Source organism: Bos grunniens, chromosome 19 (genome assembly GCF_055505025.1).
Source record: "Bos grunniens cultivar Pamir isolate PY7600 chromosome 19, Bosgru_T2T1.0, whole genome shotgun sequence".
Lineage (NCBI taxonomy): Eukaryota > Metazoa > Chordata > Mammalia > Artiodactyla > Bovidae > Bos > Bos grunniens.
The window spans coordinates 22,441,467-22,512,491 of record NC_141183.1 but is presented as its reverse complement, the minus strand read 5'-3'; the positions used below and the strand labels follow the sequence as shown (position 1 = coordinate 22,512,491).

The following is a 71,025-nucleotide window of genomic DNA, read 5'->3' as shown; positions in this document are numbered from 1 at the left end:
CACTGACCTATCTGCATTGCTCTACAAAGATCAGAAGAGAAATGGCACCAGGTTGGAATTATTTCATGCTAAAAATAGGAAAGTATCAGTTATAATTTTCACTCATGTTTGTGAGTACTCTCCAAACAGCATGGTGATATTTGTTTTAAAACAACAAATTAGAGACATTTGCAGAAATAATGACTATTACTTGTCAGCTTTGATATTGCTCAGACAGTAAAGAATCTGCCTGGAGGAGGGCATGGCAACCCACTCCAGTATTCTGGAGAATCCCTTGGACAGGGAGAATCCCTGGAGAATCCCTTGGACAGGGGAGCCTGGCGGGCTACAGTCCATGGGGTCACAAAGAATCAGACATGACTGAGTGACTAACACACACACAGACACCTTTCTTCCTGTTAGATTATTACCGTAAATGAATGTAAATCCATCAGTTCTTTGATGTTCTTTAAAAAATAAATATATTTTATGTATTTATTATTTGGCTCTACCAGGCCTTAGTTGCAGCATGTGGGATCTAGTTCCCTGACTAGGGATCGAACCTGGGCCCCTGCATTGGGAACACAGAGTCTTAGCCACTGAATCGCCAGGGAAGTGCCCTGACCTGCTTTCCTAATTAATCACTATCTGTGTCCTTCTCTCCTGCTCAGCGAGACCTCTGCTCTTCACCCTCTGGAGAGTTCTTTATTCTCATCTACCTTCAGGGCCTCAGTGATTGCCTCCCTCCTGTGGTCTCTGAAACCCATCTCCTGCTCCCATTTGCTTTCTTCCTTTGGGAAACAATTCGCTTGTCCTGATCTCAAAGCTCACGTTCCAGACTCATCTCACCCTCTTCCATTCCACTGACACCCCCTGTCACTTTGCTCCTTCTCCCAACAGTATTGTTATTTTCTAGTTATGCTCCTTAAAACCTTGGCATCATTTTTGGCATCTGTTTAAAAAATGTTTAATCATTAAGTATCTTAAATTTTTAAAAATTTATTTATTTTGGCTGTACCATGTGGCATGTGGGCTCTTAGTTCCCCAACCAGGGATGGAGCCTGTGCTCCCCGCGGTGGAAGAGCAGAGTCACAACCACGAGACCGAGACCACCAGGGGAGTCCCTATTGTAAAATATCTTATATGGTAAGGATTTAAAAATTATCTGCATAGTTTAAATAATGATAATGAAACTTACCTGTATCTGAGAGTTCCTCATTTCTTCTCATTCTTGCTCAGATGTCATCACTATCTAAAGTTTTCTTTTTGCCAGCTTTATTGAGGTAAATAAATAATAAAAAATAATAAAATAATAAACATTCTGTGCTTAAGGTGTACAATGAATTGACTTGATACGTGGATAAATTGCAAAATGATAACCACTGTAGTATAACTATGGCCCTCCATCTGTCAGATAGTTACTGTTTCTTTACTTTTTTTGTGGTGAGAACATTTAAGACTTATTCTCTTAGCGACATTCTAGTATATGATACAGTATTATTTGCTATCACCACCAGGCTGTCTTGTTACATCCCAAACTTGTTAATCTTATAACCATAAGTTTGTACCTTTTGACCAACACATTATCTAAACTTTTTTCTTTTAAACAATTTTGTCATTGATGTTCTTCTAAACAATGTGTTATTTAGTTTTTCTGTTCTGAACATCATGCAAATGGAATTATACCTAATGTACCCTTCTGGGACTTGCTTCCTTCACATGCTTTATATTGCTGGAATTGCTCAGGGTTGGTGAGTGAGGCAGTTGTAGGTTGGGTTCCTTGAGAAGCAGACTTGAAGGTGAATTCTGTGTACAGCAAAAGGAAGTAAAAGTGTCAGTCCCTTAGTCGTGGCCCAGAGACTGTAGCCCTCCAGGCTCCTCTGTCTGTGAAATTCTCCAAGCAAGAGTACTGGAGTGGGTTGCCATTCCCTTCTCCAGGGAATCTTCCTGACCCAGGGATTGCATCCTGGTCCCCAGCATTGCAGGCAGATTCTTTACCGTCTGAGCCACCAGGGAAGCCCCTGTACTTGTACAGCGTGTTTATTAACGATTGCCCTTGAAATCCTTACTTGTGAAAGGGAAGAAAGAAACAAGATTGGGTATAAGGAGAAGGTGAACTTCCATGAGGCACCCTGGAGCTTAGTATTGTCCTGAGATGGGGTGAGATGTCCATGCCTTTGTGCTCCTGAACCACTCAGCCATTGGATGTGGGTCACTCCAGGAGGGGGCATGATCTTGAGTGATTCCCTGTAGCCAACACTATCTCTGGGGGACCAATGACTGAAAAATGTCTGTTTCCAATACTCATAGCTGAGATAAGAAGTCTTTCTTTGAAGGAGGATCTGGGTGGAACATCACAGTGAAGGGGTTATACTTCGTTCTTTTTTACTAATGAGATACTATTCCTTGGTATGAATAAGCCTTGGTTATTACTCCATTTCCACTCTTGATGACTATCTGGGTTGTTTCTAGTTTTTTGCTATTATCAGCAGTGATGCTATGAATATTCTTGGACATGTCTCCTGGTGCACATGTTTGAGGGTTTCCAGAAGTTCTAAACCTAGGAGTAAAATGTCAGGGTTATAGAATATGCACATATCCAACTTGATTAGGTAAAACCAAACAGTTTTTCAAAGTGATCGTATTTTTACAACCCCACAAGAATATGAGAATTTCTATTACAGCCTCATCTACACTTGATAGAGTGAGACTTTTGATATTTGTCAAGCTGGCGCATGTGTGAAATGAAATCTTGTGGTTTTAACTTGCATGTCCCTGATTACTAATGAGGGTGAATATATTTTCATATATTTATGAAATGTATGGGTTTCCTCTACAGTGAGGAGCTTGTTCAAATTTTCATGCCATTTTTATACTGCTGTCCTACTTTATCCTGTGTATCTTGATCTTCTAATATATTTGTTCACATATATGAACAGACTTAGCAGCAGCAGCAGCATATGAACATTATGACTATATACATGTTAAACTATATACACTACTCTATTTCTCTGCTGAAGTCTGGATAATTCCTTTAGAATGCAACTTACTAATATTCTTTTCTCCTGTGTCTTATCCACTCCCGAATCTAAACACTGAGGTTTTATATTTCATTTCTTGTCTTCTTTCTATCTAGACATGTACATTTGTCTTTTTCAAATCTGCTTAGTTTGTCTTTTCATATTTTAGGATTCTGCTCATATTTCAAGGTTTTAAAACATTTCCTTAAATATATTCATCATATTTTTAAATACTCTCTGTTTTAATCTTTGTTTTCATGGGTTTTTTTCTCATGGCACCTTGTTTCCCTGGGTTGATTTTTGATCATGAAAAATACATGGTCCTTAAAATTTTATTTGGGAGAATCCTTCGAGGCCTAGGATGATGGTGGCTTTAACCAGAGAAAATTTTTATTTGCTTCCATTAGGTCACCTGGAAGGATACCAGTAGATACAGGGATCCTCTTAAATGGAATTCTCAGCTTAAATTTATTTTGAAACAGCCAGATAATGTGAATTTTGACTCCAAATCTGTCTGAAGTTTGACTTGTAACTGTATGTTCTAAAGTGTAATTCTTTCCTCTTTTTTATGCAGAGGGTTGAAACAGGAAACTTTCCTTGTACTCCTAGGAGGGAGTGAATTAATTTCTCAGTCATGCTTACACTGGATGCATGGCCCTTTGGGGCTCACACTTACAGAGGAGGCCCTCAAGTGATGTGCTTTATCTCTTGACTTTCATACTCTGTGGGTTCATATAAACTGAAGTCCAAGTTCACAGCTTCAGCAGTGCTTCAAAGTTCAAGCCAGCTTCAGGTCTCTATTTACCTCTTAGGTTCCCTCCTTCATGTAGTGGTTGATCTGAATTTCTTTGTTAGTATCAGTTCATTAATGCTTTCAAAAAGATTTAAAAAGGATTTTATACAGAGTTTTTAGTTGTTTTCAATAGGAGAACCAATCAAAACAATTTCCCATACTGATTCTTTTTACCGCTTTGACTGTTCCTATTTATTGTTATTCATAGATTTTTGTTCCTCCAACTACTCCTTAAGGGTTGATATTCCCCAGTTTTAAAATACATACTCAGTTGCATCTGACTCTTTGTGACCCATGGACTATAGCCCACCAGGCTCCTCTTACTCATGGGATTTTCCAGGCAAGAATACTAGAGTGGGTTGCCATTTCCTCCTCCAGAGGATATTCCTTATCCAGGGATGGAACACAAATCTCCTTTGTCTCCTGCATTGGCAGGCAGAAGCTTTACCACTGAGCCACCTGGGAAGCCCCCATTTTTTTTTTTTTTTTTGCTTGTCTTTTAAAATTTCTTTTATTTATTTATTTTTTATTGAAGGATAATTGCTTTACAGAATTTTGTTGTTTTCTGTCAAACCTCAACATGAATCAGCCATAGGTATACATATATCCCCTCCCTTTTGAACTTCCCTTCCATCTCCCTCCCTATCCCACCCCTCTAGGTTGATACAGAGCCCCTGTTTGAGTTTCCTGAGCCATACAGCAAATTCCCATTGGCTCTCTATTTTACATATGGTAGTGTAAGTTTCCATGTTACTCTTCCCATACATCTCACCCTCTCCTCCCCTCTCCCCATGTCCATGGGTTTATTCTCTATGTCTGTTTCTAAAAATAAATTATTCAGTACCATTTTTCTAGCTTCCGTATGTATGTGTTAGAATAAGATATTTATCTTTCTCTTTCTGACTTACTTCATTTTGTATAATACGTTCTAGGTTCATCCACCTCATTAGAAATGACTCAAATGCGCTCCTTTTTATGGCTGAGTAGTATTCCATTGTGTGTATGTACCACAACTTCTTTATCCACTCATCTGTCGATGGACATTTAGGTTGCTTCCATGTTCTAGCTGTTGTAAATAGTGCTGTAATGAGCAATGGGATACATGTGTCTTTTTCAATTTTGGTTTCCTTAGGGTATATGCCTAGGAGTGGGTTTGCTGGGTCATATGATCTCCATACCGTCTTCCATAGTGGCTGTATCAATTTACATTCCCACCAACAGTGCAAGAGCGTTCCCTTTTCTCCACGCACTTTCCAGCACTTATTGTTTGTAGACTTTTTGATGATGGCCATTCTGACTGGTGTGACGTGATAGCTCATTGTAGTTTTGATTTGCATTGTTCTAATAATGAGCAATGTCGAGCATCTTTTCATATGTTTGGTAGTCATCTGTACGTCTTCTTTGGAGAAGTGTCTGTTTAGGTCTTTTTCCCACTTTTTGATTGGGTTGTTTGTTTTTTTGGTATTGAGTTGTATGAGCTGCTTGTATATTTTGGAAATTAATCCTTTGTCAGTAGTTCCACTTGCTATTATTTTCTCCCATTATGAGGGTTGTCTTTTCACCTTGCTTATAGTTTCCTTTGCTGTGCAAAAGCTTTTAAGTTTAATCAGGTCCCACCTGTTTACTTTGGTTTTTATTTCCATTACTCTAGAAGGTGGGTCATAGAGAATCTTGCTTTGATTTATGTCATCGAGTGTTCTGCCTATGTTTCTTCTAAGAGTTTTATAGTTTCTGGTTTTACATTTAGGTCTTTAACCCATTTTGAGTTTAGCTTTGTGTATGGTGTTAGGAAGTATTCTAATTTCATTCTTTTACATGTAGCTGTCCAGTTTTCCCAGCACCATTTATTGAAGAGGCTGTCTTTGCCCCGTTGTATATTCTTTCCTCCTTTGTCAAAAATAAGTACCCATAGGTGTATGGGTTTATCTCTGGTCTTTCTATTTTTTTTTCCCACTTGTCTATATTTCTGTTTTTGTGCTGGTACCATACTGTCTTGATGACTGTAGCTTTGTAGTATAATCTGAAGTCAGGAAGGTTGATTCCTCCAGCTCCAGTCTCCTTTCTCAAGACTGCTTTGGTTATTTGGCGTCTTTTGTGTTTCCATGTGAACTGTGAAATTTTTTGTTCTAGTTCTGTGAAAAATGCCATTGGTAATTTGATAGGGATTACAGTGAATCTGTAGATTGCGTTTGGTAGAATAGTCATTTTCATGATATTGATTCTTCCTACCCAGGAACATGGAATATCTCTCCATCTGTTTATGTTGTCTTTTGTTTCTTTCATTAGAGTCTTAAAATTTTCTGTGTACAGTTCTTTTGTCTCCTTAGGTAAATTTCTTCCTAGATATTTAATTCTTTTTGTTGCAATGGTGAATGGAATTGATTCCTTAATTTCTCCAATTTTTCATTGTTAGTATATAGAAATGCAAGTGATTTCTGGGCATTGCTTTTGTATCCTGCAACTTTGGTAAATTCACTGATTAGCGCTAATAATTTTCTGATACTATCTTTAGGATTTTCTATGTACAGTATCATGTCATCTGCAAACAGTGAGAGCTTTACTTCTTCTTTTCTGATCTGGATTCCTTTTATTTCTTTTCTTCTCTGATTGCTGTAGCTAGAGTCCAAGAACTATGTTTAATACTAGTGGTACAAGTGGACACCCTTGTCTTGTTCCTGATCTTAGGGGGAATACTTTTCAGTTTTTCACCATTGAGAATAATGTTTGCTATAGGCTTGTCATATATGGCCTTTACTATGTTGAGGTAGTTTCCTTCTATGTTCATTTTTTGAAGAATTTGGATCATAATGGGTGCTGAATTTTTTCAAAGGCTCTTTCTGCATCTATTGAGATTATCATAAGGTTTTTATCTTTCAGTTTGTTAATATGGTGTATCACATTGATTGATTTGCATATATTGAAGAATCCTTGCATCCCTGGAATAAACCCAACTTGATCATGGTGTATGAGCTTTTTGATGCGTTGCTGAATTCTGTTTGCTAGAATTTTGTTGAGGAGTTTTGCATCTATGTTCATCAGTGATATTGGGCTATAGTTTTCTTTTTATGTGTTGTCTTTGTCTGGTTTTGGTATCAGGGTGATGATGGCCTCATAGAATGAGTTTGGTAGTGTTCCTTCCTCTGCAATTTTTGGAAAGAGTTTTAGAAGGATAGGCATTAGCTCTTCTCTAAATGTTGGATAGAATTCTCCTGTGAAGCCATCTGGTCCTGGGCTTTTGTCTTTTGGGAGATTTTGGATCACAGCTTCAATTTCAGTGCTTGTAATTGGGTTGTTCATAATTTCTATTTCTTCCTGGTTTAGTCTTGGAAGATTGAATTTTTCTAAGAATCTGTCCATTTCTTCCAGGTTACCCATTTTATTGCCATATAGTGGTTCATAATAGTCTCTTATAATCCTTTGTATTTCTGCATTGTCTGTTGTAACCTCTCCTTTTTCATTTCTAATTTTGTTGAATTGATTCTTCTCTCTTTTCTTCTTGATGAGTCTGGCTAAAGGCTGGTCGATTTTATCTTCTCAAAGAACCAGATTTTAGTTTTGTTAATCTTTACTATTGTTTCTTTCATTTATTTTTCATTTATTTCTGCTCAAATCTTTATGATTTATTTCCTTCTACTAATTTTGGGGGCTTTTCTTCTTCTTTATCCAGTTGTTTTAAGTGTAAAGTTAGGTTGTCTATTTGATGTTTTTCTTGTTTCTTGAGGTAGGATTGTATTGCTATAAACTTGAGTTGTGTTTTCATTGTCATCTGTTTCTAGAAATTTTTTTACTTCCCTTTTGATTTCTTCAGTAATCTGTTGGTTATTTAGAAACATGTTGTTTAATCTCCATATGGTTGTGTTTCTTACAGTTTTTTTTTTTTTCTTGTAATTGATATCTAGTCTCATAGCATTGTGGTCAGTGAATATGCTTGATATGATTCCAATTTTCTTAAATTTACTGAGATTTTTGATTTGTAACCCAAGATGTGGTCCGTCCTGCAGAATGTTCCATGTGCACTTGAGAAGAAGGTGTATTCTTCTGCATTTGGATGGAATTCCCTGAAGATATCAATGAGCTCCATCTCATCTAATGTATCACTTAAGACTTGTGTTTCCTTATTAATTTTCTGTTTTGGTGATCTTTCCATTGATGTGAGTAGGGTGTTGAAGTCTCCTACTATTATTGTATTACTGTCAATTTCTCCTTTTATGTCTGTTAGTGTTTGTCTTATGTATTGAGGTGCTCCTATGTTGGGTGCATAGATATTTACAATTGTTATGTCTTCCTCTTGGATTGATCCCTTGATCATTATGTAGTGTCCTTCCTTATCTCTTGTAATATTCTTTATTTTAAGGTCTATTTTGTCTGATAGGATTGCTACTCCAGCTTTCTTTTGCTTCCCATTTGCATGGAATATATTTTTCCATCCTCTCATTTTCAGTCTATATGTGTCTTGAGGCCTGAAATGGGTTTCTTGTAGATAGCATATATATGGGCCTTGTTTTTGTATCCATTCAACCAGTCTGTGTCTTTTGGTTGGAGCATTTACATTTAAAGTAATTATTGATACATATGTTCCTATTGCCATTTTCTTAATATTTTGAGGTTGATTTTGTAGATCTTTTTTCTTATCTTGTATTTCTTGACTATATAAGTCCCTTTAAGATTTGTTGTAAAGCTGATTTGGTGGTACTGAATTCTCCTAACTTTTGCTTGTCTGAAAAGCTTTTTATTTCTTCCATCAATTTTGAATGAGATCCTGCACAGTACAGTAACCTTGGTTGTAGATTTTTCCCTTTCAATACATTGACTATATCCTGCTATTCCCTTCTCGCCTGCAGAGTTTCTGCTGCAAGATCAGCTGTTAAGTGTATGGGCTTTCCCTTGTATGTTACTTGTTGCTTCTCCCTTGCTGCTTTTAATATTCTTTCTTTGTGTTTAGTCTTTGTTAGTTTGATTAGTATGTGTCTTGGTGTGTTTCTCCTTCGGTTTATCCTGTATGGGATTCTTTGTGCCTCTTGGGCTTGATTGACTATTTCCTTTTCCATGTTGGGGAAATTTTCAACTATAATCTCTTCAAAAATTTTCTCATTTCCTTTCTTTTTCTTTTCTTCTTCTGGGACCCCTATACTTTGAATGTTGGTGCGTTTGATATTGTCCCTGAGGTCTCTGAGACTGTCCTCAGTTCTTTTCATTCTTTTTACTTTATTCTGCTCTTCAGAAGTTATTTCCACCATTTTATCTTCCAGCTCACTGATTTGTTCTTCTGCTTCAGATATTCTGCTATTGATTCCTTCTAGAGTATTTTTAATTTCAGTAATTGTGTTGTTTGTCTCTTTGTTTATTCTTTAATTCTTCCAGGTCTTTGTTAATTGATTCTTGCGTTTTCTGCATTTTGTTGTCAAGGTTTTTGATCATCTTTACTATCATTATTCTGAATTCTTTTTCAGGTTTGCTTATTTCCTCTTCATTTATTTGGACTTCTGTGTTTCTAGTTTATTCCTTCATTTGTGTAGTATTTCTCTGCCTTTTCATTATTATTATTTTTTAGCTTATGGTGTTTGAGGTCTCCTTTTCCCAAGTTTCAAGGAAAGTTGAATTCTTTCCTTGAAAAAGGTTGAATTCTTTCTTCCTAAAGGCAGAGGAACCAGAGATCAAATTGCCAACATCTGCTGGATCATAGAAAAAGCAAGAGAGTTCCAGAAAAACATCTGTTTCTGCTTTATTGACTATGCCAAAGCCTTTGACTGGGTGGATCACAATAAACTGGAAAATTCTGAAAGAGATGGGAATACCAGAACACCTGATCTGCCTCTTGAGAAATTTGTATGCAGGTCAGGAAGCAACAGTTAGAACTGGACATGGAACAACAGACTGGTTCCAAATAGGAAAAGGAGTTCGTCAAGGCTGTATATTGTCACCCTGTTTATTTAACTTATATGCAGAGTGCATCATGAGAAATGCTGGACTGGAAGAAACACAAGCTGGAATCAAGATTGCCGGGAGAAATCTCAATAACCTCAGATATGCAGATGACACCACCCTTATGGCAGAAAGTGAAGAGGAACTCAAAAGCCTCTTGATGAAAGTGAAAGTGGAGAGTGAAAAAGTTGGCTTAAAGCTCAACATTCAGAAAACGAAGATCATGGCATCCGGTCCCACCACTTCATGGGAAATAGATGGGGAAACAGTGGAAACAGTGTCAGACTTTATTTTTTGGGGCTCCAAAATCACTACAGATGGTGACTGCAGTCATGAAATTAAAAGATGCTTACTCCTTGGAAGAAAAGTTATGACCAACCTAGATAGCATGTTCAAAAGCAGAGACATTATTTTGCCAACAAAGGTTCATCTAGTCAAGGCTATAGTTTTTCCTGTGGTTATGTATGAATGTGAGAGTTGGACTGTGAAGAAGGCTGAGCGCTGAAGAATTGATGCTTTTGAACTGTGGTGTTGGAGAAGACTCTTGAGAGTCCCTCGGACTGCAAGGAGATCCAACCAGTCCATTCTGAAGGAGATCAGCCCTGGGATTTCTTTGGAAGGAATGATGCTAAAGCTGAAACTCCAGTACTTTGGCCACCTCATGTGAAGAGTTGACTCATTGGAAAAGACTCCGATGCTGGGAGGGGTTGGGGGCAGGAGGAGAAGGGGACGACAGAGGATGAGATGGCTGGATGGCATCACTGATTCGATGGACGTGAGTCTGAGTGAACTCTGGGAGTTGGTGATGGACAGGGAGGCCTGGCGTGCTGCAATTCATGGGGTCGCAAAGAGTCGGACACGACTGAGCGACTGATCTGATCTGATCTGAAGGTGGTTTGTGTAAGTTTCATACTGGGTGAGGTGTGTGCTGAGTTTTTGTCTGTTTGTTTGTTTTTCCTCTGAGAGGCAAGGCTGAGTGAGGTGGTAATCCTGTCTGCTGATATTTTGTTTTGTTTTTTGTTTAGATGAGGCGTCCTGCACAGGGTGCTACTGGTGGCTGGGTGATGCTGGGTCTTGTATCAAGTGGTTTCATTTGTGTGAGTTCTCACTATTTGATACTCCCTAGGGTTAGTTCTCTTGTAGTCTAGGGTCTTGGAGTCAGTGGTCCCACTCCGAAGGCTCAGAGCTTGATCTCTGGTCAGAAGCAAAGATTCCACAAGTGGTTTGTTATAGCATTGAGTGAGATTAAAACAAATATCCAAAAATGAGAAACCAAAGATGAACCCTAGACAAATGGCAGGTACAAAATCAGGCAAATAATAATTAAAATAATGGAATGTACGCATATACATATACACCCATGAGCAAAGTCAAAACAGTCCAACAAAAATAAAGCACAGTAGATTGATCTGGTGAACAGAGGAAATTAAAAAAATTATATTTACCAGTTAAGAATAAAACTAACTAAAGCACAGACTGGAAAATAAAACTAAAGCAAGGTGCCAAGTGGGGAATAAAGCAATGAAAACAAAGCTAACAAATATGTTGAGAGGAAAGGAAAGAAAGAAAAGAATAGATATGCAAAGTTAAATAGAGGTAGATGAAGAAGATTTATATACATTAAAGATTAACTTCAAGGGGAAAAGAACAGTAGGAAAGGCAAACAAAGGAATAAATGTAGAAAAATATAATGGGTTTAAAAAAATGAAAATTTAAAAAAAAGAAAGAAAGAAAAAAAAAAACACAGAAGAAAGAAAAAAGAAAACCAAAAAAAAGAAAACTCCTCAGAACTGCAAAAGCCCAGTGTAGAGGCAGAGGCTTATAATAACAAAATGTGTGACTGAATATACACATATACATATATACCCATAAGCAAAATCAAAACAATCCAACAAAAATAAAATAGATCGACCCAGAGAACAAAGGAAACCAAAAATTATATCTATCAGAACAAAACTAACTAAAGCACAAACTGGAAAACAAGACTAAAGCCAGGTGCCTATTGGAAAACCCCAGTTTTAAAATAACCTCACTTCTTTTTTTTTTTGTACTTATAAGCATACATCCTAATCACTTTCATTCCCTTTAATATAATTTTTTTCTTCAGCAAAGCTTATCAGCTTGCAACATCTTATGTGGATAAATCTTGAACAAGGGCTTCCCAGGTGGTGCTAATGGTAAAGAACCTGCCTGCCAATGCAAGAGACTTAAGAGATGCAGGTTTGATCCCTGGGTTGGGAAGATTCCCTTGAGAAGTGAAAGGCAATTCACTCCAGTATTCTTGCCTGGAGAATCCCATGGCCAGAGCAGCCACACGGGCTACAGTCCATGGGGTTGTAAAGAGTTGGACATGACTGAAGCGACTTAGCAGATACACATCTTGAACAGGGTCTGGCTCTTGGAGAGACATTAAGACCCCTCAGTTCAGTTCAGTTGCTCAGTTGTGCCTGACTCTTTGCATCCCCATGGACTGCAGCATACCAGGCCTCCCTGTCCATCGCCAATGCCCGGAGTTTACTCAAACTCATGTCCATTGACTTAGTGATGCCATCCAACCATCTCATCCTCTGTTGTCCCCTTCTCCTCTTGCCTTCAATCTTTCCCAGCATCAGGGTCTTTTTAAAAGAGTCAGTTCTTCACATAAGGTGGCCAAAGTATTGGAGTTTCAGCTTCAACATCAGTCCTTCCAAAGAATATTCAGGACTGATTTCCTTTAGGATGGACTGGTTGGATCTCCTCGCAGTCCAAGGGACTCTCAAGAGTCTTCTCCAACACCACAGTTCAAAAGAATCAATTATTCGGCACTCTGCTTTCCTTATAGTCCAATTCTCACATCCATACATGACTACTGGAAAAACCATAGCCTTGAATAGATGGACCTTTGCTGGCAGAGTAATGTCTCTGCTTTTTAATATGCTGTCTAGGTTTGTCATAACTTTCCTTCCTAGGAGCAAGCGTCTTTTAGTTTCATGGTTGCAGTCACTCTCTGCCATGATTTTTGAGCCCCACAAAATAAAGTCAGCCACTGTTTCCACTGTTTCCTCATCTATTTGCCATAAAGTGATGGGACCAGATGCCATGATCTTAGTTTTCTGAATGTTGAATTTTAAGCCAACTTTTTCCCTCTCCTCTTTCACTTTCATCAAGAGGCTCTTTAGTTCTTCACTTTCTGCCATAAGGGTGGTGTCATCTGCATATCTGAGGTTATTGATATTTTCCCCAGAAATCTTGATTCCAGTTTGTGCTTCATCCAGCCCAGCATTTCTCATGATGTCCTCTGCATATAAGTTAAATAAGCAGGGTGACAATATACAGCCTTGACGTACTCCTTTCCCAATTTGGAACCAGTCTGTTGTTCCATATCCAGTTCTTACTGTTGCTTCCTGACCTGCATACAGATTTCTCAGGACGCAGGTCAGGTGGTCTGGTATTCCCATTTTTTAAGAATTTTCCAGAGTTTATTGTGATCCACACAGTCAAAGCCTTTGGCAAAGTCAGTAAAGTTAGAAGTAAATATTTCTCTGGAACTCTCTTGCTTTTTCTATGATCCAATGGATGTTGGCAATTTGATCTCTGGTTACTCTGTGTTTTCTAAATCCAGCTTGAACATCTAGAAGTTCATGGTTCATGTACTATTGAAGCCTGACTTGGAGAATTTTGAGCATCATTTACTAGCGTGTGAGATGAGTGCAATTGTGTGGTAGTTTGAGCATTCTTTTGCATTGCCTTTCTTTGGGATTGGAATGAAAACTGACATTTTCCAGTCCTGTGGCTGCTGCTGAGTTTTCCAAATTTGCTGGCATACTGAGTGTAGCACTTTCACAGTGCTGCACTGTGAAATTTGAAATAGCTTTGAGATTTGAGATTTGAAATAGCTCAACTGGAATTCCATCACCTCCACTAGCTTTGTTTGTAGTGATGCTTCTTAAGACCCACTTGACTTCACATTCCAGAATGTCTGGCTCTAGATTGGTGATCATACCATCGTGATTATCTGGGTTGTGAAGATCTTTTCTGTATAGTTCTTCTGTGTATTCTTGCCACCTCTTCTTATATCTTCTACTTCTGTAAGACCCCTCACCTTGAGGGATATAGGGGCACAGAACCTTGGTCCATCTAGGGACCTATTACGCCCTCTTTCCTCCTTAGGTTGGAGAAGGCAATGGCAACCCACTCCAGTACTCTTGCCTGGAAAATTGCCTCCATGGACGGAGGGGCCTGGTAGGCTACAGTCCATGGGGTCGTGAAGAGTCAGACACGACTGACCGACTTCACTTTCACTTTTCCCTTTCATGCATTGGGGAAGGAAATGGCAACCCACTCCAGTGTTCTTGCCTGGAGAATCCCAGGGACGGCGGAGCCTGGTGGGCTGCAGTCTATGGGGTTGCACAGGGCTGGACACGACTGATGCGACTTAGCAGCAGCAGTGGCCTCCTTAGGTACCCATTAATATCCTCTTTTTTTTGTCCTCTGCCATCAGAGAAATATGGCTTAGGGGCCCAGAGTCCCCTGTTTCAGGTCAAGGCAAACACTTATTATTGAAACAGTTATTGGGCAGCAATGGTACAAGGCATGGGTTTGGCAGTGGTGGTAAAAATGTGTAAAGTAAGCTCTCCTCCTCTCAAATGCTTCCAAACTAGTTAATATTGTAATATTTGTATTTCTTATAATCTAATAGGGAACATAATTAGGCATTTTGGCTCTAATGTCCTCTGCCTAGGATTCATTAGAAGAATACAATAAAAATAATTCAAGGATAACTCTAGTGCTTATTATCTGCTTAATAATAATTATTATTATCTGCTTAACACTTTCAGATGGATCTTGAAATCAAATTTTCATGAATGTATTACAACATGGGTATCTATAGAGTATTAAGAGTCAGCTGAATGTAATATTTGATCTGAGGAAATTACGTTTTCAGTTTATCTAATTTATTTCCCTTTCTGGGAGATGTTGATCAAGAGAGTTACCAACATTAAGTGTACTTTGTAATACAAATGAAGTACTTCATTAAAAGAACTTAAATTCTAAGCCAGAACTTTGGATTAACCTCCTTTACATTTGAAATATTGTTTAAATATTTATTCAAAAGGGATCTGAAAATTAATCCCTATAAATATTGAGTATTAAAAAATGAGTTAACATTTATTGAGTGCTTACCCCTAAGTGTACTTTATGGTAATTTATTTGTTTAATCTTTACAATAAGCACTTGAGAGGAGCCCTGTTATTGTTTTATAGATGAACCTGCAATGTACTACTATGAAAGGGAATAGACTTGCTGTAGGTCAAAGCATGGCAGATTGGGGGTTCAGTGGAAGGATTTTTATTCCTTTTGAGTTTATCTCATATTGAGTTATTGGGAAAGCCTCATGAAAATCCAGGGAGAAATCTTAATTATTTTTTAAAGTTTTCATGCAGATCAAGAGCTGTTGTTAGATGTTTGCACATCTGTACCACAGACATGAACATTTTAAAGACAAGACAATACCACCAGTGATAACTTGCTAAAGGAAGAAGGTTTATTGACTAAAAAGAACTGACAAGATTTTCTGTAGGGTAATCAAATGAGTCATCATATTTATATGTGATGTTCTTCCAGATAAATGGGAAGATACTATTGATAATGCTAATGATTGCCCAGACAGAGATTATATTTCAGTAACAGGAAGATAAGAGGACAGACCTTTTTTTTAAGACTTGCTCATTTTCCCAGACAGATAGATAATGCCTTCTCTTCTCAGAGAGTTTTTGGCATATGCTGTCTCTTGTATATCAGATTAATTGCTTTGAGATTTCTCTTCCAGGGAGTGGAGCCTGGGGGTAAGTATTTTGCTGCGCTGGTCTACCTCCTCAAGGACTTTCTTAACCACAATGGCTTTGACCGGATCTAAAATTCAAAGTTTAAAAGGAAATTTTTAGAGAGTTGAAACAAGATGAATAAAATCACAATAGCTAAAATGTGGATGAGTCTTGAGGATATTATGCTAAGAGAAATAAATCAATCACAAAAAGACAAATATGGTATGATTCCAATTATATGAGGTACCTAGAGTAGTCAAATTCATAGCAAGAGAAAGTAGAATGGGAGTTGAAGAAACTGGAGGGAGGAGGAGGAAAGGGGAGTTTTTTTTTTTAAACAGGAATAGAGTTTCAATTTTATAAAATGAAAAGAGATAGACAGTAATGATGGCTACACAAGAATATGAATGTACTTAATGCCACTGAACTATACACTTAAAATAGTTAAGATAGTAAATTTTATGTTCTGTGTATTTTACCACAGTAAAAAAGTGGAAAAATAATAATAAGTTATATTAATTAAAGGAATAATAGAATTTTTATATAGAAAGGACTATGCAGGAAGCACAAATGATCAGACTCATTTTTGGGGAATTTTGATTTCTTGGTTAACTAAAAATGTGATGACAAAACACTTTGATTAAAATTAGCACACATCACTAGACATCTAGCACACACTGGTATCTACTACAGTCCTTTGTTACATCTGTTCTTGCTGAGGCCTGGAAATATGAAAACAGTCAAGCTGTGCACTGAAAATGAAGTAGAATAACATAAAATCAGAATTCCATTTTAATTACCTTTCATTTGGTTCCCCACATTTCCAGCTCCATAGTCTTTAGACTTGTAACCTCCAGACTTGCAAGCCCTGTGGACACAAATTGTTGAAAATGTCACATAGGAGAGTGACTTAGAAAGAAATCCTTTAACTCTAGAGTCACTCTTTTGTTTTCTTTTTTTGTTTTCTTATTAATAGTATCCTGACCAGAGATCGAACTTGCACCCCCTGAAGTGGAAGCATAGTGTCTTAACACTGGACTGCCAGGGAAGGCGTCTTCTTTTTTTTACTCTTGTTTTCTTTAGCTGTTTGGTGAGAAGAGTTTCATTGGGTCACACAGTTGAAGCTACTTTCTTTAGCAACAAGAGGTGGTTTTTTAAAATCTTCTCACCTTAAATAACAGGGCTTGTGGCACCTTGGTTTTGTAAGATGTGGCTAATTTGTATCTTGGCAGTAGTGTATCATGCTTAATATTTAGCATTTATGATCATAAATATGGTCATTTCAATTTATGTTCACTTTCCAGGTATCTAAGTTCAAGCAGATTTTGGTATATTGCATTTTCCCTGTAAAGAATTCCACTTACCCATCATCTCCACCAATGAGGAGACAGTAGGTCTCGATTTCTTTTTCCAGGTGGACCTTGATGTCCAGGAGCTGCTCATACTCCAGTTTCTGGCCCTCGGTCTCGGTCCTGACTTGGTGCAGCTGCTCCTCCAGGGCCCCGATCTGAGCCTGGATCTGGGCCAGCTGTGCACAGTAGTTGCCCTCCGTCTCCGTCAAGGAGCACTCCAGGGAGTGTTTCTGTTAGGAAACAGTAAAGAAGCTGGGATAGATATACAGATATGCAGACATTTGCTTTAATAGATGACTTTTTCCATTTGTTACCTCTCCCTATAATTGTTTTAGATTTCACATTGACACATAGTTAAGAAGACACTCTTAAAAATCAGCAAATTTTTCTTTTTTGGTAGAATAAGCCAAAAGATATCAATGATGCTGTTTCAGCTGTTACATAAAATACCATTCTTTTCTTATGTTCTAAGTTAACTACAAAAAAAAATATATTTTTTGATATATGGATATATTCTCAACACAGTTAAGGCTTTTAACATCAACTGGCACACATTTAAAATGGGAACATAGGAGCTTAATTTCCAAAATATATAAACAGCTCCTATAGCTCAATATAAAACAAAAAACCCAGTCAAAAAATGGACAGAAGACCCAAGTAAACGTTTCTCCAAATAAGAAATACAGATGGCCAATAGGCATATGAAAAGATGCTCAACATCACTAATTATTAGAGAAATGCAAATCAAAACTACAATGAAGTATCAGCTCGTACCAGTCAGAATGGCCATCCTCAAAAAGTCTACAAATAAACTGGAGAATGTGTGAAGAAAAAGGAACCCTCCTACACTGTTGGTCGGAATGTAAACTGGTATAGCCACTATGGAAAAAGAGTACGGAAGTTCCTTAAAAAACTAAAAATAGAGTTACTATATGATCCAGCAATCCCATTCCTGGGCATATATCCAGAGAAAATATTAACTTGAAAAGATATGTGCACACAAATGTTCATAGCAATACTATTTACAGTAGCCAAGACATGGAAGGAACATAAGTACCCATCAAGAGATGAATGGATAAAGAAAATGCGGTGTGTATATACACAATGGAATACTACTCAGCCATAAAAGAGAATGAAATAATGCCATTTGCAGCAACATGGACGCCACTAGAGATTATCATATATGTGAAGTAAGTCAGAGAAAGACAAATATATATTACTTATATGTAGAACCTAAAAAGTGATGCAAATGAACTTATTTACAAAACAGAAACAGACTCACAGGCATAGAAAACAAATTTATGGTTACCAAAGCTGGAAGGGCGAAAAGTGATAAATTAGGACCTTGGGCTTAACAGATATACACTGCTGCTGCTGCTGCTAAGTTGCTTCAGTCGTGTCCGACTCTGTGCGACCACATAGATGGCAGCCCACCAGGCTCCCCCATCCCTGGGATTCTCCAGGTAAGAATACTTGAGTGGGTTGCCATTTCCTTCTCCAATGCATGAAAGTGAAAAGTGAAAGTGAAGTCGCTCAGTCGTGTCCGACTCCTAGCAACCCCATGGACTGCAGCCCACCAGGCTTCTCCGTCCATGGGATTTCCCAGGCAAGAGTACTGGAGTGGGGTGCCATTGCCTTCTCCGAGATATACACTACTTTATAGAAAATAGATAAACAACAAGTTCCTACTGTATAGCACAGGGAACTATATTCAATATTTTGTAATAATCTATAATGAAAAAGAATCAGGAAAAGATATATATATGTGTAATATTCACATATTAAATGTTAGTTATTATGATCATTATATCATCATAGAAGTTGGAATTAGTTTTTCAGCTAGTCTATGTATATATCTGAATCACTTTGCTCTATACCTCAAACTAACACAGCATTGTAAATCAACTATGCATCAATTTAAAAAAAGAAGAAGGAAAAAGATAACCTAGGAGATGATATGAGATCAGCCTTTTCATACCGTGGCTAGGAGAGACTGAAGTTCAATTTCTAGTGTTTGGAGGTTGCGCTTCATCTCTGTCAGCTCATTCCTGGCTGAGGTGGTGGCTCCCACGTCCTCAGTGATCTGCTGTTGCAGCGAAGCGCTCTATCAAGGTGTAAAGGAGGGAGCACATCTTAGTTTTGTGAACAGTCCTCAAAAGCAGAGCGGGTGTTTTCCGGTTAAGGCTCACCTTTTCGTTGAACCAAGCCTCAGCGTCCCTGCGGTTTTGCTCGGCCAGGGCTTCGTACTCGGCTCGCATGTTGTTCAGCAGAACCGTGAGGTCCACGCCGGGCGCTGCGTTCATCTCCACATTCACGTTGCCTCCGGCCGCGCACTGCAGAACCTGCATTTCCTGGAGGCGGAAGAGCGTTCAGCCCAGCTGTGTAGGGATGTCTAGACAGTCTAGAGGCTTAGATTTGGTAGGGCTCTTAAGAGTTTTTCCTGGTCCACCTCCCGGGCTGTGCAGCTGCCTCTACATTTCGTATTTCCTGTCTCATGAAGTAATGTGTTTTATTCTTGTAAAGTTTTAATTGCTCCAAAGCTCTTCCTTCTGGTCAATTTAATTCCTGCTCCTATAACTCCAATTCATCGATTTTAGTTCTGCTGCACAGAAAAGAGTCTTTCTTCCTTTCCCAAATGAAAATCCCTAAGATATTTAAAATTAGTTACTCTTATCTCTTATGCTATTTATTTATGGCTGAAATGTCTCCACCTTGATGCACTGGTCTGCATTTTACTTAAGAGACCAGCTTTGAAGTGTTCTCTGATCAGCTCTCTTGACCTCAGACAGTAGGAACATGATCCAAGAGCTGAGTCTAAAGAATTCTGAATAATTATAAACAAATATTTGTTATATATTTATATTTACAATTTAAACATATTTGTTTATTTGCAGTTAATAAAGGGAGAACCTACTCCTGTAAAGAATCCTAGCTGTCGGTTAGGCTATTAAGCTTACACAAAGACTAGTGTCATGATGGACTTGAGTGTCAGACAGATATTTGCATGAACTCTGGTTCTGCCCTATAGTGGTTAAGTGAACTTGGGAAAATCCTTAATTTTTTAGTCTTGATTTTCAGATAAAATAAGAATAAAAAAATATCCTTCTCTGGGTGGTTGAAAGATGTGAAAGAATTATTAGTGATAAGACCTAGTAATACTATCTGGTGTATAAATGCTAAACAAATGCTAGTTATTAGGATCATTGTCATCATCAAAGAAGCTGGAATCAATTTTGCAGCCAAAGTCTACTTATTATCCCATCCGAGGTGTGGGCTGTTGGGATGCACTCAGTTCTAAGGTTGTGGATAGCAGATATCACTGCTAAGACTGTGTATATTGAAACAGTAGGGATCAGCTTAGGTCTCTACTGCAGAAACCCTCCTGCCTGCCCATGTCCCGGGCCCTGAATTGGACCTAATGACAATAATGAGGCTTTCTTTTTTCCCGGTGATCTGTATACCTTCTCTTTCTCCAGGTGGGGTTTTTACTTCTGAGGATTTAGTGAAAACTTCCTCAGTTCAAGCATAAAAAGAAAAAGATAAAAAAAGATGCAGGTGGGTCTGTCTGTGAATGAATCATTTAAAAAATCAATTGTATTCATCAAAAATTTGTTATAGGGACTTCCCTGGTGGTCCAGTGGTTAAGACTCTGAGCTTCCACTGCAAGGGGCACGGGTTCAATCTCTGGTTGGGGAACTGAGATATCACATGCTGAGTGGTGCAGGCAAAGATTAAAAAAAAAAAAAATTATTACGTAGCTACCATGGGCTATAAACATTCCTGAACCCGTATGTTCATATTAAGGTTCTTTAGGTACCGTTTCAAGACAGCCTCATGGATAATCAAATTGCATTTTTAGCTTGATCTCTTGCTTTGAGGTTTGGCATGACTCTTAGAACTTTTTTGACTATTTTAAAATAAATTCAATTTCAAAGAATAAAGATTTCTCAGAAAACAGTGGTTCTGAAAGCATTCCCCCAAATGTGTCCAGAGTTATGGCTGTATGGTCTGATTTTTTAATCTAACTTCCAATGGTGACCACTTTGGAAATGTATGTTTATTTGGAAGTGTACATTTTTATATGTTTAGTTTCAGTTTCCTTATTTTTATATATGTTAAGTTTATATCTATTATATATATTAAGATTATACATTAAGGACATATGCTTAAGTGTGTACAAAGTAAGTGTTTAAGTGTTTTAAATCTGCCACTGTTTATAGAAATCTAGATCTGGTTTCCTTAAGATATCCTTAAAGTATATTTATTTTATCTAATTAGATGTAATCTCCTAAGTATGCCTTTTTAACTTAGCCATAATTGCCTAGCTGAAACATTGCTCTTGTAATTCTGATTGGTATGGAAAAGAAGATTCTTTCCCGCTCCCTGCCTTGGGAAATTTGATGCGAGATCAGAGGTGAATCTGGACTAATACTTCACCACTGCTACGAACCACTCAGGCCTCATGTCTGTCTGATCATGGATCTTTAGTGCTAGTTTCTTACTTAAGAAGTCAAGTCCATTATCTCCTGTTAGATGGATAGTGTCTGCAGAGGGATGGCAATATGTGGGCAGTCAGCTCTTACCTCTTTATGGTTCTTTTTGAGGTAAGTCAGCTCTTCACTCAGGGTTTCATACTGAATCTCCAGGTCTGTTCTGCAGAGGGTGATTTCATCCAGAACTCTGCGAAGCCCATTGACATCGCTCTCTACGCTCTGATGAAGAGCCAGCTCATTTTCATACCTTAAAGAGGGTTAATGATTTTCCAGTTTATTTCATGATTGGAGAAGTAGTCACTGATCAATGATCAAATGCTAGAATTCTGGAATTATGGAGTGACACATTTGGCCTAGATGGGAGGGGAGTTTGGAGGAGAATGGATATATGTATATATATGGCTGAGTCCCTTTGCTATTCACCTGAATCTATCACAGCATTGTTAATCGGCTATAACCCAATACAAAATAAAAAGTTAAAAAAATATAAAGTGACACATTTGGTCACAAGAGACATTTTCAAAATTTGTTGTATCATAATTATTTTGAGATATTTCCTTGGCAGAAAAAGAACTATGGTTTTGCACACTGCTTTGATAGCAGTTCATACTTTATATTTTATAGCCAAAGAGTAAAAAAAATAATAACATTCTGTTTGTTTTAAGTCCAAGCGTTTTACAGTGTTGGAACCAGAGTTGGTAATATTTAATGAGGGATCAAAAAATAAATTTAATGAAATGCTTCTCATTGACCTTGTGAATTTTTTTTTTTTTTCACTCTGTGAGGCTACTTACTTGAGTCTGAAATCATCAGCGGTCAGCCTGGCATTATCGATCTGCAGAACAGCATTGGCATTGCTGGTGGTGGAAGCGATGATCTGGAAGCAGGGAGTTTGACTTTTTAGAGGCAATTTATCATAACTGGTAAAAACCAAAAAGCGTGTGTGTGTTTAAGATTAGGAAATGGAAATAATCCAAGTTAAGTATAGTTACTAGATAGTGACATTTTCATCATAACTACTGAATCTACTTAGTGCTTATTTCCAACGCTAAATTGAAATTCCCTTTAAGAAGTCACAAGTAGGAATGAGAAATGTTTTTAGTATTCAGCGAAGAAAGAAAAAGAACATTTGGAAATAAAAGTACATAAAAAAGGATGGCAAAGTGTAATTTCTTACCTGGTTTTTAAGATCCTCGATTATCGGGAAATATCTACTATAGTCATGATCAAGACCACGGCAAGATCCGGGCCCAAATTTCTCATACCAGCCCTTGATCTTCTGCTCCAGGTCAGCATTGGCCTCCTCCAGGGCACGAACATTCTCCAGGTAGGATGCGAGGCGGTCATTGAGATTCTGCATGGTCACCTTCTCATTGCCAGAAAGGAGGCCCCCCTCATTCACAGTAAAGCCAGCACAGGGATTGCCCCCCAAGGCGTTTCCTCCTGATGAGCTGCCCCCGAAGGCACAGGAGAAACTGCTTCCAATTCCAGGCATGCTGCAAGCGTTCCCAGCTCCAAAGCTGGCTCCCCCACCGGAGAGCCTGAGTGAGCCTGTGGTGGGACGGGGACTGGCCCTCCTGGATCCACTGGGAAGTCGAAGAGACATGGTATCAGAGATGTGCTTATGAAAGCCGGAGTGGAGAGACTGCCCATCCCAACTCATCTGTTGCCCTTTTTATAGACAATGCTCAAGTGTGTCTGGATGAAATTCTGCCTACATAGAGTTAAACACCGCTTGCCAGCCTCAGCAAGTTAGCTTAATTAGATGAATTTTCCTAATTAGTATCTAACTTTGCCTGGCTCATTTCTGTAGGAAGGCAGTTGCCCCCAGGTTGGTGGTTATCTGAGAAATGGGTCTGGGTGGAGCAATTTCAGGTTCCTTATTACATTTTAAAATTGTGAGTGAGTCATTCCTCACTTCCCTCCTTAGAAGATAAAAACTCACCAGTCCACCACTGAATAAAAATCTGGCATCATGGTTTTGGGCTGTTAGGCCAACGTAGATTTTGATGTTTCTGAGACTTTTACTGCTTCTGTTTTTACAGTTCTTTCCACATAAATAGAGGACAGGACAGCAATCATTATTTCCACAGCTTGGATCTTCAACCACTGACTTTTCTCCTCAACTGTTGCTGCTGTTTCTGGTAGGAAGTTAATTTCCATTTTGGCTGACATGCAGGGTGTTTTGTTGACATGTACTTATGTCTGGGTATAGTTGTCTTCTCACATCCATTTTGGTAATTAGGAACACACCCCTAATTGCTGTTATGGGTTGTGGGAGTTTGGAAGGACATTAACTTATTTCCTGACCTTGCAAAATTTGAAGCAAAAATCTGGAAAGAAATATTTCAGCTGTTTCTACTTCGTGGTGGTTTCGCTTGGGTGAAAGTCATCAGTAAGCTACTTTCTAGATGTGGATTCCCACGTATTCATTGAAAACTCTAAATATTATGGCAATTTTGGGGAAAAAAATCTGGAAATTGGCTTATGGACAAAATTTCCATGAATATTTATTATGTGAGGCTGTTGTGAAAATATGGGTTAATTCCTTCATTCATTTAGAACCTACTGTGTGCCAGTCATTGTTCTGACACTTGTGATAAGTAGAATCCTACATTATTTGTCCTTTTGTGACTGGCTTGTTTCACTAGCAAAATGTCTTCAGAGTTCATCCACGTGACAGCATGTATCAGATTTTCCTCTCTTTCTAAGCCTGAATAATGTTCCATTGCATGTATTTTGTTTATCCATTCATCAGTCAGTGGCCACTTGGGTTGCATCCACTTTTTAGCTATTTTAAATAGTGTATAATGCAACTATGAACATGGATATATACATATCTGTTCCAGTCTTTGTGTACCCTTTTCATGGAAACATACCCCAAAGTAGAATTACTAGATCATATGGAAATTTTATTTTTAATTTTTTGAAGAAATACTGTACTATTTTCCATAGTGCTGCACTATTTTATATTTCCATACATAGTGCACAAGGATTTTAATTTCTCCACATCATCACAAACATTTGTTATTTCCTTTTTTTGATAGTAACCTTATCAGGTGGTATCTCATTGTAATTTTGATTTGCATTTCCCTAATGATTAGTGATGTTGGGCAGCTTTTCATGTCCTTGTTGGCCATTTACATCTCTTCTCTGGAGAAATGTCTACTTAAGTCCTTGCCCACTTAAAATACCATGCTGGATTTTTTTTTTTTTTTTTTGGTTAAGTTGTAGGAGTTTGTTTTATATTCTGGATATTGACTCATTATCATCTTATTTTTAAATAGGTTGAATTAAGAGTTGGACATGATGGAGTGACTAAGCACACACATGCACACATCACTCTTCATTTTTCGATTGTGATTATTTTATCTAACTTAAGGAAGTGATTAACTCTACGATGTCATAAAAGAGTCTTCCGGTAATATACTCGAAACATTTTGCCTTTCACATTTAAGGCTTTGGTAGTTTGGAATAATTTTTGTATATTCTGTGGTATATAATCAAATTTCACTTTTCCAATATGGATAATGATTTCAGCACTGTGTGCAGAATAGTGTCACCCTCTCCCTGCAATGCCATGCCATATTGTCATAAAGAAACTGTCCAGTGCCTCAATAAGTCAGGAAATCAAAGTCCTCAATAAAGCTTTATTTAGGTGGGGATTCAACTGTTACTATTTTTTGGTCTGGTGCAGAAACATACCGTTTTGGTTACCATTGCTCCATAATATAACTTGGTATCTGGTAAGGCAAGTATTCCTTTGTTCTTATTTGCCATCAAGTCAAATATTCCTTCTGTATTGTTCTTTCATATAAAATTTAAAGCCTGATTCTCAAATACAATAATAGCCCAAATTTGCTTGGAATCCATAAAGCTATTTGAAGAAAATTGACATCTCTGTGATATTGTGTATGTCTATCCAAAAAGTTGAATATTCTTTCCATTTATTTAGGTCTTCCTTAATGTTCTTCAGTGAAAAGGTACAGATTTCTTCATAATATGCTTTTGCATCCTTTTTAAAGAACTATTTCCAGATACTTATCTAATATTGCTAAAGATATCTTTTAGAAATCATGCTTTCTGGACAAATTGTACTAAGAAATGCAATTGATATCTGTGTAGTGGGTTTGATCGACTTTACTACAGTCTGTTTCCCCTCGCCCCAGTTTAAAAATTTTATTTTTTTGGTTGTGCAGTACACAGGATCTTAGTTCCCTGACCAGGAATTGAACCTGGACCTTTGATCATGGAAGCATGGAGTCATAGCTATTGGATCTCCAGGAAATTCCCATCCCCCAGCTTTTATTTATTAATTTTCCCAGTTTTATTGAGAACCAACTGACAAAACTGTAATGCATAAATTGTAATACAGTATTACAGAATTGTATTACAATTGTGAGAAATTATTCTCACAATCAAGTTAGTAAATGCATTTATCACCTCATATGGTTACCTTTTTTTTTCTTTTTGGTGAGAACATGTAATATCTGCTCTCTTGGCAAATTTCAAGTATTCAGTATAATTAACAGTATAATTAACTTTAGTCATTATGCTACACATTAGATCCTCAGAATTAATTCATCTTTTAAGTAAAATTATGTACCCTTTTTCCTCCATTCTCCAGTCCCTGGCAACACCATTCTACTCTCTGCATGAATATATGATTTTTTTTTTTAATTGGAGGATAATTGCTTTTTGACGTTGTGTTAGTTTCTGCCATAAAACAACAGGAAAATATTCTTGATAGAAACAAACATACAGTATCTATAGAATAAAATGTTAAAGTCCTTCCTTACCTTCCCCTCTCTTTTGTCTTCCCTGCTTTCTCAGGAAACTGCAGTTTACCCATTCAGATGTTTTCACCCTTCCAAATGGATTTCTATTCATTTGCACACATACACAGCATGTAAAAATACACACGCTATCTGTGAGTCTTAAGTGTTAAATGTGTTGTTCTGTAACTTGTTTTGTTCACGTTGCATAATATACTTTAGTGCATGGATAGGTGCCCAATGTGGATGAAACCGTTGGCTGACCCTCAATTTTAGCTGGGCAATAGCTCTCCACAGGAAAGACTACTATCTCTAGCTTTCTTTGCAGCCAGCTGTGGCAATGTAATTAAGTAGCTGATATGATGGACAGGGAGGCCTGGTGTGCTGCGATTCATGGGGTCTCAAAGAGTTGGACACGACTGAGTGACTGAACTGAACTGAACTGATGATGTAAGCAGTATATGTGGCAAGTTCTAGAAAACTTTAAAAGAAAGCAGACAAACATCTTTTGTCCTGTCTTCTCCATTTCCTCCATCCTGGTTCAGGGTGTGATGGCTGCGTATGAGGGTTGGAGGGTCGTCTTGGACTGTGAGCTGGCACCATATCCTGGGTATGGCTGAGTGGAAAACTGAAAGGAATATGGGTCCCAGAGGATGCCCTGAGGCACAAAGCTACCATCCACAGCCCTGATTAGCCTACTTTTGAATTTTTATGTATGAGAGAAACAAACTTCTATCTGTGTAAAGTCATGTTATTTTGTTATTGTTACTCAGGGCCAAACCTAATATTAAGTAATTTGTTTAACCACTATCTTATTTAGGAACTTTCAGATTGTTTCCTACTTTTTGCTGTTATTAATAATGCCAGACATGTTTTCATTTTTCTTTAAGGTAGAATTCTTAAAGCTTTTTGTTAGTTCATTTTAGCCAGATTTGTTGAGGTTTAATGTATGTATAATAAAATTCATTCTTTAAGCATACTCTATGAGTTTTGACAAATTCATAGTCATGTAACACTCACTACAATCAAGATATAGAAAGTTCTGTTACTCATCCCCCAATTCCTTTGTACCCCTTTGTCATCAGCCTATCCCCACAGCCCCAGCTCCAGAAAAACACTGATAAATTTTCTATGTCTATAGTTTTGCCTATTCCAGAATGTCATGTGAATGGAATCATACAGTATGTATCCCTAAGTCTGACTTCTTTCACTTAGCATAAGACAACTGAAATGCATTCACGTTTGAGTCAGCTCATCAGGGCAGTGGGATTCTGCTAGAAGCCACCCATGGAAATGATGAAAACCTCATAAATATATCCCACCATGTGCAACTGAATTTTTTCTCCACTTAAAGTGACTCTATATTCATATGCCTACAACAGATCAGTTCATGCCTACTAGTGCGCCTGATTAACAGCACCTTTTGCTCCCTCTCAGATGTTACATTTGGATAATAACAATGGTCCCTTTATCTTAGAATGGCCCTCAGAATGCTTGTGGATATCCAAACACCACCAGATCTGAGGGAAACTGATGATGGAAGGGACGTTGGCATGGAAACAGACAGCAGATTTCACTAATTGGGGTAAATTATTTTAGTTTTGCAAATTTTACAAAAAGTGGCCATATAAACCTAATTCTAGGACCCCCTTTGTGCCCTTGTGCTAATGAGGGCTCTTGAAGCGTATGTGTCATTAGTATCATGGTACTTCCTCCTCTGTCAGTCACTGTGCCCTCAGCTTCATCCTTCAGCCCAGTCCTCCATCATAACCTGGTTCTTCTGAGCCTTGAATCTCTCTTGGATTTTATGAGGTTGACTAGTTCCAGGAACATGCATTTTGTTGTTGTTATTGAGGCTTCTTCTGCCACTTCCTTTCTTCCAAATTAAAAAAAAAAATCCACTTTTGTTTCTTCTCTTATTTTTTTTCTGTCTTTTTGGTTTTATACATTTTTCATTCTTAAATGGGGTATGGGGAGGAAGAAGAACCTACATGTTCAGTATGGTGTGTTTTCGGAAAGAAGATGGCAGTACTCTGGCTGTACCATGGTTGGGTGTAGCCTCAAATTGGTCACATTCAAGACTATGACTCTTGCATCAGCCCTTGGGGCTCAGGGAACATCTGAAATATCTGAATCGGAGACAAAATAGGGCCTTTCAGATGTCCTCAGAAAGTTCTAATGTAGCACAAAACTGTTTGTATCTTGCCTGTCTGTGTTTTTGCTGTCCTTGTAGGACTGAGGAGGGAGATCCTGCCTGGTTCCTCCATGCTGTGTTTTACTCCAGAGGCCATGAGCTCTCATTGTTCCTGATTTTTCAAGGCAGTACCTTCTCAGCCTGTTCTGTAAAATATTTGTTTCCAAGGGCCTGATGGTGAAATGTCTAGGACATATTCTGTTAGCCAAGGTCTGGATGATGGATGCTGGACAAGGTTTGGTAGTTAACAATTAAGAGTGCCCAATGAAAGTTTTAGAACTGGATATTGAATAACAGACTGGTTCCAAATTGGGAAAGGAGTACGTCAAGGCTGTATATTGTCACCCTGCTTATTTAACTTATATGCAGAGTACATCATGAGAAACGCTGGGCTGGATGAAGCACAAGCTGGAATCAAGATTGCTGGGATAAATATGATAACCTCAGATATGCAGATGACACCACCCTTATGGCAGAAAGTGAAGAAGAACTAAAGAGCCTCTTGATGAAAGTGAAAGAGGAGAGGGAAAAAGTTGGCTTAAAACTCAACATTCAGAAAACTAAGATCATGGCATCCAGTCCCATCACTTCATGGCAAATAGATGGGAAAACAATGGAAACAGTGAGAGACTTTATTTTCTTGGGCTCCAAAATCACTGCAGTTGGTGACTGCAGCCATGAAATTAAAAGATGTTTGTTTCTTGAAAGAAAATTATGACAAACCTAGACAGCTTATTAAAAAGCAAGACGTTATTTTGCCGACAAAGGCCGTCTGCTCAAGGCTATGGTTTTTCCAGTGGTCATGTATGGATGTGAGAGTTGGACTTTAAAGAAAGCTGAGCACCGAAGAACTGATGCTTTTGAACTGTGGTGTTGAAGAAGACTCTTGAGAATCCCTTGGACTGCAAGGAGATCCAACCAGTCCATCCTGAAAGAAATCAGTCCTGAATATTCACTGGAAGGACTGATGCTGAAGCTGAAACTCCCATACTTTGGCCACCTGATGCAAAGAACTGACTCTTTTAAAAAGACCCTGATGCTGGGAAAGATTGAGGGCAGGAGGAGAAGGGGATGACAGAGGATGAGATGGCTGGATGGCATCACCGACTCGATGGACGTGAGTTTGAGTGAACTCTGGGAGTTGGTGATGGACAGGGAGGCCTGGCATGCTGCAGTCCATGGGGTTGCAGAGTCAGATATGACTGAGCGACTGAACTGAACTGAACTGAATGAAAGTTTTGGAGATTTGTTAACTATTGATATCAGTGTTTTACCTTTTTTTTTCACTAAGACTGAATTCTTAGAAATGTGGATGAGTACTTAAGTTTTCCAGCCCTCATACTTATGCTTTCCAGAACTATTAGCTAAAACCATGCATTTTGGGATCATAACTTAAGTTTGTATTAAATATAAATCTGTCTTGTTTAGAGAGACAAGTCTTTTTATCTAAATAGGAAAGAGTGGATATAGAAAAGTGGAAGTTAGATTTTGTTTTTGGAAAGAAGAACACTCTTTAGAACAAGGAGTGACTAGCACTGGTGGTCGCAGACAAAGAGGGTCCAACATTGTGGTATTAAGATGGTGGATTAGCCAGGTGTCTTGAGAGAGCTGTAGTTGTGGCTCTAGTCCTCCAGTTCCTAGAAGATGGAGCCTCTGGATGACCCTGCTAGTCAGAATGAGATGGTAACAAGACATAATGAAGTAGCTTGCAGCCTAAGAGAGAGGATATCTAGTGACCAGGACTTAATAAATATGGAGACAGAGAAGGTTGCTGCTGGAAAGGAGCTGGAGATGGGTGGTGAACAGAGAGGAAAAGAATACACCTATGCACACAAGAATCTGTTGATGATGGACATTCGTGGATAGCAATGGAAACTTAGTGTGAAATAGAATGTGCTTGGGGGAAGTTATTGATTTTTTCCTGGTCAATTAAGACTCTGGTCAGTGAGGAAGAAAGGGAGATCTGAATTTGAATCTATCCCCCACCGCCCATCATCTGTGTAACTCTGGGGAAATTGCTTAATTTATTTGAATGTTTATGCCTTTTATGTAAATAAAAATAATAAAAACACTTACTTATAAGCCTTTATGAAGATCAAAATGGTGAATTCACAGAAAGAAAGATTAAAGCACAGTCCATAAATGTAAGACATTGGTATTCAATTCAGTTCAGTTCAGTCGCTCAGTCGTGTCCGACTCTTTGTGACCCCATGAATCGCAGCACGCCAGACCTCCCTGTCCGTTACCAACTCCCTGAGTTCACCCAAACTCATGTGCATTGAGTCGGTGATGCCATCCAGACATCTCATCCTCTGTCGTCCCTTTCTCCTGCCCCCAATCCCTCCAGCATCAGAGTCTTTTCCAATGAGTCAACTCTTCACATGAGGTGGCCAAAGTACTGGAGCTTCAGCCTCAGCATCAGTCCTTCCAATGAATACCTAGAACTGGTCTCCTTTAGGATGGACTGGTTGGGTCTCCTTGCAGTCCAAGGGACTCTCAAGAGTCTTCTCCAGCACCACAGTTCAAAAGCATCAATTCTTCAGCGCTCAGCCTTCTTCACAGTCCAACTCTCACATCCATACATGACCACTGGAAAAACCATAGCCTTGACTAGATGGACCTTTGTTGGCAAAGTAACATCTCTGCTATTTAATATGCTATCTAGGTTGGTCATAACTGTCCTTCCAAAGAGTAAGCGGTATTATGGTCCTGCAATTGAAAGTACTTTTATTTATTTATTTTTTAAATATAAATTTATTTATTCTAATTGGAGGCTAATTTCTTTACAATATTGTATTGGTTTTGCCATACATCAACATGAATCCACCACGGGTGTACATGTGTTCCCCATCCTGAACCCCCCTCGCACTTCCTTCCCCGTACCATCAAAGTACTTTTAACCTAACCCAATCCAACTCTATACCATTGAACTTATGACTTCCATTACCAAAATTGGAGCCCTTCATCAGAAGAAGATCATGAAAAAGGTAACGTCTAGCTGTAGCTACAGTTCAAGAAACTATGCTGGGGCAGAGGTCAACTACTTATGTGGGAGTAGGAAACATAGCAATCAAAATGATCTTTGAGACCTGGGGATGCAACCTTAGTGTGGCTTAGCACCTAGATATGTTGCAGTTGAGAAATATCAATAACTTCAGATATGCAGATGACACCACCCTTATGGCAGAAAGTGAAGAGGAACTAAAGAGCTTCTTGATGAAAGTGAAAGTGGAGAGTGAAAAAGTTGGCTTAAAGCTCAACATTCAGAAAATGAAGATCATGGCATCTGGTCCCATCACTTCATGGGAAATAGATGGGGAAACAGTGGAAACAGTGTCAGACTTTATTTTTTGGGCTTCAAAATCACTGCAGATGGTGACTGCAGCCATGAAATTAAAAGACGCTTACTCCTTGGAAGGAAAGTTATGACCAACATAGATAGCATATTCAAAAGCAGAGACATTACTTTGCCAACAAAGGTCCGTCTAGTCAAGGCTATGGTTTTTCCTGTGGTCATGTATGGATGTGAGAGTTGGACTGTGAAGAAGGCTGAGCGCTGAAGAATTGATGCTTTTGAACTGTGGTGTTGGAGAAGACTCTTGAGAGTCCCTTGGATTGCAAGGAGATCCAACCAGTCCATTCTGAAGGAGATCAGCCCTGGGATCTCTTTGGAGGGAAGGATGCTGAAGCTGAAGCTCCAGTACTTTGGCCACCTCATGTGAAGAGTTGACTCATTGGAAAAGACTCTGATGCTGGGAGGGATTGGGGGCAGGAGGAGAAGGGTACGCCAGAGGATGAGATGGCTGGATGGCATCACTGACTCGATGGACGTGAGTCTGAGTGAACTCAGGGAGTTGGTGATGGACAGGGAGGCCTGGCGTGCTGCGATTCATGGGGTCGCGAAGAGTCAGACACGACTGAGCGACTGAACTAAACTGAATGTGAGACACTTTAAATTCCACATGGTGTATATACCATTTGGTTAAAACCCTTTAGTGAGAGAGTTCCCTGGTGATCCAGGGGCTAAGACTCTAAGCTCCCAGTGCAGGGGGCCTGGGTTTGATCCCTGATTAGGGAACTGGATCCCATGTGCTGCGACTAACACAGTGCAGTCAAACAAACCAATCCTCCCCCTCCCCCCTCAAAAAAAAGCCAAAACAGCCTTTGTCATTCACATTGGAAATCTAGGTTATTGCAGAGCTCTCTGCCTCATCACTCATATGAAATAAACTTTTATATCCTAGAACTTTGTTGCTGTCTAGACCCAGCTGCACTGTCTGAAATAACTTGGTTAGTCTATCAGGCAGGATCTTATGTGTAGGAGGATATGAGTAAGATTGAGAACCACCCCAGTCAATAAGCAACTAAGTGCAAAATGGAAAACAGCTATCGAGAGTAACAAACTAACATTAGCCGATCACCCCTGCATTCTAAAGAAAAGACAGTGAAAGTAAAGTCGCTCAGTCGTGTCAGACTCTTTGCAACCCCATGGGCTGTAGCCTACCAGGCTCCTCTGTCCATGGGATTTTCCAGGCAATAGTCCTGGAGTGGATTGCCATTTCCTTCTCCAGGGGATCTTCCCAACCCAGGGATCTGAACCCGGGTCTCCCGCATTGTATGCAGATGCTTTACCCGTCTAAAGCTCAATCAGTATCATTTTCTATTACATCCATAGCAGCTCAAACTCAAAGAGAACCAGTCATTTACAAAGTTAATGAGGGACAGATTTGGGACCAGAGGTTAGGACTGGCATTCTTTGCAATTCATCCTGTCAGGAACTGGAGTAAATACGACCACAAGTGAAGCACTTAGTTTTATTAGCATATCCTTAGTACTGTGACATTGAGACCAACTGTGGAAATTCAAAAGCACAGAATTTATCAAAAATCACTTGGAACAGAAACTTGTTAATGAAGAGGCAATAAAGATTCCACCAAATGCGAGCAAAAACCAGAGACAGAGCAAGATTTTTTTTCCTATTCCTGGGAAGGATGACATACAAAGAACCTGAGAAAGGGAAGAGAAGGAAAACATCTTCTAACCCTTTTATTTTGAAGAACAGAAATGAATGGTTTCCTTGGGGTTTTGGTCAATAGGATTTTACAAAAGAAGACTTTTTTTTTTTTTTTTTTAAAGAGCATTTCCCCTCACTGAGGGACTTTAGAAGGCAGTCGTTGCTCCATTGTAATATTGCTTATTTTTGAGGATTTTTCTTCAACCGAGTGGACCCTTAGTGAGAGGACACTGCCAAGCTGATCAAGTTCCCCAACCACTGTTTTGACAACAGCTTCTTCTTTTGAGTCTAAAATAAAATAAATGCAAGCTTAGTACTCATTCTTAACAGGTGGAAAGGTATTTAGTCACAATGGGTATGCTCGTATAAAACAGTTTGCAGAACTTCCCTGGTGGTCAAAATGGCTAAGACTGCTGCAGGGGGCCTGGATTTGATCCCTGGTCAGGGAGCTAGATCCCACATGCTGCAGTTAAGACCCAGCATGGTCAAGTAAATAAATAAATAAAAATATTAAAAAACCCAAACAGTGTTTGCGAGTTTGCTGAAAATTGAGATGTAATACTCAATACCTGTGCTTAGCAAGGCCTAAGACTATCTTTGTTATCTTTTAGAACAATGGGTGTTTGAAAACATAAGTGAAACATGCATTAAGAAGTATCAAGCAGGTATAGGCCTGGAGCAAGTAATGTCTTGTTTTAAATACCAACTTGCCCTGTTTTTGTGGTTTAAAATAAAGTTGCTTTTCTAGAAAAACATTGAAACTGGGGAAATAATAGGTTATAAGTAAGAAAAATGTTGGGGGAATTGATTTCCCATTTCAGTAATTTCATAAGTTGACCACATCTGTTCTACAGGAACATGAAATATGAATGTTAAGAGCTGATACCTTATCCTTTCATTCACTAGAACTAAATTTATATACAGTTTTACTTAGTTTCCAGATAAGTGACTTATTTAATACAACTGCTGGAGTTTAAAAGAGTTATTCCAAGTTAAAAAAAAACAACCCTCTTATACCTTTGACTTGATTTTCAGAATTTTTGGGCCCACGCCCTTCTGATTTGCAATATGTGGACTTGCTTTTTCTGTGAAGAGAAAAGAAAATTACTGCAGTTTTCTATCATTAGGGAGCTCATAAATAACTATGAATGGGGAATAAAAGTTTTGGAGTGCTAGTTTCAATTGAAGTTCTAGTTTCAAATATGGCTTCAACATTAGTTGAAGGAAATGAGATCTCCAAGATCTCCAAGATCCCCTGGAGAAGGAAATGGCAACCCACTCCAGTAGTCTTGCCTGGGAAATCCCATGGACAGAGGAGCCTGGTGGGCTATAGTTCATGGGGTCTCAGAGTCAGACATGACTTAGTGACTAAGCAACAACACAACGGGGGGTTAACCAGTGAAGCCACAAGAGTGTGTTATTGTAAGAGATATGCTCCAATGCTCAGTCCCAGAAAGCAGTTTTCCTCCTGGATTGGAGTCTAGGCATTGCTCAGTATTCCATATTTAAATGTTCTCTACATTACTAGGTATAGATACTTTACATACTAAGAGATTGGGTTTTGCTGCCTGTTTTCATGTCATTTAGATGCAGTAACAAATTGCTAAGTGATGCTCTTCAGAGCAGGAAATTCTAGGATACAGTATTGGTTTACACATACACTGAGAAAACCCAGCCTATGTGTGATTCATGTTTTTCACAAGTTGATATTTACCTTCCTTCCCCATCTATTAGTTTGCAATACATTTCAATTTCTTTTTCTAAAAATATTTTGACATCGAGAAGCCTTTCGTGCTCAAGCTTCTGGCCTTCTGTTTCCATCCGAATCTGCTGGAGTTGGTCCTCCGTTGCACCAATCTGCTCTTGGATTTGCTGGAGCTGATGGCAGTAACTGCTTTCAGTCTCAGCCAAGGAGCATTCGTAGGAATGTTTCTGAAAGAGGAACAAAGCACAGCTTGCACGTGTAACAGATAAACCACATGTTCATGCTTTAAAAACATTCTCAAGGTGGAAAGAAATATTTTGTACAAGGGCTAAATCTTTCCCCTTGAAAATCAACATTAGCCAAATTAAAACAATTTTTGCTCTCCATTGAAAAAGCTTCTTGTTTTTTTTTTTTTTTTCGGCCGACGCCGCTGCAGGATGGATGCGGGTGGCGCTGGGATGCGTGGCGTGTCTCGAGACTGCCAAGCTTCTTGTTTTTCCTTCTTCAAGTTTTGGGATTGGTGAATCAGAAGTAATATTTATAGAAAAAATGCTTGATATATAATATGTCCATGTCTATTTAATACATATTAGTGAAATATAATTAGTTATATATATTCAGTTATATGTTAGTATATATACATATATACATATGGGTTCCCAGGTGGCTCAGTGGTAAAGCATCCACCTGTCAATGCAGGAGATGCTGGTTTGATCCCTGGGTTGGGAAGATCCCTTGGAGAAGGAAATGGCAACCCACTCCAGTATCCTTGCCTGTAGAATCCCATGGACAGAGGAGTTTGGCGGGCTATAGTCCATGGGGTTGCAAGAGTCAGACATGACTTAGCAACTAAACAACAACACACACACACACACATATATATATATGTATGTATTTACTTAATACACACACACATTCAAGTCAAGATGACGCCTACGAACCATGGCCATGAGGGACTGAAGTTCTATTTCCAAGGTTTGCAGGTTGCGCTTCAGTTCCATCAGCTCATTTCTGGCTGCTGTAGCAGCTCCCGCATCGTCAGAAATCTGCTGATGCAGCGATGTGCTCTGAAGCGTAATTGTCAGATAGGTTAGTGACCCGCTTGGTGGTCTCCTGAACAAACCCTTGGCCTGTGATTTGCTACATGTACCTTCTCGTTAAACCAGGCCTCGGCATCTTCACGGTTCTGTTCCGCCAAGTCTTCGTACTCAGCCCTCATGTTGTTCAACAGAACAGTGAGGTCCACTCCTGGGGCTGCATTTATCTCCACATTCACGTTCCCCCCGGCCGCACCCTGCATGACTTTCATTTCCTGGAAAAGCTATCTGTATTAATCATCAAGGTAGACTTAAAGAAAATGATTAAAGTATAGTTGATTTTGGGCTTCCCAGGTGGCGCTAGTGGTAAAGAACCTGTCTGCCAGTGCAGGAGATGTAAGAAACATGGGTTTGATCCCTGGCACAGGAAGATCCCTGGAGAGGGAAATGGCAATTGCCTTCAGTATTCTCGCCTGGAAAATTCCATGGACAGAGGAGCCTGGCAGGCTATAGTCCATGGGGTCGCAAAAAGTCAGCCATGACTGAGCTCACACACACACACACACACACACACACGAGTTGATTTACAATGTTATGTTAATTTCCTCTATACAACAAAGTAACTCAGTTATACGTACATACCTACAGATTCTTTTTCATACTCTTTTCCATTATGGTTTATCACAAGGTATTGAATATTGTTGCCTGTGCTATACAGTAGGACTTTGCTGTTTATCTCTCCTGTATATAATAGTTTGCCTCTGCTAATCTCAAACTCCCAGCCCATCCCTGCCTTCTCCCCCTTCCCTCCTGGCAATCACAAATCTGTTCAAGGTAGACTTTTGATTGAGATCCACAGTGGACTTGAGGAAGGGCATCAGATACCACAGGAAGCCAGGGTTCCTTACCTCCTGGTGATTTTTTTTGAGGCATGTCAGTTCCTCACTGAGTGCTTCACATTGTATCTCCAGGTCACTTGTACAAAGAGTCAGCTCCTCCATAACTCTGTGAAGACCGTTGATGTCAGCCTCAACACTCTGGTTCAGAGCAAGCTCATTTTCATACCTGGAAGGTTATTAAAATGCTTGAGAACTATAATCATAGGTAGGTGCAAAGCATGATTTTTCTAGACGTTTCATATACTAAAGGATACCGATGTTCAGTACATACCCCTGAAGCAGATGATGATAGCAAAATGATGAAACACTTTGGAACACCTATTGATTTATGAATATTATTTTGGAGCTGTTTCTTCAGAGTTGACTTTTGGCATCCCATGTGCTTAACAGTAGAAGAAAAGTACTCTTTAAAATTTATGCTAGCTTTAACCTAAATGTCCATAGCAGAGAAATAGATAAAGAAGATGTGGTACATATATATGATGGAATATTATACAGCCATTAAAAAGAATGAAATAAGGCCATTTGCAACAACATGGATAGACCTAGAGATTATCATCTTGAGTAAAGTAAGTTAGGCAGAGAAGGAGAAATATTGTATGCCATCCTCATATGTGGAATCTGAAAAAGAATTTACAAATGAACTTATTTACAAAACAGAAACAGATTCACCTACTTAGAGAACAAACTTATGGTTGTCAGGGGGGAATGATGGGAGGAAGGGATAGTTAGGGAGTGTGGGATCGACATATACATACCACTATATTTAAAATGGATAACCAATAAGAACCTACTGTATAGCACAGGGAACTCTGCTCAGTGTTATGTGGCAGCCTGGATGGGAAGTTTGAGGGAGATGGATACATGTATATGTATGGCTGAGTCCCTTTGCTGTCCACCTGAAACTATCACAGCATTGTTAACTGGTGATACTCCAATATAATATAAAAAAGTTTTTAAAAAGTTAAAAAAATAAAATTTATGCTAGCTTCATATCAGGGCACATTTAATCTCTTCAGTGATCTAGTCTGACTTTATAAAACCATGTTGGTTTTTAAAGCAAAAGTTATGTTCTTTACTCCAATGTAGTATTTTTACTTATTATAATTAATTACTTTATGTTTACCTACTTCAGCCTGAAGTCATCAGCAGTCAGTCTGGCATTTTCATTTTGTAGAGCAATGCTGGCATTACAGGTAGTCACAGAAATAATCTAAATAGGATAGATGGTGCAAAATGTTAGGTCCAAAAGTCAAGAGAGATTCCAGATCTCATTGTGATTCTTATCTTCTTAATCCATAAAACATCTATTTTAGTATCATTTTTTCCTATTTTAAAGAAATCTGGATTTTCTCCAGAGTTTAAGAGCCAAATGTAAACTTTTCCAATCACAGACAGTTTTATTACTCTTCATCAAAAAGTATGAGGTAATAAAAGATCAATGAAGCAATTCTATCTGTTTGGAAACAATTTCTCTTTCATCAATTAATTCTGCAAATTCTTATTGCCAGGCAGTGTGCCAATGTAGAGTTAGCAAATTCACACAAATTTGCTAAGCATGTTTTCTATTACATCTTTTTTTTTTTTTTAAGGTTCAGTTCAGTTCAGTTCAGTTGCTCAGTCATGTCCGACTCTTTGCGACCCCATGAATCATAGCTCGCCAGGCTTCCCTGTCCATCACCATCTCTCAGAGTTCACACAGACTCACGTCCATTGAGTCGGTGATGCCATCCAGCCATCTCATCCTCTGTCATCCCCTTTTACTCCTGTCCCCAATCCCTCCCAGCATCAGAGTCTTTTCCAATGAATCAACTCCTCGTTTTTAAGGTTATGCACACCCAAAGCCTGTAGTATGCATCTTTCTTACCTGCCTTTTGAGATCTTCAGTGACTGAGAAATATTTACTACAGTCATAAGCAAGTTGTCGGCCAGAACCAGGCCCATATTTCTCATACCAGCCCTTGATTTTCTGCTCGAGGTCAGCGTTGGCCTCCTCCAGAGTACGCACGTGGTCCAGATAGGATGCCAGGCGGTCATTGAGGTTCTGCAGTGCCACCTTTTCATTCCCAGGGAGGAGGCCATGCTCATTTTTAAGAAAACCAGTACAGACACCACTTCCCAACCCTCCACCACCATGAGAGAAACTTCCTCTAGAAGAAACGCTTCCAAGAGGGCTAGAGAAGCTGCTTCCTGCTCCCAACCCACCGCATGCATTTCCAGCCCTGAAGCCTGTCCTCCCACCAGTTAGCCGACCACTGCCAGCTGGAGAGCAGAGCCGCCTGGATCCACTAGAAAGTCGAAAAGACATGGCGACAGCACCAAACAACCCTTTCTCAGAGAGGAGCAAGGTCAAAAGACACCATCCATGGAAGTTAGCTCTGCTGGCCTTTTATAGGACTTAGTAGGTCATTTCAGCCTTAACTATGTCAATCTGTAATAAAATATTACTTGCATGCTAATTGTTGTTTTTCATAATTGGGTGATTTTTTAACAGTGTCCAGTCTGTAGGTGGAAAGCTGGCCCAAGGATATCTTTGTATACGAAAAAGGTGCCAGATACAGTAATACCAAATCATAGTTTTAAAAGTCAATATTACATATGAGTCAATGTACATCTTTTTGACCTCTGAAATATATTTTAGTTGTTTTTTCCTTCCAATATAACAAAAGATTCATAATTCAAATGCACAATGTCTAATGCTTTTATTCTATAAATACTTATGAAGTATTTTATTATTCATGTGTTATTGAATGTTTTCTTTCTTATTCAAATCAGGGGCTCTCAATATATAGTGATCCTTTGGTAGTGGGAGCTCTCTAATTGATTAAAAAAAAAACATAAATAAAAGTCCTGCAGAACTTTGCTTATCAATTTAACTAAAAATTAGTGAGTATGTGACATTGACAGAAAAATTACTTGTATTGAGATTTCTCGGTTTTGTCCAGGAACAGAATGTCTATTCAAGTAACTTCTGAGCCTCCAAATTGCTCCTTTTTCTAATTCAAAAATATTGTTTAATGTTTTATAGTTTAAATGTATGTATTTAAGACATTATGAATTTTTTTGAGAAATGAGCTTCATGTTGGTGCGGAGGGAGTAAAATATATGAAAAAGAGGGGGATTTTCATCACTACTTAGAAAACCAATAATCATGGTACTCTAGATAAAAGATTAGTTGTCATTGGTGAGCAGAGTCTTCCTCCTTCTGCTTTGATGCCCATGGGAAGTCATCCTGTCCGGTTGTTCTTCTTTTCCCTGTTGGGCAAATGAAAATAATAATGTTGAAAAGTCTCAAATGAATGTTGAGCAGTTCCAATAATTAATGATTACAACACAGTTGGATGGGCACAAACATTTTGTAAGTGTTAATTATTTAAATTATTATAATAAAGTAGGCATGTCAGATAGGGTCAGCTGTCCATCACTTAAAATGGTACAAATTGATTGGTTAACTGATTATGTGTCCAAATAGTTTTGAAACAGTAGTTTTTCTGAATAAGAGTTGTCAATGTTGTGGATAGTGAATACCTTTGAAAAACATCCAACATTATTGTTTTTAAATGATATTTGGTATACCAAAATCCATAAAAATCCATATTTTTTGACCCAAAGTATTTAAAGATAATTAAGGTAAAACTAACTGAGACCATTGGGACACATTTAGAACAATGTGTGATAAGAGATTCAGCTCATATTTAGAAACTTGGTACGGATTTTGTAGTGACCTGGTCAAAATTTCAACCTTTTTGTCCATGTTTCCCATGAGTAATACAAGAAAAACAGAGTGTGTTGTCAGTGTAATAGTTGATAAGTCTTGAGTTTCATGGATAAGAGGTATTATGAGACTGCAAAGTGTTATTAACATAATCTGCTTATCTCTAGATCTTTTATAAATACTAATTAAGTGATAATCTTTTGTGTAATAAGGCAAGCATATATTATTAAAATCATTTTGAAGACAAGTTGGCTGTGAAGCTAAGAGGCAACACAGATTATAAAGCATTTCTATATCAAAGCAGGATTGGAATGTATGATGCTAAACTCAGTGAAACATTGTTATCTATTTACTCATAAGGGCAAACCTCTTGAATTTTTTAATCATAGATTTCCTTCAAACTAACAATTACTACAAAAGTTTAGACATGCTTTAGTCCTTTCTAGAAGTGGGGGACAGAGTTAAATATTCTAGGCTAGTTCTATCTATATATTTCTCCCTGACAGTGGTTATTTTATTAATGATAAGAAACGTGTATTCAGCTGCATATCGTTATCATTTCTTGAGAATCTATTGGGTATTAGGACATTCATTATATAATACACATAGTGTAGGTAGAATCCAATGAACAGTATGAGATGGTTGGATAGCATCACCGATTCAATGGACATGAACTTGGTCAAACTTCGGGAGAGAGTAAAGGATTGGAAGGCTCGGCGTGCTGCAGTCCTTTGGGTCATGAAGAGTTGAACACGACTTAGCAACTGAAGAACAACAGTGTAGGTACTCAAAAATAATTGAACACACAAACTTTGTTAGGCAGTTTTAATGTCTGCTTATTTCAGGATAAAGTTATTCCTTACATTATCTTATTCTAATGATTGGATGCTAATTTTTTCCTTGATAAATTTAGCATTTAATTTCAAATATGCTTTGGCATCTTCTGCTGTTGTTTAAAATTAACATTCTACATTTTTCCTAGCCAAGTTTAGAAAAGTGTGTTTCTTGAACACAGATAAAGTTTGTTTTGTCACCAGATTCTTAGTTTTTTTCTGAGAATCAGACTCTGGTGTGCTAATTCCTCTCATAAAATGGCTTCCCTGATTTGTTTGGGAAGGAGACTCTGATGACTGCTTAATCTCAGACTGATTGGAGTTAGGATGATTTAGTAGGTTTTTTTTTTTTTTTTTTTAATTCCTTTCCTTGCTGGGAGGTGGAAGCATGACGTTCTCACTAGCATGGTGTTATGTTGTAATTAAGCAAACAGACTCTGAGCCAGACTGCCTAGATTAGCATTCCAGCGACTCCAGTTATTAGCTGTGTGACCTCGGGCAAATTATCTAACCACTCTCTGCTTCAGTGTTCTTATCTGTAAAAAGGGGGTGTTAATATAATCTATGTCATAGTGTTGTTGTGAGAATTAAATGCTTAGAGCAGACCGTGGACTTCCTGGGTGGTGCCAGTGATGAAGAACCCACCTGCCAATGCAGGAGACATAGGAGACTTGGGTTTGATCCTTGGGTTGGGAAGATTCCCTGGAGGAGGGCACAGCAACCCACTCCAGTATTCTTGCCTGGAGAATCCCATGGACATAGGAGCCTCGTGGGCTATGGTCCATAGTGTCACAAAGAGTCAGACATGACTGAAGCAACTGAGCTTCATGCATGTGCAGAATAGACCCTAGCACATAGCAAGTGTTCATTATCATTATTTTGATCTTTTTTCCCCTGGAAGTTGTGTTAAAAAGTCCTGGATATATGTTTGGTTTCATTGCCTGTTGCTTTTGGTATCAAATCTGAGAAACCATTGCTAAGACCATGTCAAGAAGCGTTTCCTTATGTTTTCTTTGAAGAGTTTTATAGTTTCAGGTCTTGATATTTATGTCTTTAATCCGTGTTGAGTTGATTTTGTGAATAGTGTCTGATCAGTTCAGTTCATTCGCTCAGTCATGTCTGACTCTGTGATCCTATGGACTGCAACATGCCAGGCTTCCCTGTCCATCACCAACTCCCGGAGCTTGCTCAAACTCATGTCCATCGAGTTGGTGATGCCATCCAACCATCTCATCCTCTATGAACAGTATGAAAAGTGTACAGTAGGGTCCAATTTTATTCCTTTTACATGTAGATATTCAGTTTTCCCAATACCATTTGTTGAAAAAACTGTCCTTTCCTGATTATGTATCCTTGGCTCTCTTGTCAAAAATCAGTTGACTGTATACATGTGAGTTTAGTTCTGAGCTCTCTATTCTGTTTCAATGGTTTAAGTCTGTCTTCTCCCCTCCCACCATACTGTTTTTTTCCCCCCAATTGCAGTAAAATACACAAAACATAAAATTACCACTTAACCATTTTATGGATATAGTTCAGTGATATTAAATACATTCATTCACAATGTTTGCAACCAACATCCATCTCCAAAACTGTTTTCGTATTATAAAACTGAAACTCATACCAATTAAACAATAACTCCCATTCCCTCCTCTTCCCAGCACCTGGCAACCACATCCCTACTAACACTTGTTATTTTCTTTTTTTTTTGACAGTAGTCATTCGCTTGCGTATGAGGTGGTACCTCCTTTCAGTTTTGATTTGCATTCCCTAATGTTTAACTTATATGCAGAGTACATCATGAGAAACGCTGGACTGGAAGAAACACAAGCTGGAATCAAGATTGCTGGGAGAAATATCAATAACCTCAGATATGCAGATGACACCACCCTTATGGAAGAAAGTGAAGAGAAACTAAAAAGCCTCTTGATGAAAGTGAAAGTGGAGAGTGAAAAAGTTGGCTTAAAGCGCAACATTCAGAAAACGAAGATCATGGCATCCGGTCCCATCACTTCATGGGAAATAGATGGAGAAACAGTGGAAACAGTGTCAGACTTTATTTTTTTGGGCTTCAAAATCACTGCAGATGGTGATTGCAGCCATGAAATTAAAAGACGCTTACTCCTTGGAAGGAAAGTTATGACCAACCTAGATAGCATATTCAAAAGCAGAGACATTACTTTGCCAACAAAGGTCCATCTAGTCAAGGCTGTGGTTTTTCCTGTGGTCATGTATGGATGCGAGAGTTGGACTGTGAAGAAGGCTGAGCGCCAAAGAATTGATGCTTTTGAACTGTGGTGTTGGAGAAGACTCTTGAGAGTCCCTTGGATTGCAAGGAGATCCAACCAGTCCATTCTGAAGGAGATCAGTTCTGGGATTTCTCTGGAAGGAATGATGCTAAAGCTGAAACTCCAGTACTTTGGCCACCTCATGCGAAGAGTTGACTCATTGGAGAAGACTCTGACGCTGGGAGGGGTTGGGGGCAGGAGGAGAAGGGTACGCCAGAGGATGAGATGGCTGGATGGTATCACTGACTCAATGGGCGTGAGTCTGAGTGAACTCAGGGAGTTGGTGATGGACAGGGAGGCCTGGCGTGCTGTGATTCATGGGGTTGCAAAGAGTGGGACACGACTGAGCGACTGAACTGAACCTAACTGAATGGTTAGTAAAGTTGAGTCTCCTTTCATGTGTTTATTGGCTACTTATATATCTACCCTAGTGTTTTAATTATAGTAACTTTGTAATATATTTTGAAATTAGGAAGTGTGATACCTTCAGCTTTGTTCTTTCCCAAAATTGTTTTGGTTATCAAGAGTCTTTTGTGTTTCTCTATGAATTTTAGCATTTTTTTCCTATTTCTGTAAAAAAATACAGTTGGGATTTTGATAGGGATTGTTTGAATTTGTAGAGCATGTTGGTAGTAGAAACATTTTAATAATATTAATTCTTCCAGTCTGTGAACTTGAATGTCTCTTCATTTATTTGCCTCTGCTATAATTACTTTCATCAATATTTTATAGTTTTCAGTGTACAAATATTTTAGCTCTTTGATTAAATTTATTGCTAGATATTTTATTCTTTTTTATGCTATTGTAAATAAGATTGTTTATTTTTTTTGGATAATTTGTTTGTACATAAAACTATAGCTGATTTTTTAAAAACGTTGAGTTGTATCCTGCAACTTTGCTGAATTCATTAGTTCTAATAGGTTTTTGAGGAAGTTTTTAGGGTTTTCTATATTTAAGATTATGTCATCTGCAAGCTGAGACAATTTTGCTTCTTCCTTTTGGATTTGGATGCCTTTTATTTCTTTTTCATACCTAATTGCTCTGGCTAGGACTTCCAGTACTGTATTGAATAGAAGTGGCAAGAGTAGACATGATCTTAGAAGAAAAGATTTTTGTTCCTGATCTTAGAGGAAAAGCTTTAAGCTCTTCACCATTGAGTTTGATGTTAGCTGTGGGACTGTCATGTATAGCCTTTGCTGTGATGGAATACATCCTTCTATACCAAATTTTTTGAGTATTTTTAACCTGAAAGTGTTTGAGTTTTGTCATATGCTTTTTCGGCCTCTATTGAGATGATCATATGATTTTTATCCTTCTTTCTGTTAATGTGATGTGTCATATTTATTGATTTGCATGTATTGAACCATCTTGCATCCCAGGGATAAATCTCACTTGATCTTGGTCTATGACCTTCTTAATACACTCTTGAATTTGTTTGCTAATATTTTGTTGAAGACTTTTGTACCTATGTTCATCAGAGATATTGATCTATAATTTTATTATCTTGTAGTGTTTTTGTCTTTGGTATCAGGGTAATGCTGGCTTTGTAAAATGAGTTTATAAAATTTCTCTCTTATTTAATTTTTTGGAAGAGTTTAAGAAAGATAGGCATTGATTCTTCTTTAAGTGGTAGAATTCACCAGGAAACCACCTGGTCATGGGCTTTTCTTTGCTGAGAAGTTATGATTACCAATTCAATCTCTTTATTCATTATTGGTCTGTTCAAATTTTATATTTCTTCTTGATTCAGTCTAGGTAAATTGTATGTTTCGTGCTGCGATTCATGGGGTCACAAAGAGTCAGACACGACTGAGCGACTGAACTGAACTGAACTGAACAATTTCTTTCTTGTAAATGATCCATTTTGTTGGTATATAAATATTCTAGTATTTTCTTTTTTTATATTTATTTTATTTGTCTGCACTGGGTCTTAGTTGCAGCATGGAAACTCTTAGTTGAAGCATGTGGGATCCTTGAGCAGGGATAGAACCTAGGCCTTCTGCATTGGAAGCACGAAGTATTAGCCACTGGACCACCAGGGAAGTCCCTCTAGTGTTTTCTTATGAGCCTTTGTATTTCAGGCATCTGTGGTAATGTCTCCTTTTTCACTGATACTTTTATTTATTTGAGTCCTCTCTTTTTTTCTTGGTTAGTCTAGTTAAAGATTTGTCAATTTTATCTTTTCAAAAAAACCAACTCAGTTTTGTTGACCTTTTCTAATGTCATTCTAGTCTTTACGTCATTTATTTCTGATTGTTCAATTCCTTATATTTCTACTTCTATGAGCATGTTGCACTCAGTGATTGGATTTTATTAACTGTTTTACTCTTACTGTTGGTTATGCTCAACAAGTATTTACTGAAGGAAGGAAGGTTTAAAATTTGACAAAGATGTGAAAAAGACACCAACTAGTTTTTTGCTTATTAAACTTAACACCTAACTTGTGAAGACCATTGCCTTAAAGAGAAGAAATTAAAAACAAATTCAGTTTCTGTTGGGGGGGGTATATTTAAAATGCAAAGACTGACCAGAACCAGTGAAGATGACTTGCAACAGGAAGAACTTTTATTGAAACACCACCACAGAGAAAGTCAAAGAAATGTTACTACTCTAAAAATAAATGTTTTCAAAAGTTCATTGGAAGAAAAGCAGAGAAGTGAGGGCTCTTATTTAGGAACCTAGCTTTGATTTGATATTTTGATTTAGGGGCATCCTTTTGGGCTCAGGAAGGCACCCTCTGTTCACTCTTCATGTTGTTGACTTTGGTGGACTTCTCTTCCACACTGTGAACTCTAGAGGACAGAACTTTGCCACGAGGATCTATTTCTTCAACAATTGTTTTAACCACGGTGGCTTTAGATGGATCTAAAATGACATATATACTGCAGTAATATGGATACAACCAGAGATTATCATACTAAGAAGTAAGTCAAAATAACAAGGACAATGCATATGATATCACTTATGTGTGGAATCTAAAAGATGATACAAATGAACCTCTCTGTGAAATAGAAACAGAATCAGGGATACAGAGAACAGACTGGTGGTCACCTAGGGGGAGGGGTTTGGATGGGTGGATTGGGAGGCTGGGCTTGGCATATGTAAACTTTTATATGCAGAATGGATAAACAAGTTCCTACTGTATAGCATGGAGAATTATATTCAATAATCTATGATAAACCATAGTGGAAAAGAATATTAAAAAAGAATATGTATATATATATAATTGAATCACTTTGCTGTACAGCAGAACTTAATACAACATTGGAAGTCAACTATACTTCACTTTTAAAAAGGAAAAAAGTAAAATGCGATATGAATTGTTAGAATTTATCAAATTCATAAAGGGGAAATAACTCATTCCTTGAAACATATACAAATGTTGAATGTTCAGCCCAGCTTTTGTTTACCTTTTATCTGATGTCCTGGCCCACCATAGCCTTTTGATTTAGCGCAAGAGCTGTAAAAATATAAAGTATGTATTAAATATTTGACACTGTTTTGCAAGAAACTGATTTAAGATGGGAGATAACTGAACTCTTAACACTAAGAGTTTATGTACACATGACCTAGATCATAGATACTTTGGATTTCAAAGAAGTCTTTAATAACCTTAAAATAGTTTTTTCAGTGTAAATAGTACTTACCCATCCTCTCCATCTATCAGGCGGCAGTAGGTCTCGATTTCTTTTTCTAGGTGGACCTTGATGTCCAGGAGCTGTTCGTATTCCAGTTTCTGGCCCTCGGTCTCCGTCCTGACCTGGTGCAGCTGTTCCTCCAGGGCTCCGATCTGAGCCTGGATCTGGGCCAGCTGTGCACAGTAGTTGCCCTCCGTCTCCGTCAAGGAGCACTCCAGGGAGTGTTTCTGAGGATCAGTGAGACATAATTTAGTAGCTGATGTCACTGTTTTAGGATATGGCAAAGCACTTAAGAGATATTGAGAGAGTTATCCTTATATAATAACCGTATTCCTCTTGTTTAATACTAATTGTTGCCCTTATTAGATGTCATACTATTTTTAATCTATTGGAGAATAGTACAGTTGGTGGTAAATGCTATTCATATCCGCAAGAGTGTTAGAAAAATTGTTTTCTCCTAGGACACAGTCTAAAGATCTGTCCCCTCTCACTTACCCTGTGCTTTGGTACAGTTTGCCACTGTTTCCAGGAATTAAAGTCCCCCTACACTTTGCGAACTCATTTCTAATCATGTGGCAGCTTTGTGTCATGAGGATTATAGCTCTTACATTAAATAAGTAATCCTGGGATTTCCCTGGTGGTGCAGTGGTTAAGAATCTGCCTGACAGTGCAGAGGATGTGCCACAACTACAGAGCCTGCACTCTGGAGCCCATGCTCTGCAACAAGAGAAACCGCTGTAATGAGGAGCCTACACACTGCAGCCAGAAAGTGGTCCCTGCTCGCCATGAATAGAGAAAGCCCATGTGTAGCAATGCAGACTGAAGGCAGCTAAAAATATATTTTTAAAAAACTTTAAAAAAGTAATCTCTGCATAAATTTTCTGGAAGTAAATGATCTCAAGAAAAGAGTGGTCTTCCTAGGCTTTAAATAGTTTGATTCATTGGCTTTATAGGTGCTTGCTGTAATTTTACATGGGATGACAATGAGCGTGTCTTGTTCTTGTACCTGCAAGAATTTTACATATGTTTATAGCCTCTTCTGGAAGTTTACTAGCCATAGTAGAAAAACTATAGACTTGGGAGTTAGAAAATTTGGAGAGAAGTTCTGGTACCTTTGTATCTGACTGTGGGACTCTTGGAAAATTGCTTAACTTCTTTGAACCTCAGATTCTTCTCTTGGAAATAATAACATGAAATATAAAGTCTGGTCTGCCCAAGCCCCAGGGTTATTGTGGACTCATGTAGGTGAAAGTGCTGGGCAACACTTAATGAAAACGGTTATTATTAATATTATTGTCATGCATGTTGAGCTTTATGGGCAGCCTTCATGCCTCTACTTTGCTTGTTTATGTCACTTAAAAGGGAACCTGTGAGTATTCCAATTAAAATTAAGTGGCCCAAAGGAATGCTAGATAAAGAAACTAGGATGGGTGCAAGTGTGTTTTTGCATTCCCTGAACAGTGATTTTTGATTTTTTGACGTGGGAGAGAAGACTCAGGGTAAAAACTGTTTTCTTCTTTTTTTGTTATTTATTTATTTGGCTATGCCAAGTCTTAGTTGTAACATGTGGGATCTTTAGGTGCAGCATGTGGGATCTAGTCCCTTGACCAGGGATGGAACCTGGGCTCCCTGCATTGGGAGTGCAGAGTCTTACTTAGCCCCTGTTTCTTTTTGAGTACCTAAAAAATCATTGTATTTTTTAATTCTAACATTTCACAATTATTAGCATCTTGGTATAATTTTCAGGCCAAAGATATTCCACTGTGAAAAATGCAAATGTATCTTACTTCAGGCAGAGTAATGACTGGATAAAAATGAAAATTAATAATAACAGGTGGCAGAAAAACTCTGATTTTTTCCCCCTCAACTTCTAAAGCAACTCTTTGGTGTCATTTTTACTTACTGTTGCTAAAAGAGACTGAAGTTCAATCTCCAGGGTTTGAAGATTACGTTTCATCTCAGTCAGTTCATTCCGAGCTGAAGTGGTGGCGCCAGCATCATCAGAAATCTGCTGCTGCAGCGAAGCGCTCTGAAACGTTATGAGCCTTGTTAAGAGCGATGCTTGGATCAGCACCGGGTGCCAAGTCAGCGCATCCCTAGCTTGCTTTTTACCTTTTCGTTGAACCAGGCCTCCGCGTCCCTGCGGTTCTGCTCCGCCAGGGCTTCGTACTCAGCCCGCATGTTGTTCAGCAGAACCGTGAGGTCCACACCGGGCGCCGCATTCATTTCCACGTTCACATTGCCTCCGGCCGCGCACTGCAGAGCCTTCATCTCCTAAAAGAAACCATGTTGGGATCGGAATATTTCTGAAGGAGCCAGACAGACACGATCCATATATATAGTTAGAAACTTCTGTTAGGGTTTCTTTGGAGGGAGATGAACAGAAACATTTCAGACCATCTAAGCCATATGGAGAAATCAACAAATTCTTTCTTGAATTCAAGATATTATATTTGTCATCTGAAATGTATTTTTAAACATTGGGAGGAAGGCAGGCTGTAATATCAGGGGGGAGAGACCACCTACCTCCTCGTGGTTCTTCTTGAGGTAAGCCAGCTCCTCACTGAGTGTCTCCAGCTGAATCTCTAAGTCCGTTCTGCACAGAGTCAGTTCGTCCAGGACCCTGCGCAAACTGCTGACATCCGCGTCCACGCTCTGATGGAGGGCCTGTTCATTTTCAAACCTTAGAAAAATATTTGAAAGCGTCATCACATCAGTCATCACCTTTTGTGTTAAGTCGCTCAGTTGTGTCCCACTATTTGCCACCCTGTGGACTGTAACCCTCCAGGCTCCTCTGTCCGTGGAATTCTCCAGGCAAGAATACTAGAGTAGGTAGCCATTCCCTTCTTCAGGGGATCTTCCCAATCCAGGGATTGAACCTGGGGTTTCCTGCACTGCAGGCAGATTCTTTACCCTCTGAGCCACCAGGGAAGCCCCATCATCACCTTTTAGGTCATCATAAAACTCAAGCTAAGGGACTTCCCTGCTGGTCTCCTGGTTAAGACTCCGCACTTGCACTGCAGAGGGTCCCATCTCTGGTGGAGGAACTAATTATCTTACATGCCACAAGGCATGGCAAATAAAATAAAATAGAATAAACTCAAAGTAGAAAGGATATTTAAAAAGGTTAAAGCAGAAACTGTATAAAACAAAACAAAACACCCTTCAAACTAAGCTTTTGAGTCCAACTGTTAAAATATACTCCAAACTTCAGGTAGATTATTCTAATCATAAAAATAAATAAATTTCTTTGACACAAGAGAATGAGAAAACTCAAAATTCCTTTTTGTATGACTTTGACATTCATTTGTGTCAGTCCCCCAATAAAATATATAATTCAGTGAGTCATTCGAACACGCATTTGGTTTAAAACAAACAAACTCAAAGAATGGAGGTGACCTCAAATAGCCTAAATAAAAGAGGGAAAGGCTTAGGCAACTGTTTTGGTTTCTTTTCAGCCCCACTTACTTTAGTCTGAAGTCATCAGCTGTGAGCCTTGCATTGTCATTTTGCAGGACAATATTGGCATTGCTTGTTGTTGCAGAAATTATCTGATCAATGGAGAATTAGTTAAGAATGAGGAAATATTTTTAAAAATTCAGATTTCCTTGAAATAAAGTCAACTATAAAATTATAGCAATGTTTTTGGCATCCTGTCTCTAATAAGAAGATGATTCTTGAAAATGGAAAATTTAAGTATAGCCTCTTTTACTCTCTATCTTACCCATTAAAAAAGAAAAAAACTTTCTATGGAAAACTTTCTATGTAAATATATAACTGGAGACATTGGGCAGTTTTTGATATTTTAGTATTTCTGAAAGCATAAACATGTATACCACATACCAGATGATGAGTAAGCCAAGTTTGAAGACCAGAATTTTAATATAATAATTTTAATATTAATATTAAATATTAGTTTTAATATTAATAAACTACCGAAAATTAGCAGCTGAGAGCAAAGCCTTGCTGTGATCACTTAGGCATCTGTGCCTGTGTGGCTAATTACCCTTACAGGTACTAAACCTCATGGCACTGTGTTTCTTACCTGGTTCCTAAGGTCGTCAATCACCGTGAAGTATCTGCTATAATCGTGATCAAGACCACGGCAGGAACCAGGCCCAAATTTCTCATACCAGCCCTTGATCTTCAGCTCCAAGTCGGCGTTGGCCTCCTCCAGGGCACGCACGTTGTCCAGGTAGGAGGCCAGGCGGTCGTTGAGGTTCTGCATGGTCACCTTCTCATTGCCAGAGAGGAGGCCATGTTCATTTCCAGTGAAGGCCGTGCAGGAAGCACTTCCTCCGCCCAGCCCCCCGCTGTAGCTTCCCGCAGAGGAGCTGCCTCCAAAGGCGCAGGTGAAGCCGCTTCCAAAGCCTGGCACACTGCCTGTGCTGCCGACCCCAAAGCTGGCTCCCACACCGGAGAGCCGCACAGAGCCAGCTCCTCCGCAGGAGCCAAGGCGTCTGGATGCAGAAGAAAAGCACACGCTCATGGTGTCTAGACTGCCCTGCTTGTTCCTGGAGGTAAGCTCTGATGGCAAATGTCCTACTGAAACAGTTTCGTGTACCTTTATATACACATTATCAGGGTGTTTCTTGGTGAACTCTGCTACCCATAGCAAAAAGTTATTTGTCAGCTCATCTGAAGTATTCATAATTAGGTATTTTTTTCTTAAATGAATGCCTTTACCCTAATGTGTCCATTTCTGTAGGTGGATAGTTGCCTTGGGGTTATTTGTTATCTCCAAAATGAGAAAGGGAGGAGTATTATCAAGATTATTATAGGGATGCATTTCAAATTTAGCATGAGTAATCCTTCCTGTCTTCCAGGCCTTAGGACTATAAAGTTCCTATAAGAATAAAATAGTGTGACACACAAGTTTCTTTTTCCCTTGCTCAAAGCAATAACTTTGCTTTTTCTCTAGTAAGTGAGCCATCATAGTCATGGTTTTCTATAGATAATCATGATCCTTTTGGATAGATCAAAAATAATTTCAAGAACCAGTGGGTTCATGGTACCAGAGGAAGAAGGCCAGGTACAAAATGAAAATTAAGGAATTAAATGGGCTTTTCTTTGAAGACAGATAGTCTTCTCTTGATTCTTATCCCTCCTGAGTTACATCTTTATTGGTTTTCTGTCTAAGCTCTTTTCTAACCAGGTTAAATAACAGTATTGGCATTTTTAGGGCAGTGAAACTGTTCTATGTGGTATTATGTTGGTGGATACATGTCGTTATACGTGCGTCAAAACCCATAGAATGTACAACACAAAGAACGAACCTTAATGAAATGGACTTCAGTTCAGTTCAGTCGCTCAGTCGTGTCCCATTCTTTGCGACCCCATGAATCGCAGCACGCCAGGCCTCCCTGCCCATCACCAACTCCCGGAGTTCACTCAGACTCACGTCCATCGAGTCAGTGATGCCATCCAGCCATCTCATCCTCTGTCGTCCCCTTTTCCTCCTGCCCCCAACCCCTCCCAGCATCAGAGTCTTTTCCAATGAGTCAACTCTTCGCATGAGGTGGCCAAAGTACTGGAGTTTCAGCTTTAGCATCATTCCTTCCAAAGAAATCCCAGGGCTGATCTCCTTCAGAATGGACTGGTTGGATCTCCTTGCAGTCCGAGGGACTCTCAAGAGTCTTCTCCAACACCACAGTTCAAAAGCATCAATTCTTCGGCGCTCAGTCTTCTTCACAGTCCGACTCTCACATCCATACATGACCACAGGAAAAACCATAGCTTTGACTAGACAGACCTTTGTTGGCAAAGTAATGTCTTTGCTTTTGAACATGCTATCTAGGTTCGTCATAACTTTCCTTCCAAGGAGTGTCTTAATTTCATGGCTGCAGTCACCATCTGTAGTGATTTTGGAGCCCCCAAAAATAAAGTCTGACATTGTTTCCACTGTTTCCCCATCTATTTGCCATGAAGTGATGGGAACAGATGCCATGATCTTCATTTTCTGAGTGTTGAGCTTTAAGCCAACTTTTTCACTCTCCTCTTTCACTTTCATCAAGAGGCTTTATAGTTCCTCTTCACGTTCTGCCATAAGGGTGGTGTCATCTGCATATCTGAGTTTATTGATATTTCTCCCGGCAATCTTGATTCCAGCTTGTGTTTCTTCCAGTCCAGCGTTTCTCATGATGTACCCTGCATATAAGTTAAATAAGCAGGGTGACAATAGACAGCCTTGACGTACTCCTTTTCCTATTTGGAACCAGTCTGTTGTTCCATGTCCAGTTCTAACTGTTGCTTCTTGACCTGCATACAGATTTCTCAAGAGGCAGATCAGGTGGTCTGGTATTCCCATCTCTTTCAGAATTTTCCACAGTTTATTGTGATCCACACAGTCAAAGGCTTTAGCATAGTTAATAATAATGGACTTAGTTAATAATAATATGTCAGTATTGGTCCATCAGTTGTTACCAGTGCTCCTCACTTAATGCAAGATGTTAATAATAGGGGAAGCTGTGGGGGAATGTGGGGGGAGAGATTGGGAGGAGTGGGTATGTGGAGACTAACAGTACTGGTTAACCTCTATGGGCCTCAGTTCCTTCATCTGTAAAATGAAGGGACTAGACTATGACCTGATATTCCTGTTCTATTTCAGGATTTCTTGTATTTTTACGTTTCTTCCTTTCATTATTTCTAGAAAAATTTTCTGCATTCGTTTCCTCCACTTTTCACTTTCTACTCACCCCTAAATTTTAATCTCGTCATTTTACTGAAACTTATCCCACAAAAATTACTAATTACCCTACATCTCAAATCCAGTCATCATTTTTCATATTTCTTCTCCTATACCCTCTTGGACACATTTGATACTGACCACCTGAGTCTTAACTGAGTCCTAAACGATTGCTTTCAAGAATGTAGCTACATCTCTGCTCCTTTTCTTTCTTCCACTCATAGATTCTGAAAGAATGGTCTAAAATGTGTCATTCTTTACAGTTTTATACTTGCACTTTTTTTTTCCTACCCTCTCTCCCTCAGTGATCTCATCCCTTCTTGCAGCTTTGGCTCTATGTGAATGGTTTCATATTCTCTAATGGCTTCTTCACCATTCTGGACACATTCCTTACTATGCCCATCAGACATTCCTACTTGGACGTTCTATCATGACTTTCAACTCAGTCACCTTGTCATCACACTTTGTTCTTTGGCATCCTTCTCTGTTATTTGTTGGTAGAATTACCCTGAGTCATCTCATGATTATTAAGAAAAATTATAATTGCTCTCATTTTATACCAGCTGTCTCCAGTAATTCAATAGGTACTATTGAATCTACTTCTGCAGTTTCTCTTGAAGAATTTTTCTCTTTTCCTTGTCTTTGTCACTATCATTTTCTTTCAGCTCAGTTATTAGAACCTTAATTGGAATTTTGGTTTCAAGTCTTTTTTCTTTCCATCATGGTCAGGAGGCCAAGACACCAGTCCTGAAGTACCACACCATTCATGTAATTGAAAGAACTTGGGCTGTTGAGTCAGATATGTCAGCATTCACATATCAGTTCTGCCATTTTTTCTAACTGTGGTACTAATGCAAAGTTCATTCTTCTTGAGCCTTCGTTTTTCATTACTAAGATGGAGCCATTACTTGTATTATTCAGAGACTACTGAATGGTAGCTAAATATGTTACGCAACTATGCTTGTCAATGATAGGTAGTCAATGAGTATTTCTTTCCTTCCTCTACTCTCTTTCAGTTTAAATCCATCAACCATAGGCTAGCTGAAGCTTCTTCTCTTGACATTTCAGACTCTTCTTCTACCTGCCTGACTTGTCCATTCTTTTATTTCATTCCTCCTTTCCCTCTCCTCCATTTTGTTCTTTGCTCCATGCTGTTTTCTCCATTTGAGATTATTTAAGATCTTGAGAGATCTTGTATTTGCCAAGAACTACTGACATCTCTTTCAATTATATAGATTGAAAATGAAGTTGATAAAAATATAAATTTTCATGAGCTAATAAGTGAATTTTCAGAAAAGCAAGCCACAAAAACATGCTGATCAATCAAGAAATCACTTTAATAAAGCATTAATTTATTGTATTACATAAAATTAGGACATCAAAAATGCTTTTTTGACTTGTAAGTTTCTGTTATTAAACATGTATCATTATTACCTCTACTATATAAGTAATGAAATGTTTTTAAAGAAAACTATTGATGCTTTAGTACTTCTAGCTGAACTTCTTCCTGAATTTGAGCAAGGAATATGACATTTTCATTTTGCATTGGGCCCTGTAAATTATGTAGCCAACTCTGGTTACTGGGGCCTTCTCTAGGGAAGCTGAAAAATCCTAGAGAAAAGAACTCAAGATACAGGTATTTGAGTGTTTCCCATAAAAGAAACTCACCTGACAACTGCCCTGGAATGAAATACACACATGTACACACAGAACTTTCAAATACTTAAGGCTTTCCTCTTGAAAATGAACAGAATTTCAAAGATCACTTTACACTGAAAAACACCACAATGTGAAAGACAAAGATTCAAAGAAAGAAGCAAAAAATAGCACTCTTGAAACAGATAATCAAAGAAGCTGAAGAAAAATTTTAAAAAGAAAATAATTATAATTAATATCCTTAGAAGTAACAAAATACTGCATATTTGAAATATGAATAGAATATCATCAAAGTTGAACTAGAGAGCAAAAGAAAGAGATCTTGGGATTAAAAGCTAACTCCCACAACCAAATGTCAACAGATTGGTTGGAAAATAAACTTTTAAAAATCTCCCCAACAGTAGAACAAAAAGATAAATGAAAAGATTAGAAAATGAAATGCTTGGTCTAAGAAGAACAGTCTTAAGGAGGCCTTCCTGAAACAGAGAAGGGAAAAGAATGAAGAAACTATTTTATAAAGAACCAAGTTTCTAAATGGAAAGAGACCACCAAGAACTATGAATAATAAATGAAAAAGAATTATGGCCAGGCACGTGCACAGACTATTTCAGAGAACCATGGAAGAAAAACAACATGTATCCAAAGATAAGGAAATCAGAATGGTTCGGGACTTCTAAACAGTCCTGGAAGCCATGATTCCAATGAAGAAAGCCTTCAAAATTCTAACTGAAAATGATATTAAACCTAAAATTCTCTACTTTGACAATTAATCATGAGTGAGGATGGAATAAAAATATTTTCAGACATAAAAAGTCAAAAAATTTATCTCTCTTGAACTTTGTCAGGAAGTCATTAGAGGGAAAAATGAACAAAAAACAGGAAAACTTAGGATCCAGAGAATGGGGTTCCAATACAAGAATGCATTGAACAAATTTCCCTGATGGTGTGTACAAGGTAAGTATGATATGTCTATAAGCAAGTAAGCAGAGTCTCTAACAACCCCAAGAGGCCAGGTTTCCCACTTAAATGGAACTTGCCTTAAATGTAGACAGAGGCAGTGGTATTCTAAGATACATGAATGCTCAAGGAACCCTATCATGTACTTCTTCTATTACATTCCTATATTAGCCAACTACTTCCTGAAAACAGTGAAATAGAAAGATAAGGTGACCCTGGGTCCTTTTCTGTCTTGCCTTACTTATCAGAAAGCCAGTGGTGAAGAATGTTGGTAGAATGTGAGCCTATAAAGTGAAATTTAAAAAATAGTTGAGTTTGTTTGATGCAGTGTTCCCACTGTTTTGATAAGAATAAAATGCATATGCATGTATGAGCTACAATATATGAGTTGTGGACTTCCCTGGTGGTCTTGAGGCTGAGACTTATGCTTCCACTGCAGTGGCCATGGGTTCCATCCCTGGTTAGGGAACTGAGAGCCCCCATGTCCTGTGGGGCGGATCAGCAAAAAAAAAAAAAGAAAGAATTGTGTAATTTCATTGACTGAATGTTCTTGTATTTGGATTTAAAACTGGCATTGCACAATATGAAACTGTAAAATTCATGCCAGTAGCTTAAATTTTTAATTTTTATATACTTAGGATGACATTGCTTCTCAGGCGGTGCTAGCGGTAAAGAACCTGCCTGCTAATGCAGGACACTTAAGAGATGCAGGTTCAATCCCTGGGTTGGGAAGATCCCCTGGAGGAGGGCATGCAATCCACTCCAGTATTCTTGCCTGGAAAATCCCATGGACAAGGGAGGCTGGCGGGCTACAGTCCATAGGGTCACAAAGAGCCGGACATGACTGAGTGACTTACCACACCTAATGACATTAAATGGCCAAAAAATCCTACTCCAAAACTATGATGTCAAGCGTATGAATGCAGAAGGAAAAAACACTTATTTTAGTGCCTTTAGTGACACTTTTTCCGCTGATTTTTGAACATAGGACCCTACATTTTCATTTTGCACTGAGCCCTGCAAGTTATGCAGCTGGCCCTATACATTGTGCTGTGCGTACTCAGTTGCTTAGTCATGTCTGACTCTTTGTGACCCCTTGAACTGTTGCCCGCCAGTCTCCTTTGTCCATGGAATTTTCCAGACAAGAATACTGGAGCGAGTTGCCATTTCCTCCTCCAGAGGATCTCCCCATCCAGGGATTGAACCTGTGTCTTCTGCATCTCCTGCATTGGCAGGCAGAGTCTTTACCCCTGAGCCATCTGGGAAGCCCATACATTGTAGCACTGGGAAATTATTTCCCCATCAATTTCTACTGTTTGCTTCATTTAGTGACCTTTGGCTCAAGGTTTTATAAATATCCTTTTTGCCCCTTCTTTGAACTCCCATATAACTGTTGGGTTGTTTGGTAGAATTGCTGCCCTCATTAAAGCTTCTCATTAGAATCAATCACTAATTTGAGAAATATGAGAGCTGTTCTTCCTTTGCAGAGTTTAAAATTTGTTGGGAATCTCTATCATACACTTTGATCGAGAAAGATAGAAAAATGTATTCATCAACCTCATGAAATTTTAAGTTCTAGAAGAGCTGCACGTGGGTTAAATCTGGCCCACCATATGTTTTTGTACAGTCCATGAGCTAAGAATGGTTTTTTATGTTTAAATGGTTGAAAAAAAATCAAAAGAAGGACAAATATTTTTTGACATGTCAAAATTATTGGCCATTCAAATTTCAGTGTCTATAACTAAAGTTTTATTGGAAGGTAGTCATGCTTATTTTCTTATCTATTGTTTAGGCTGCTTTCTATTTCAGTGAATGAGTTGAGTAGACATTGAAATAGAGAACTTATGGCCTGCAAAGCTTAAAATATTTACTATTTGGGCCAAATATTTTAGAGAAGAAGCTTGCCAACCTCTACTCTAGAAAAGAGTCATTGGCATGAGATTCTTTGCTGTAGATCTTTTGAGATTATCCTGATTATGGAGAACGGTATCCTGATAAGTATCCAGATCTCCAAATGAGTTTGAGATAGGCTCAGAAGGCAATGGCACCCCACTCCAGTACTCTTGCCTGGAAAATCCCGTGGACCGAGGAGCCTGGTAGGCTGCAGTCCATGGGGTCGCTAAGAGTCGGACACGACTGAGTGACTTCACTTTCACTTTTCACTTTCATGCATTGGAGAAGGAAATGGCAATCCACTCCAGTGTTCTTGCCTGGAGAATCCCCGGGATGGCAGAGCCTGGTGGGCTGCCGTCTATGGGGTCGCACAGAGTCGGACACGACTGAAGCGACTTAGCAGCAGCAGCAGCAGCAGCAGCATAGGTGAAACACCAGGAATGCGCCATCTAGAGGTGGAAGTTTTCAATCAGAGGAGAATTTCTAAAATTTTCCAGATTGCTTCAGTTCAGTTGCAGTTCAGTCGCTGGCTTAGTTGTGTTTGCCTCTTTGCGACCCCATGGACTGCAGCACACCAGGCCTCCCTGTCCATCACCAGCTCCTGGAATTTACTCAAACTCATGTCCATTGAGTCGGTGATGCCATCCAACCATCTCATCCTCTGATGTCCCCTTCTCCCGCCTTCAATCTTTCCCAGCATCAGGGTCTTTTCCAATGAGTCATTTCTTTGCATCAAGTGGCCAAAGTATTGGAGTTTCAGCTTCAGCATCAGTCCTTCCAATGCATATTCAGGACTGATTTCCTTCCAGATTGCCTGCTCATGTAAAAATGATTTAAGGACTATGCCTGCTTCCCTAGTACCTCAGCATTAAGAGTCGACCTGCAATGCAGGAGACATGAGTTCGATCCCTGGATCAGGAAGATGCCCTGGAGAAGGAGATGGCAACCCACTCTGGTATTCTTGCCTGGAAAATCCCATGGGCAGAGGAGCCTGGCAGGTAATAATCCAGTCCATGGGGTCGTAAGAGTTGGACGTGACTTCGTGACTCAACAACAACAACAAAGATTATGCCTAGTGAATGTTTAATATTTAAATGCCATGTGGTATTGACTATTATATAAAGCTAGGGTAAAAGGAAGTTAAAATATATTCCATAAATGTTTCCCTATGAATTAGACATGGAAAAAATAACTCAATTATTTATTTGTCATGAGTGAATGGACATAAGCGCACATCTACTTTTTTATTTATTTGAAAACAAACACCCAACTTTCTATAAAAAGGTAACTAAGACAACAGGATTATTTTTTTCTTGGTAAGTAACTAATCTTTAAGGGTAGAAAGTGTTTTTATTATCTCCTTGATATTTAGAATAATGAAGTTTTGCAGGATCTTTCCCCAAATGATTCTTTTCTCAAAAGTGACAACTAGAAGGGAACTCTTTGTTCTGTCTTGCCATTGGTCATTTTAGATGTCTTTTCTTCAATGGACTGAACCCTCGATGAAAGAACTTTACCACGTTGATCTATCTCTTCAACCACCGTCTTTACCAGTGTGGTTCTGGATAAATCTAGAAATAAAACATATGCAATACACATATTCAACTTAAAATATTACATGACAAAGAATTCCACTGTCGTAATATAATATGTCTGTTTTTGTTGAGGGAGTTAAGTACTGGTTTATAATAATTGTTTGGGATAGTTGTATCCACTCGACAGGATACTTTAAGCTCAGAGCACGTTAGTTAAAATTACTTAAATATAGACAGGCTGTTGCCATAGTGTATGATTGTCATTAATGTAAAAATATTTGCTGAAATAGAAGGAAAACTAGATTTTATTACCTTTAGATGAACTTCCCGGGCTTCCTGATCCAAAGCCCTTTGATTTAGAGCATGAGCTGTTAAAAAAAGATCCAGCTTATTCTGTAATATTTGTTCATCACTTCATAAATATTCATTGAGTCAAGGGATGAACATAAATGCAAGCAAACTTTGTAGGCCCAAAACAGATTTTTATTTTCTAAAGAGGAAAATATTAAAAATTTTAGTTATCTAAATCTAACATTTAGATAACTAAATGTTATTTAAAGAGAGGATATAAAACAATCTTGTTTACATTTGATTTTTTTAAAACACAAGAATTAAAAACTTAAGGAAAAAGTATACATTTTACATACAGATCCTGGGGGGTTGTAAAGAGTACATTTATTTCAGGACAACAGTGATGTTAGGAATGAACTGAAAGGTGGATACAGCTTGAAACCCACAAGGATTAAAAGGATAACAAATGGAGACTTCTGCAGGGATGACTGGGATCACCCAGGGCAGATGAAGATGCGGCTGTGATGTACAAAGTATGGAAGAGGGGACAGTTGAGGCAAGAGATGGCCTTGCTTTTCTGCAGTGGGAAGGAAGTGGAGAGGCTTGGAGGCATGGAAGGGAATGACTGTCTATGCTTGTGGCTTGAAATGGTAGAACTGAATTTTCTAATGGCATTACTTACTTTCTGTCTCCATCTATCAGGCGGCAGTAGGTCTCGATTTCTTTTTCTAGGTGGACCTTGATGTCCAGGAGCTGCTCATACTCCAGTTTCTGGCCCTCGGTCTCGGTCCTGACCTGGTGCAGCTGCTCCTCCAGGGCTCCGATCTGAGCCTGGATCTGGGCCAGCTGGGCACAGTAGTTGCCCTCCGTCTCCATCAAGGAGCACTCCAGGGAGTGTTTCTGAGGACGTAAAAGATGTCACAACAAGGGATGAAGGAGGACCACTTGGAGGACACGTGGACTAGTGTTTCTCAGCAAAGGGTGGTACTGCTCCCTAGATGAGCTTTGGAAATCTGAGGCACTTGTCACAGTTAAACAGGAGGTGGAGAGAAAGGGGAAGTGAGTGGCGTTTACTGGGTTGGGGGGCCAGGCCCGATGGATGTCCCTGGCATGAGATACCTGACCCACGGATTTCTGATTGTTCCAGCAGACATTCACATATTTGGATATGATTACATATAACAATCAATCTTTATATGAAAACACGTTTGGGGGGGTACCATACCTGTGGCGGATTCATTTTGATATCTGGCAAAACTAATACAATTTGTAAAGTTTAAAAATAAAATAAAATTAAAAAAAAAAGAAATCAATCTTATTTTGAAATCTTTCAATTTTATTTTGAGATCGTATTGAGTTGCCTGTTGTTTTTCAATCTTATTCTGCTACTGTCTCCAAAGATCTACCCCACTGCTGTTCCAATGCTTTTTGTGCTGCTGTTTCTTTTTCTAATTCATCCTTGATTTTCTATCATCAGTCAAAGGCCTTTTAATAAGCACTTGAGATTGTGTGAATGCCCTCACACGGGTGGGATTTCAAGACAAGAGATATATTTCCTAATCCAGGACAGGTCATTATTTCAATGCTACTCTTGTGAATATTATACCTCCTCATTTCCACTTGCATAGTCTGTAATTTGTCTTGTCATGTAATCTCTACTTTAATTAATATAATTTTCCTCTTTCTATTATCGTATCACATCCGGGTGGTTATTACATCTCTTGATATTAGTTATTACCTCCCTGTACACTCCTATTTCCACTCTTTCATTTTCTCTGTATTCTTGTGTGGACCAACTCCCAATCTTATGTTGTTTAAAATGAAACTTATCCATGAAAAGAAGGTGTCAGCCTCAGTCTGTTTCATTACAGGGTAGTTGGGCCCAAGTGTTTACATATTAAATATATATTATTTTAAAACTTCTATTTTTCCTCTTGATTGCTGTTACGGCATGACACTGGTTTTAAAAGTCTTTTGTGTGTTGTTAAATACATTATCTCTTGACTCCATTTTTAGGATTATAAAGAGGGAGTTGCAAAAGATTCATTATTAAACAGGAGTCTCAGGGAGCTAAGAAGCACTGCCTTTGATAAACAGGCTGACCAGTACATCACACGGGTGGGTCTGGGCTATCCAGGGAAAAGAAGTGGAAGGTGAACAGGTTGGTAATAGGACACTGAGGTGACAAGTGGCAGATATCAGGGAGGTGCGTGCTCAGGTGTTTAAAACTTGAATTTCCCTGATAAAGTGTTCTCATATGATACTCCTTGTCAGGATTGTTAATACTGTCCTAAATCAGACCAGACCATAGGCATCTCTATCTTACATCTTCCTACTGTAAAGGTTGGCTTGTAAATGAGGAGACAGGTAAGGATGAACTTAGAAGTTTGTACATCACAGGAAGCATGTGAAGCATTGAGATATCATATTTAGACAACTCCCAGCATGTTCACAGTTTGTGTTCCAAACTATAGAAATCATCTGACCACAAAGAATCTCAGGAATGGATTCTATTATTTGGTTATGTTGGAAGTTAAGATGGGCTTTTTTTAATGGATTATTTCATGAGCCCAAACTACAGGACTATTGGCTGCACGGAATCTAGCTACTTTCTAATATCATTACTTCTCTGTGAAAGTGCTTAAAATTCTGCTCTGGGAACTCAGGAATTTATTTCCTTCAGCGCAGCTCCAAAATGAGAGGGAGGATTTGTGTTCAGGAACACGGCAGCAGGATAGGTCCTCAGGTTCTAGTTGCAGGAAAGAAGGGAATGGGGAAGAGAGGAGGGTTCCAGGGGCCCAAAGTAGAAGGGAGGAGGGTCTTGGGGACCAGCCAGCAGTGGTGATGAAGGTGAAGGAGGAGAGGGGCACACTTGTTCAGATGGGGTTAGCGAGTGGTAAAGTTTCTAATCTAAATATGATATGGTAAGAAGGCCCTGGCCTTTTTTAGGGTGTCTACATCAAATCAGTCTTCCTATTGTTTTGAGTATCTTTTCCTTCTCTGCTTACTGTTCTCATTTGTATAATAGTGGCTATTTGTGTCAACCTGGTGTCCTCAGGGGGCATGAAACCTCTGATGAGGACAGGAACCCCTAGACCACCACATGTGCCAAAGTTCTCAAAACCAAGCCTTTTGAATGCTGCCAGCAGACACTGGAGAAGAGAAGCCGTTTTCCTCCTGGGCTATGTCCATGGAAATATTTGAAGTAATTGGCAGTAAGTGCCAGAGAAGGCTGAATGCCAAGCCTTTTGGGGTGTGTTGGGTTGGGATGTCTCCCCTGGATGCCCTGAGGCTGAAGAGGCTAACAGTCCTCACATGGAATCAGATGTGTCCCCTTCTTTGCCTGGTGGGAAGCACAGTGTGGCCTTTAACAGGATTTCAGCAGTGTTAGGAGATGCTGGTGATACCAGCTCTGCTTTGCCTGACAGCCTGACACAAGCTTGCCACGTGTCAGGTGGACCAATGCCGCTGTTGTTTGCTTTGCATCCAGCTGAAGAAAGGACCGATTTCGGGAAGTGGGCACTGAGCAGGGGCGGGAAGGAAACTTCAGAGACCTCAGGGAGGAAGCAGTGCTGTGTGTCTCTGAGCGTCTCGGCGGGGTCTGTCCTCCTCTCTCCACTAAGTATTTGGAGGTGAAGTTGTAACCGGGGGACTGGGAAGAAGTTCAGTTAGACTTTTTAGCGTCACTGACCTGCGCTCTCACCTACCGTCGCCAGGAGGGACTGCAGCTCTATGTCCAGGGTCTGCACCGTGCGCTTCATTTCTGTGAGCTCGCCCCGGGCAGAGGAGGCCGCGCCCGCGTCGTCAGAGATCTGCTGCTGCAGGCTGGCGCTCTGCAAGGCCCGGCGCCCAGGAGTTAGCGGGTCTGAGCTTGCCAGGGGGTGGGTGGGTGCGTGGGGAGGGGGGCGGGTGGTCAGGGGGGTGAGGGGGTGGGGTGGAGGGATGCAGGGTGACGGGTGTTGGGGTAGGGTGTGGCGAGGGTGGCTACCGGCCGGGCTGGGCTGGGCATCCCTCACCTTTTCGTTGAACCAGGCCTCGGCGTCCCTGCGGTTCTGCTCGGCCAGGTCTTCGTACTCGGCCCGCATGTTGTTCAGCAGAAGCGTGAGGTCCACGCCGGGCGCCGCGTTCATCTCCACGTTCACGTTGCCTCCGGCCACGCACTGCAGAGCCTTCACCTCCTGCGGGGAGACGTTGACTGTGGCCTGAGGGCGGTGTGTGCTCACCTGCGCTCTTGTTCCTTTTTTAGATGGTCTCAGTTTGTGACTTAAATTCGAATTGTCTAAGTTAAGGCACGAATTATTTTTTTTTTTTAAGTTGACTTATTCGATCAGTAGTCATGCCAATCATCTATTTACTTCGTTATTTGTTAAGACAGCCACAACCAACACCACAACATCCAGAGAGGTGTTTTATCGTTTTGAGTGAGAAGTGGGTACAAAGATCAGAGAGTTCTTAAATTATTTTTTCCTTTATTTAAAAAAAAATTTTTTTTATTATACTTGATTTACAATGTTGTGTTAGTTTCACCTGTACAGCAAAATGATCCATATATATGTATATCTATTCATTTTCATATTCTTTTCCATTATAGATAATGTTATTACAAGATACTGAATGTAGGGAATTCCCTGGCAGTCCAGTGGTTAGGACCCAGCTTCCATTGCAGAAGGCATGAGTTGGATCCCCCTGGTTGGGAAACTAAGAGCCCACATACCATGGGGTGCAGCAAAAAAAAAAAAAAAAAAAAAGATATTGAATATAGTTTCCTGTGCGGTGCAGTAGGATCTTGTTGTTTATGTTATGTATAGTAGTTTGCATCAAGCATATAATTCTCAGTTACATGTCAGTGAGAGTGCTTGTTGATGGGACCAGAGCAGAGTGGAAGAACAAATAAAAGTCCCTGCCCTCTTGGAACTCTCACCTTAAGGACAGTAGCTCTCACTTGAGCACTTGTTATATGCCAGACATTGTTCTAAAGCAGTTTAGGGATATGAATGTCTCTAACTGGTAGGTACTATTATCAGACTTAATTTACAGATTGGGAAATGGAGGCACAGAGAGGTTAAACTATTTGCCCAAGATACTTAATACCTGAAAGGACTGAGATTTGAACATTCCTGGATTTGGACATGGTAGAGAAAAGTAATGTATTAATTTCCTAAGGTTAGGCTGTGACAGCCAGAAAATTGAAGGATACAGATCAAAGTGTTAACCCTGTATTATCTTGGGGGATGAGATTAGAAGGGCAGAGCGGGAGACATGGAATTCTTTGTTTTATATGCCTTGGCACTGTTTGAATTATTATAAGGAACATGAGTTACTATTGTCATTTAGTCTTCACCCCCAAGTATTTAAAATAACTAGAGCTAAATCTTCCCCTACCTCTTCATGATTCTTCTTGAGATAGGTCATCTCTTCACTCAGGGATTCATACTGCAGTTCCTGGTCAGTCCTGCAGAGCGTCAGTTCATCCAGGACTCGCCGTAACCCATTGATGTCAGCCTCTGTGTTTTGGTGAAGGGCGAGCTCATTTTCATACCTTGGGAGACATTCAGTGAATCTCAGCACCAAGTAGACTAGCTCAAGAGACCAAAAAATAAAATCTGCTTTACTCAACTGCTCAACTGCTTTTAAGTGAAAGTTAGAAATGAAATCAGGTCTCTAAATATTATAAATGTGTACAAAGAAAGTCCTCCTCCACTCCTCTCACACAATTCTGTGCAGAATAATCAGCATGAATATCTGGTCATGCAAATTCCAATAGCATATCCCAATTAAGTATAAATAGACCTTTTCAGAATTTTATTGAAGTTAAAAGTAAAAATTGTAAATTGGTCAATTAAAACAAATATTTACATTTACTTTGTACTTGACACTATTTTAGGCAGGCCTAGAAATACAGTGATATTTTGGCTCAAGAATGTCATAAATATGTAAAAATGTGAGTCTAGCTGATTGTAATCTTAAAACATGCTTTGTATTGCATTTTGTTGTAGCTTTGTTACGTGTTACTTCCTTTAATCTCGTAGGTTATAGCTTGCTCTGTGTGTGCGTGCTAAGTCACTTCAGTTGTGTCCGACTCTACCCAACTCTATGGACTTTAGCCCACCAGGCTCCTCTGTCCAATGGGACTCTCCAGGCAAGAATTCCAGAGTGGGTTGTCATGCCCTTCTCCAGTCGGGATCAAACCTGTGTGTCTCATGTCTTCTGCACTGGCGGGCAGGTTCTTTACCACTAGCGCCACCTGGGAAGCCCATAGCTTGTTCTACTTGGGGTGAAATTGAAATTTTATATAACACCTTAAGTGGACTAGAACCATGTTCTAGGTGTGATTATTTTATATATCCTACTTTAGCCGGAAATCGTCAGCAGCCAGTCTGGCATTATCAATCTGCAGAATGACATTAGCATTTGCCGTAGTGGAAGAGATGATCTGGAAGAAATCAGGAGAACACAACCAGTAAGTCTGCTCTAACAACCTATTATTTCAGGAAACAAACAAGCACACAAACAAAAAACATTGCACAATCAACCTTGGTATAAAAAAATCTCACTTCCTTATGTAATAACCAAGAAGGTTTAAAATTTTATTTTTAAAAATTACAAATATGGTTTTACTTTTTTCCATATAACTTTGACTGTAGTACTTCTTTATTAATGAATATATCTCCAAATAAGCAATAATGGAACTAGTAACATTTACGTTGCATAGACATTCATGAATCAAAGTGCCTGTTTTTAGCTAATAGGAAGAATTATGTTTCAACATAGATAATAAATATGATATAAATGATACATAACAGTTCTGAAGCATTTCCTGTTCTACTTCTATGTCATTTGCTAGATCATTCTTAGTTTTAAATTTCTTAAATTTCTTTAAATTAAACTAAAAATTCTTAGTTAATTTTTAATAAACTAATTAATAAATTCTCACCTTATTCTTAAGATCTTCGATTGTTAAGTGATATCTGCTGTAGTCATGATCAAGTCCATGGCAAGATCCAGGACCATGTTTTTCATACCAACTCTTGATTTTTCTCTCTAGTTCAGCATTTGCCTCCTCCAGAGCTCGCACGTTATCCAGGTAGGATGCCAAGCGGTCATTAAGATTCTGCATGGTCACCTTCTCATTCCCAGAGAAGAGTCCCCCTTCACTTCCAGCAAAGCCAACACAGGTACCACTTCCTGGGATACCACCAGCATGGTCCCCACCAGGAAGACTGCCCAAGCCGCCTCCCAAAGCATAGGAAAATCCACATCCAGCACCAGAGTTGCCATACACATTGCTACCTGCAAAGCCTGTGCCTCCACTGGATGGTCTGACAGATTCAGTTCCAGACCGTAGGCAAATATGCCTGGACCCGCTAGAGAATCGGAGAGACATGGCAGTATGAGAAATGGTCACCTTGTCTGTGGAGAGCCGTAACTTCAGAGGAGAACAGAATATTGTGTGCTGATGGCTTCTTTGGGCTTTTATACACATTGGGGGGTGTCTCTATTTGAGTTATACATGCCAAAAGGAAAAAAGGCATCATTCATATTAGCATGAAATTATGTATAATTGGGTGATTTTGGGGGCTAAATTAATGTCTACCATCCTGGGTTGTTGCTTCAGGATATTTGTTATCTTACATATAATAGGGTTCATTCTATATTAAGTTCATTATTTTAACTTATAATTTTGGGTGAGTAATCCTTTACTTTCATCTAGACCCTAAGACTATACCATTATTATTTGACACAGGTTATTATAAAGTTTTAAAAGTTAAGATTGTGATAGGGTACCATCAGCTACAGTAGGGTCTTAATTACCAGAGAGATATATTGATATAAAGAACCATTAGCTATAGAAACACATATTTTATCCCACCACAGCAAGAAACCTTGTGTTGTTTTTAAAAAATATATGATCCTACTAACTTCTCTTGTCTTACTGTGATGATTACATCTATTCGTTACCTTGAACAATAACCTAAATATTGACTGATTCCTTTATTTAAAATGTATAACTACTACATTTGTTAGTCAATACTAAGTGTAAAAATAAAGACTTGATGCTAAATAAATGCAGAGATTGAAAAATGCATAGTTACAATCTTTGAGAAATGTATGGTCAGGATCAGATAGGGGCTGGATCATGTTTAGCTGTCTGTATTAAAGACTTTGAAATGAATCATAAGTAAAAAGCAGGGGGCAACACAATCAGGTTGAAATGAAAAATAAGGCCAGTTACAAGGCTAGGACAATGGTTCAGGTGGAAAGGATGAAGGTAGTAGGATGGAAAGAAGTTGAAAGGATATGGTCGTTGATTGAATTTGGAGAACAAGGAATAAGAATTAGGGATGGCTCTTAGGTAATTCGGAGAAGGCAATGGCAGCCCGCTCCAGCACTCTTGCCTGGAAAATTCCATGGACGGAGGAGCCTGGTGGGCTGCAGTCCATGGGGTCGCTAGGAGTCAGACACAAAAACTGAGCGTCTTCACTTTTGCTTTTCACTTTCATGCATTGGAGAAGGAAATGGCAACCCACTCCGGTGTTCTTGCCTGGAGAATCCCAGGGACGGGGGAGCCTGGTGGGCTGCCGTTTATGGGGTTGCACAGAGTCGGACATGACTGAAGCGACTTAGCAGCATCAGTAGCAGCAGCAGCTTAGGTAATTGCTTTCAGATGCTGGGAATCCTATAATACTGACTGAGATAGGAAACATAGGAGAAGGAAGATACTAGGGTTAGCTTTGGTCCAGCTGAGTTTTAGGAGTTGGTGGAATGTCTCATATGAAGATAGGAAGTGTGAATGTTTAGAATAAGTACCTGGAATGGGGAAAAATGCCTGACTAGCAACAAGTGAAGGGATTGTCAGGAAGAAATGAAGGACCAGCTCTCATTTGTAATGACATTTAAATGCATATTTGGAAGTTATCTTCATGTAGGAGGAGAGAAGATGATCGGCTGATGGGCATTTGGGGTTTGAAGACAGGCTCAGAAGAAAGAAAAAAATAGCAAAGAAGTTTCTGGTGTTCTTGAGAAAACAGTTGAGGTGATTGACCACAGTTTGTGCATGCTCAGTTGTGTCCCAACTCTTTTATGACCCCATGGACGTAGCCCACCAGGCTCCTCTGTCCTTGGGATTTTCCGGGCAAGAATATTGGAGTGGGTTGCCATTTCTTCCTCCAGGGGAATCTTCCTGACCCAGGGATCAAACCCCCATCTCCTGCATCTCCTGCATTGGCAGGTAGATTCTTTACTACTCAGCCACCTGGGAAGCCTGTGATTGACCATATGTAAAGAAGGAAGTAAGACTAGAGGAAGAGATACACTGAACAAAGACAAAGATTGAGTCATTGGGCACTTTTTTGAGGATATACAGCAGGTGGAGTGGGCAGGAGATTGACAGAGATGAAGGATGGTGGGTTAAAGTTGGACAGTGGAAGCCAGAGTTTAGAATTCTAATTGAGCTATAACCCCAGATCTTGATAAAGTTTAGTGAATAGCTATGGGGCCTGGACCCAACAATCGCTGGAATAAGAGGTTAGAAATGGACTGACACTGAAGTCTTGGAGTAGGAATTCAACTGGAGTGTTAGATGAGCCATCTATATAGCCAGGAAGTCTCCTATGATGGCAGGAGATGAAGAGAAGTGGATCGTGAACCAGGTGCCGAAGTCCTTGGATGGTGGAAGGGTGTGGTGGTGGTGGTGGGGGGGGGTAACTGGATAGCATCAGCCTCAAAAGAAGAATTTTAGCTTAAGAATGAAATGACAGGAAGCTGGATGTGGCATTGGGTATATAGAGAATATGGATTCTGCCTTGAAGTCTATATGTTAGATATGTGGAAGTGGAGTTGGGAGGGGATGAGGAGAGAGGTGGAAGGGAAATGGAGGAGAGGAGAGAGAAAGGAGAGGGTTGGGAAGTAGACGAAATGAATGATCAGTTTCCAATAGAAAAAGTTTCTGGGCGAATTCAGGAGAAAGACACATTAAGTGTAATATTATAAAAAATCTTTTCAGTTGAACCCTTCTGCAAGGAAACCTGCAGAAAAGGTTTAGAGAGTTGTCAAAATGTGGATAAAAAGACTTTCCATCTCTTTGTGTTGACATACTAAAGGAGACTTGGCTCAGTACAATGCCCTGTAAATGAAAAGCTGTCAACGAAGGATAGCTTTATTGTTGTGGTTGTGTTATAAGCTGGTGTGGACAGTCTGGGGAGGTCAAGCTGAGATGGAAGCAGAGGTGGGCAAGAAATGACCTGAGAAGCCTCCTCTTGAGGCTTTGGTGGGAGAGTGGGGTGAAGGAAGAAGAGAGGACGGGAGAAGGAGGGACTTGGTTGGGATTGACTGGGTCCAGTTCTGTGGCAGAGAGAAGAATGAAGTTGCTTTGCCACTAAGACAGTTAGGACGTCTCCTGGAACTCTGTTAGTGCAAGCAGTCTGAAACCTAGTTAGCTGGTACTGAGGCTGGCATCAACATGGCCTTTAAATGCATTTTCTGGGCAAAGTTGTAGGATCTTTTTAGAGCTGCAGAGGGCTTGAGACATCATCAATTTCAGCCTTTTTATT

General features: G+C 39.2%; 4 protein-coding genes across 4 annotated transcripts; all 4 read right to left on the bottom strand.

The window, feature by feature from the left end:
- Window positions 1-15,216: 15,216 nt before the first annotated feature.
- On the bottom strand, window positions 15,217-23,014 carry KRT25 (keratin 25). The gene is made up of 8 exons (XM_086357765.1): window positions 22,541-23,014; window positions 22,158-22,240; window positions 21,454-21,610; window positions 19,060-19,221; window positions 18,849-18,974; window positions 16,883-17,100; window positions 16,319-16,386; window positions 15,217-15,606 (listed from the first exon to the last, which is right to left on the bottom strand). The coding sequence occupies exons 1-8, from the start codon at window positions 22,967-22,969 to the stop codon at window positions 15,497-15,499; spliced, it is 1,353 nt and encodes a 450-aa protein (XP_086213891.1). The 5' UTR covers window positions 22,970-23,014; the 3' UTR covers window positions 15,217-15,496.
- Window positions 23,015-33,479: 10,465 nt separating this feature from the next.
- Window positions 33,480-39,328, bottom strand: KRT26 (keratin 26). The gene is made up of 8 exons (XM_086357764.1): window positions 38,855-39,328; window positions 38,118-38,200; window positions 36,997-37,153; window positions 36,202-36,363; window positions 35,993-36,118; window positions 35,061-35,278; window positions 34,364-34,431; window positions 33,480-33,634 (listed from the first exon to the last, which is right to left on the bottom strand). Exons 1-8 carry the CDS (start codon window positions 39,293-39,295, stop codon window positions 33,480-33,482), a joined length of 1,410 nt encoding a protein of 469 aa, XP_086213890.1. The 5' UTR covers window positions 39,296-39,328.
- A 7,187-nt stretch (window positions 39,329-46,515) lies between these two features.
- On the bottom strand, window positions 46,516-51,947 carry LOC147351676 (keratin, type I cytoskeletal 27). The gene is made up of 8 exons (XM_086357763.1): window positions 51,504-51,947; window positions 50,927-51,009; window positions 49,985-50,141; window positions 49,571-49,732; window positions 49,362-49,487; window positions 47,468-47,685; window positions 47,231-47,280; window positions 46,516-46,685 (listed from the first exon to the last, which is right to left on the bottom strand). Exons 1-8 carry the CDS (start codon window positions 51,945-51,947, stop codon window positions 46,543-46,545), a joined length of 1,383 nt encoding a protein of 460 aa, XP_086213889.1. The 3' UTR covers window positions 46,516-46,542.
- Window positions 51,948-59,849: 7,902 nt separating this feature from the next.
- On the bottom strand, window positions 59,850-67,859 carry KRT28 (keratin 28). Its single transcript, XM_086357762.1, has 8 exons — window positions 67,410-67,859; window positions 66,826-66,908; window positions 65,858-66,014; window positions 64,492-64,653; window positions 64,183-64,308; window positions 61,158-61,375; window positions 60,497-60,552; window positions 59,850-60,220 (listed from the first exon to the last, which is right to left on the bottom strand). The coding sequence occupies exons 1-8, from the start codon at window positions 67,857-67,859 to the stop codon at window positions 60,078-60,080; spliced, it is 1,395 nt and encodes a 464-aa protein (XP_086213888.1). The 3' UTR covers window positions 59,850-60,077.
- Window positions 67,860-71,025: the final 3,166 nt, after the last annotated feature.

Excerpts from the sequence above, each read along its gene's own strand:
- KRT25 (XM_086357765.1), bottom strand. The coding sequence starts at position 22,969 with ATGTCTCTTCGACTTCCCAGTGGATCCAGGAGGGCCAGTCCCCGTCCC. Across the intron at positions 22,241-22,540 it reads TCGAGGATCTTAAAAACCAG|ATCATCGCTTCCACCACCAG; the intron begins GTAAGAAATTAC and ends CCCTGCTTCCAG. Across the intron at positions 21,611-22,157 it reads GCTGATGATTTCAGACTCAA|GTATGAAAATGAGCTGGCTC; the intron begins GTAAGTAGCCTC and ends ACCCTCTTTAAG.
- KRT26 (XM_086357764.1), bottom strand. The coding sequence starts at position 39,295 with ATGTCTTTTCGACTTTCTAGTGGATCCAGGCGGCTCTGCTCTCCAGCT. Across the intron at positions 37,154-38,117 it reads GCTGATGACTTCAGGCTGAA|GTATGAAAATGAGCTTGCTC; the intron begins GTAGGTAAACAT and ends ATAACCTTCCAG. Across the intron at positions 35,279-35,992 it reads TTCAGTCCCTCATGGCCATG|AAACATTCCTACGAATGCTC; the intron begins GTTCGTAGGCGT and ends TTCCTCTTTCAG.
- LOC147351676 (XM_086357763.1), bottom strand. The coding sequence starts at position 51,947 with ATGAGCGTGTGCTTTTCTTCTGCATCCAGACGCCTTGGCTCCTGCGGA. Across the intron at positions 51,010-51,503 it reads TTGACGACCTTAGGAACCAG|ATAATTTCTGCAACAACAAG; the intron begins GTAAGAAACACA and ends TCCATTGATCAG. Across the intron at positions 47,281-47,467 it reads CTGATAGATGGAGAGGATGG|CTCTTGCGCTAAATCAAAAG; the intron begins GTAAGTACTATT and ends ATATTTTTACAG.
- KRT28 (XM_086357762.1), bottom strand. The coding sequence starts at position 67,859 with ATGTCTCTCCGATTCTCTAGCGGGTCCAGGCATATTTGCCTACGGTCT. Across the intron at positions 66,909-67,409 it reads TCGAAGATCTTAAGAATAAG|ATCATCTCTTCCACTACGGC; the intron begins GTGAGAATTTAT and ends GATTTCTTCCAG. Across the intron at positions 66,015-66,825 it reads GCTGACGATTTCCGGCTAAA|GTATGAAAATGAGCTCGCCC; the intron begins GTAGGATATATA and ends ATGTCTCCCAAG.